The sequence below is a fragment of the Cibotium barometz genome, chromosome 12 (assembly GCF_041138505.1).
Source record: "Cibotium barometz isolate CiBa-2024 chromosome 12, ASM4113850v1, whole genome shotgun sequence".
In the NCBI taxonomy this organism is placed as follows: Eukaryota; Viridiplantae; Streptophyta; class Polypodiopsida; order Cyatheales; family Cibotiaceae; genus Cibotium; species Cibotium barometz.
In genome coordinates this window covers 23,465,226-23,537,314 of record NC_141057.1, presented here as the reverse complement: position 1 = coordinate 23,537,314, position 72,089 = coordinate 23,465,226, and the positions used below count along the sequence as shown (strand labels likewise).

Below are 72,089 nucleotides of genomic sequence, written 5' to 3'. Positions count from 1 at the left end.
CATTATAGAAACTGTATTTATGACCTATTTTTAAATGACTGTTTAATGCTGGGAAAGCATTTTGACCGTCTTGAGAGAATGAGGTCATGGAGACCTAACTGATAAAGTTGCAACAGCTGACGAAGAGTCAGAGGAGGACATCTCGTGTAGCAAGGTCGGCCGAGGTCTTGACTAGCCTCGGTTCGATTAAAATGGTGAGCTTCCGGGTACGGTGGATGAGGGACTAAGGAAGTGGCATATGAGTGAAGCGCTAGGTCACCTGCGAAGGATCTTTAGACGGTACTGACCATACAGTGCTCGGGCTCTAGGTCACCAAAGATACCCACACGTGCGTCGGGAAAGATATTGGAACAACGAGTAAGAGTTGTTTTCTGAAATCGGGCATGGATCTGGTTGATTGACTTTGCTGGTCGTCAACGGATGAGTCCATGGCTCTTTTATATGGATCTATTGGTTGATCTTGCTGATCTTCAACGAAGATTCTATCTTGATTTTTATAAGTGAATATATTATTGGTTACTATGAGCTAGGAACTATCGAAAAGGCCCCTGAGTGGACAGGTGGTGAAGCATTCTAGTTGCCAATGATGCCATAGGTACACCGATAAAGGAATGATTGGAAATTTGGATTCAACCGGATATTTTGGAGGATTATGATCAGTGACACTATGGTTTCATTAAATGATTGTTTTAAAGATAGTTGAATCTGTGAAAAAGGCAATTTCATATCGGGTGTGTAAGTGGTGTGACTGGCGTTAAATTTGCATGAATATCCGGTTAGGGGGCTTGGGAACTCTTTTCCTTGGTACCCGAGACAAAACCTAACCAAATTCCTAATTGGATCCCATCACTACATTGGTTGGGATTGGATGGGGTTAGGCTGTGGACTGATGGATCCGTAAAATAAGACTCAATTCTGTTATAGTATGATAGATGAAGTAAATCTCAGATAGTAATTGTTCTATGGAAAAAGAATCAACGGCTGTGTCTCTCGATGGGGAAAAAAGTGTTGGTTTCTATGATCCAAGTGCAAGTTTCTTCCTTGATCTGACCAAGTGACACAGGGGTTTGATCAAATCAGTTTGGTCAGTAATGATCCTGACCACGTTAGAGTATAAATATCCTGGCAAATTCGCTCGTGCTTTCTAGTAGGGGGAGTTTTTTCAGGTTCGGTTTTTGAAGAACCAAGGGATTAGTCTCTTGTCCGGATATCTGTGTGGGCGAGGCCCCGAGTGAGGGATCCTGCCCCGTGCAAGAAGTGCTACTTCCGCTGCAGTAGCATCCCCGAATCCATTACGCGGAGGGGGCAGGTATCTTTCAGTCCTAAGGCTCGCGTCGTGTAGAGGCCTTCTTTTTTTCATACCAGGTCTATACACACGAGCCTTAGGGGACAAGGGCCCTACAGAACTCTGATGGGGTTGATATTTTATCTAGGAGGTGTTACATGATACTTATATGTACACATAAAATTAGAGCTCATTCTGATAAGGAAAACTATTTTTTAAAATTAAAAAGTGTAAAATTTATGTGTTGAGCTAATTTAGAAAATATATAAATTTTCATGTTTATAATTATGGAAGTAACCCTCATTTCACCTCATTTCTCATCTTTCATTTCTCTCTCTCACCTCCAAGAGCATGGCTTGCACCAAGCAAACTGCTAGGAGAGTTTGGCCCCCCAAGGTGGGACGTGGAGTACCACCATCCAACCACCATAGCAGCAACATCGCTTGCGTAGGTGGAAGCCTGGCGCTGTGGCTCTCCATGAGATTAGAAAATACTAGAAGACAGTGCACCTGCTCATACCGAAGCTCTCCTTCCACGTGTGGTGTGAGAGATCATGCAAGATCTGTAATGCCGCTGTGATAGGAGGTTCTAGGCTCACGTAGCATCATGCCCACTACCTATGTGGGGTGGACAGCCCAAGCTTTGGAGGCACTCCAGGAGGCTGCGGGGAGGCATGCGCAGTAGACATTTTTGGTGACACGGTGTTTGCAGCTGTCCATGCAAAGAGGGTCACCATCACTGAAAAGGACATGCAGTTGGTGCGACGCATGCGATGCTAGAGAGATCCTCCGGTCGAGGATCTTTAGTTTTATTTTTTTGTATCTCGCATGATTGTAATTCTCAAAAGCTATGTAAAGCTTGATGTATATTTAAATGTTTTTTTTCTCTTATCTTATGTTTCAAATAAGTCTCTTTTAATTTGAGTTTATATAATTTGTTGATTTATATGCATCTTCGAATGGATACAATTTTTATTTGAGTTACGTGTGTAATTTTAATTTATTTGCTTGAGTCAACTAATAAAATACATTACAAGACACGTATCAAATAAATAACTCTGTAACCCAAATTTCCATTCATAGCATAAAAAATTACATGGCCATCAAAACATAGTCATCAAAGTTACATAGTTATCATAGCTATATCCTAGGCTTCTTTCTACTAGGCTCTCCAGACTCTGAAGCCGCCTTGATGGTTGGGATCAAAACATGGAACCCTTCAGGTTTTGCCTTGATGGTGGGATCCTGTACCCCCGCAAACAATGCCACAGGCCACCATAGAAAAAAAAGGCCCTGACCTTTGAGTTGAGAATAAGTAAAGTAACTTTGAGCGTCGAAGTAGAACAATTTTTTCCAAACTTGATTTAGTCGGAATAACTTTGAATGCAACACTCTTTGTAAGTGCTTTGATCTTCAAAAAGTTCTCCGCATACCCCGGAGAGCAAGTCTTGTGGAAGACTATCACATCATTGGCAAGTTTGCCAATGTACTCCTTGAGTTCAGAGTCTTGAACCCTTCCTTGGCCCCCAGATCTTCCACTCTGCCTCGATGCAAATTCATCAAAATACACAATTTCTTGCAAAATAAAATTGACATCAACATCGATCATGCAATGCATGGGAGAGGATGATGTTTTTTTTATAGAATAGCCCCAAATTTGATATTTAGGGCCTCTAGGGCATGTAGACCCCACATGTATGATCTCATGCCCATCAGAGGCTAGGAAGTGCCTTGTCCGAAGGCTGGCATGGGAAGCCCCGATTTTTGCAGATTCAAGGCTTCCCATGCGAGCCTTCGGACAGGGCACTTCCCATCCTCTGATGGGCATGGGATCATACATGTGGGGTCTACATGCCCTAGAGGCCCTAAATATCAAATATGGAGAGCAATTGGTAAAAGGAGATACCTTTTCTGCTTCGTCCAGCTCCTTCTGCAACAATGATGCCTCCAGGTCTGCTCTTGGAATGGGTCTGCCAACGTCTGGCTGGACCTCAGGTGTCACATGTTATGGTCGAGGTCCGAAGAGTTCATTCTGCGAGTGCTCGAACTCTTCATCTGTGATCTGATATTGAGAAGCTGCATCCTCAATCTGCTTCTGAATGGCAATGATATCAGAGATATCATCTGCACTACTCTCATCATACCGCCCCATCTCATCAACCTATGGTAGGGCTTCTTGGTAATCAAAAATGAGGAAATCATCATTGTCATGTCGCACAAGTATACTATATAGTTCCTCCTCCCTCAATTCCAAGATCTCCAACACATCCTGCATGAGGAGATACTCCACCCCTTCGATGGTGATGGCATTCAATGAAGCTAGTGGTGGGTTGTGACTTTGGGTTTCAGTAGGCTGGATGGATGCAAGCGCCATGCGAGAGCTCTCTGCGGCCTCAACGACAGGGTCTAGAGTGGTCTCCTCTGGCTCTGGCTCTGTGTATTCTACTAGAGGGAGATCCTACATGTCATCATCCTCTGGTTCTTGAACATCAGAGTTCAAGATGTAAATAGTAAAAGCAATATCCCGCTTAATGAGATCGAGTGGGATGTGCTCTTCATAGGAGGTTGGGACAATGGTAGTGCGGAAATCTTGTCTGACATGAGCTAGAGCTTTGTGCACTGCCTTCTTGTGGTTGGATACACTCTTCATTGTTGAAGAGGAACTCCAAAGGAATCCAACTCAAGGTGGAATTTGGGATAGAGTAGGTGAAGTCGTCCATTGCATCGCAAAATGCAGCTTCGCAAGGTGGAGTTTGGGTCTAAGGTGGAGATGACAGCCTCGAGATCTAAACTCTTGCAAAACCTAGGGTAGATATGGTCTCCAAGATAAGCATAGCGAGTGCTGCTAATATGCGGGTGAAAGCAGGGGAGGTGGCCATGATGGGTAGTGGGGAGAGCTAGCACACAAAGGGAGAGCTAGAGAATAGATAATATAAATGAGTTTGATCTATAACTTATACTCATATTTATACTTACACTTAAATTTATAATATTTATAATAAATTTATACTTGTGTTTATTATATTACTTACAAATATCTATAAACTTATATTTATTTTTATACCTTATGTTTATACTCTAGTAAATAAAGGATATTTCATTAAAATATAATAAATAATAAATCATACTTCTATTTCACATAACATTATATTATCATTATTATTATATTATATTATTTACATAGTTACTTATATTATTATTTGCACTTAAATATATACTTAAAGTTATATTTATTTTTAAACTTATATCTATAGGCTTAAAAATTAATGACACTTCATTAAAATATAACAAATCATAAAAACATATTTATATTTCTAGCATAATTAATTATATTATTACTTACACTTAAATATTTACTTATATTTATATTTACGTTTGTACTTACTTATACTAATAATTATTTTCTTACATATTAAAGGGTTTGAAACATAGTAGAATTTAAAAACCACGACACTTTATGAAAATGAAGAAAATTAAATTTACAATACTTTTAGAGAAACAACTTCTTATATTCACTTGGAAGAATAAGAATTATTATATTGACTCCACAATCTGAAGGATATGTGGAGCAACGCACTGGTTGCATGTTTTGCAATGTTCACTTCGACCCCCAACCTTCCTACCATCCAACTTAAAATAGAAATTACAAGGGAGATTATTGGACATAAGTTGGATTTCTTGTCTCAAAAAACTAAGTGGCCAATGACTCTCTACATTAACGCTAAAAGGGTCATGACCCTCCCAAAACAAATACCCACATCAATGAGTGTTGAATGCGTGCCATCTCGCATGTCTTGGTCTAAGCTGAGCCACTCCCCTCGTAGAAGTCACCACCTCCTATACTTGAAGCGAATGTACAAAGTTTATCTTGCAATGAAGTATCTGTCATAAAAAACAAACAAAAACTAACATAAAAACATAAAATCAACAATCAACATTCAAAAATCAACAATCAATAATCAGTGTCTTGTAATGAAGTACTTATGAATAAAAACCATCAACAATCAAGAGAAGTGCAATCTTACCTTAAAGGTAACATCTGACACATTAATTTAGCACTCAATGATATCATCGTGGTGAGTTCTCTTGAGATGCCATGACTCACCAACGAGTAACTGAGTCATCCAATCCTCAGATGGGAACTTGCATTAATAAGTAATCTAAGTTTTCTTAACTACTTTACAAGATCCAAACAAATGTGCAAACAAACCAAATGGTACAAACCAACTTAGATGCACATCTCTAGAGCCTATGGTGGATGGCAGCATGAACATCATTTTTTATCTTTACCCTACATGATTCTGACATGTCTAAGCTAGGATTATACCATTCCTAGTGGCTAGACAATGATTCTGACATGTCTAAGCTAGGATTATACCATTCCTAGTGGCTAGACAATGGTGGTAGTTGAATATACTCCAAATTATGTCTCTCCACATCATACATTGAATCATAAAACTAAACATTCTAAGATGCCAATTCGCTTGCACTTTTGTTGTCTAGATTAAGGCACCTATCTCTGCATGTAAAACATGTAGCTTTCCACTAAAACATTCTACATTCTGCCAGTCATGCAAAGTGGATGGATATAAAGCTGCAAGCAACAAACATGCTTGTATTAAAACTCTATCTAATAACCATGGACTCAAAGCACAAGAACGTAAAGCATAGAGATATAAACTTACTATTAGGCTTATGTCTTTCACTAAAGTTATCATGATGCACTCAAGTCTGTTTGTGCATATAAACATGTTGAATGAAAGCCTCTGTTATTGTACTCATACCATTTATGTGTCTCTTGAACTCTATGATTCTACCTTTCCATTGCTTGTTGGGGTCTACATCTTTGAGCTTAACCTTGAAATTGCCCCACGAGTACTTCGTCGCATTAAAATCTAATTTAACTTACTATACTGATCAAGGATCCAGTTACCTTCATCATCTCTCTTGTTAAACACCTCCACTATGTGAATATTACTAATATTCCTCCTCCTTGAAGACATCTAAATTAATAAAGCTATACTGCATGATTAATAAATATATATGTTATCTCGTAAGCGATAAATAAAGATTAAAACAACAACTTACTGCTTTGATTTACACAACCTTGTTTCTCCTATGAAAATAAACATAAACATAAACATAAACATATCAAGACAAAACATTAACAAACCCTAAACCTATGATCATTACTCACATCAAGATAAAACATAGATAAACCCTAAACGTATGATCATCGGAATTGAAAATTTTGTGAATGATGGGATTCTCAGGTAAAATTAGGAATATTCTAGATATTATTTTTAGAAATCCTAATAATTGGTATTTTTAAAATATCAATGGTATTTTGGCAAATTAAATTGCTAAAAATTTTCTGAAAAATATAGGTTTGGAATGCCATGAGATAGGTTTGGTGGAATTCAAAATTATTATATTTTGAGGCCCTATAAAATTAGGAAAAATTAGAAAAAAATCATGATAATTATTTTCTCGAGAATTTAATATTTTTGAGGGTTATTTAATGTTGAAGTACGTTTTCTCGTGCTGACATTAGATAGATGCAAGTTATTCGCATATTTTTAATACGATTATATCTCGTATTAATGGATATTTATGTTTGGATTAATTCTAAACGATGTATTCATGATTTTTTACCATTGTTTAGCCATTCTTTTTGGACATGTTCCTTAATTTCTTTTGATGGCTACAATTTGCGTTCAAAGTGTGTTTCACCTTTGAGACTTTTCCATGATAATTTATTTTGCACTTATTTAAGTGTGGTTTGTGCTTAATTTCTTAAGCCTCTATCATGGGTTAGTTGATCGGTTTGTTTTGGTGGATTCTTATTGGATGTTTTCCAAGATTTTTATGGACTCATCAGGTTCTGCCTAGATCACTTATGTCTAGGGTTTTCTTATTGAGTGCTACACACATGTGTTTCACTTTCTTACTTTGGAGTTTTATTTGAACAACACAACATTCATATACTCCGAATTGATGAGTTGGCCACCAATTTTAATGCTTCTTTTGGCATGATTTATGTCCATTAGATGGTATGCATTGATTTTTATGATCAATTTTGGTTTTTATGGATTTAAGGAGCTTCTATACTTTTATCCATGGTTTTATAAGGATCTTTTGATCTTTTGGATAATTTCATGTACATTGAAGGTAGCATTTGCCTTCGTTTTTGCACATAATTTTGGAGTATATTTCTTATACTCTTGTATATATTCCAACTCGGATACTTAGTTGCGTATATATCTAGGTGAGTTATTTTTCTACCCTAACTTTATTGTGTTTTGGGTAGTTATCATTAGAAAGGCACCAATAATTCAATTTCTTTTCTAATGATGTACTTAGAAGGAGTTATTCCTTGATGTAGTCTCAAGTATATAGAGACAGGTTTAGTATGTGTAAGTCTGGATAAGGCCATCTTATTCCTTTTATACAGGATTTTATTCATATTTTCCTAGACAGCATACTAGGGAGTTTCAAATTGTTAAGGTATGTATGGGTGGTATCATGGTGGTATGGGACGCTAGTGATCCCTCACATATATTATCTTATGGGATAATTTGGGCTCAAGATTGTTACTTTGCTTACATCACTTAGCATGTTGACCTCAACATTCAAAGACAATCTTATTTTCTAAATTCACTAGAAGTTATAATGTGGGCATTCTCTAGATAAATTTCTTTTATCTATAGCCTACATGTTTTGATGAGGGTAATCTCGTCGACATTTTCACTTGTTGAAATCTCTTTCTTTAGAGTTCAAACAAGTTTATCTTGTTGTGTTCGGATAAGGAAATTTGGATTCTTCCTTTGTTGGCATTTCTTTCTCTAGTTCCGTACTTTAGGTGATATATATAGTCAACCTGATTGTTTAACGGATGGACATATGTAACTCATCAAGACGTTAATGACTCTCTATCTTGATATGGGTAACTCGAGACGTCGATTATTCCATATGCAGATGTGGGTATGTCGGGGCGCCGATGAATCCCTAGTTTCTGCTGTTAAAATGCCATGTTTTCTTACTTTATTCTGAATGGTTTACAACGAGGAAGTTACTTTGAATGTGAACTGCTCTGATCATCCGCAGTAGTCTGATGGGCAAGTAAAGTGTATGAATCAGCAGATTATAGTGTATATGCTTTGTGCATATGTCTCTAGAAAATCATCGTATTGGAAAAATATCTTCCAATGATGGGATTTGCCTATAATAGTTCTAAATTTACGGCTATTATTTTTTAATCCGTAAATACTTATGTATGGGTATCAACCTAGGGCACCTATTGATGTTGGTCTTAAGGACATCGAGCTTGATGCATCGGCGAGGGATTTCTTGCGAGATATGCAGGAAATGCTAACCGAAGCTCGGGATTCTATCAGGAGTGCTCATGATAGGGCACGGTTTTATGCTGATAGGGGACGCTCATCTCGGTCTTTTGAACCAGGAGCGTTGGTTTATTTTAATGTTCCTAAAGATTCTTATACTATCAATGGGAAAATGCTCGAATTTATCTCCTAGATATTGCGGTCCATTTCGAGTTATATATCGGATTGGCACAGTTGCGTATGAACTAAAACTACCTCCAATTGTTAGAGTTCATCTAGTCTTTCATATCAATAGGTTGAAAGGGAAACTGGGAGGTGAGGATAACAGAGTTACTCCTCAAGAACTCATTGAAGTCGAAGATTTATCCTATTTTCCACATGAACCTGATATGGTACATGAATTCAGGGAAAGGAAACTTTATAGTTGACTTATCCTTGAGGTTAAAATTAGGTGGAAAGATAAGGAAATTGAGGATTCGACTTGGGAGTCGGTTGAGATTGTTCAGCACAGTTCTCCTTCTTTTCATTGCAAGAGTGCAATGTTTTAAGAGAGGGAAAGTATGTTATATGTACATTATGTGTGCTATGTTATATACACATTATGTGTGCATATACTAGGAGGCTAACCCACATTAGACTTGTGAGCATGGGAGCATGGGAACAAGCTCTAGTGGAGCATGGGTTAGGACTAACCTTAAGGGTTAAGGTTAGGGTCAGGCATCCAAGGGTCATACATGAGAAATGGAAAGTCAAGAGTCACTTGAGGACCCTCCTATATAATAGGGGCATGGGGCACACTCAAGGGAGCTTGGGGGCTTGGAGGCTTGGAGGCTTGGAGGCTTATGCTATGGTCTCTTGTGTAGAGGTCCATATCTACTCACCTACCATTTCATACTATAGCTACATGCTATTGGATTGTGTAATACCTCTTGATGGTATGGGACATCAAGGTAGAGGTATGATGTATTTCATTTATTATTCATGTGTGCATCCCTTGGGCTCGGGGGTGGTTGGGTGGTTAAGTTTATGCCTGATTTATGCATGTTTATGCGTAACAATTATCTAGAGAGATCTTAGGGTTTTAACATTGGGGCTATTAGGTATACCAAGTACATATGTTCAATCTCCATCACATAGTGGCTTAGAATCTACGAGGGTGGATTGCCTGACTCAATGGGTTCAAAGGTGGTATTGTTAAGGGCTTCTCCCTCCTCCCCTTCTTCAAAGATCTCTATCAAGGTCAACTAGTGATGAATAGGGGTAATTCGAGGTAATGGAGGTTGTGGTGGTAGGATTGGGGGTGGCAAGAGTAACTCGAGCACCGTAGGATCCCTCTCAGGGCCATCTCATGGCCAGGTTGAGGTGCATTGTGTTACGCTAGGGCTAGCAAAGCTAATGGCTGTTGAGGATTTGGAGGCAAGGCCTGGGGTTGAGCTTGGGCCTTGGGGGCCACTAAGAAACCCTATGTATCACGTGCGTTCAAGGGGTATTTAAAAAACCCCTTACCTATGAATTTTTCATGAATAAGATGACCCTATTTCTTTATGGACTTACGGGTTTTTTCCCAAAATTGAAAAAAAACCCCTTATGTAAATGTATTTTTGTAAATTTATCTTAAAACTTTAAATTAAAAAACCCCTTCATTTGAACTCACACGGTATACATACATATTTTTAGGTGAACCTCTCGAGGCTTGGGCTTGAGTGGCCTTTTTTGGTGGTATCAATTGGAGGTCTTGTGATTACCCTATAAGAATATGGCTTACTGGAAAGAGATAGCAAGACAAAGCACAATAGACAATGCAATAGATACACAATGGAGAGAATTTAAAATTTTGATTATACCAAAGAGGTATAAGTGATGGTGTTGTCCACCCGTGCCCTCTCAAGTAGAGTTTAGATGGTGATCTAGAGAGACTCTAGATGGAGTGTGTATGAGGTGTAGAAGTTTCCCTCAAGCTCCGCTCTCGTGAAGACAACTCCTCAATCGAAGTTCGTTTGTCGGTGTCTCTTGAAGAGCTCCCGACAAGGGTGTGGTATCCAACACAAAAGGGAAAGAATAGGTGAATCTCTTGCCCTCGTACCACTTCATGTGCTTCTCCTACTTGCCGCCCAGCACCTTAGCATGAACTAGGCTCTAATACCATGAAGGAGAAAGAGAGCTTGTGTGAGATCCATGTCCCCGGATTCGGGAGTGCTAGCAGCGGAAGTAGCACTTCTTGTGCAGGGTAGGGTCCCACACTTGGGTCCTCGCCCACGAATATCCGGACTAGAGACTAATCCATCGGTTTTTCCAAAACCGAACCTGGAAAACTTCCTTTGCCCGGAAAGTGCAGGTGATTCCACCAGGATAACTTTTTCCTAACGTAGTCAAAAGCCTTAACTAACTGAACTGATCTGACCGAACTCGTAAGTTCCATAGTCAGATCAAGGGACAGATTGCACTTGGATCATAGAGACCAACACTTTTTTCCTCACCGAGAGGCACAGCATTGATCCTTTTTCCATAGAACAATTTTTGTCCGGGAGTTACTTCATCTATCAAACTAAACAGAAATTGAGTCTCGATTTAAGGATCCATCAGTCCAGTCTAACCCCATCCAGTCCCATGGGTTAGCCAACCGCCCAACTACTATAGTGATGGGATCCAATTAGGAATTTGGTTAGGTTTTGTCCCGAGTACCAAGGAAAAGAGTTCCCAGGCCCCCTAGCCGGAAGTTCATGCAAACATAAAACTAGTCACACCACTTATTATACACCCAATATGAAATTGGCCTTTTTCTCAGCATCAGCTAACTTTAAAACAATCCTTTAATGAAACCATTATGTCACTGATGACAATCCTCAAAGTCTCTGGTTGAATCCATATTTCCAATCATACATTCATCGGTGCGGCAGACCAGAACGCTCACCACCTGTTCACTCAGGGGCCTTTTCAATAGTTCCTAGCTCATAGTACCCGAAAATATTTTCACATATAAAAATCAAGATGGAATCCTCGTTGAAGATCAGCAAGATCAATCAACAGATCCATATAAGAGAGCCATGGACTCATCTGTTGTTGAGGACCAGCAAGGTCAATCAACCAGATCCATGCCCGGTTTCAGAAAACAACTCTTACTTCTTATTCCAATATCTTCCACGACGCACGTGTGGGTATCTTCGGCGACCCAAAGCCCAAGCCAGCACCCTCTACGAACCTTCACAGGTCACCTAGCGCTTCACTCATAGGCCGCTTCCTTGGTCCCTCATCCACCATACCGGAAGCTCACCATTTAAATCGAACCGAAGCTAGTCAAGACCTCGGCCGACCTTGCTACGCGAGACGTCCTCCATTGACTCTCCGTCAGCAGTTGTAACTTTATCAGTTAGGTCTCCACGACCTTAATCACAAGATGGTCAAAATGCTTCCCCAGCATTCTTGACATAAAACAGTCATTTACAAACAGGTAAAAAAAATACAGTTTCTATATTGAACTCTCGTCTTTTCACATTATTCCACATTAATCCATATTATTTAATCCAATTCCAATTCATATGTGTATCCATTCTTGACCAGATATATCATTTTCTATCCCATCACATAGGATTCATTCACTTCACATAACATCCATTCCTATCTTTCTTAATTTACATTACGTCTCCTCACATCCATTTCTCATTATATCTCATTCGTTCAAATCTTATATTATTCATTCACATTCTGATTCACATGACATCTCATCTCATCCATTCGCTCATATCCACTTCATATCCATTCACATTCATATTTGCATTCATTATTCCACACACACATTTGTACATCCACATTCTGATTCACATGACATCTCATCTCATCCATTCGCTCATATCGACTTCATATCCATTCACATTCATATTTGCATTCATTATTCCACACATCCACATTTATACATTCACATTCATATTTGCATTCATTATTCCACACATCCACATTCGTACATCCACATTCACATCTACATTTATACATCCATTTTCACATTCACATTCATACATCCACATCCACATCCAAATCCACATTCATACATCCACATCCACATCTACATTCATACATTCACATTCACATTCACATCCATACATCCATATCCACATTCCACATCCTCATTCACATTCACATACATCCACATCCACATTCCATATCTACATCCATATCCCCATTCACACATCCACATTCATATTCACATGCATCCACATTCACATTCCATATCTACATCCATATCCCCATTCACACATCCACATTCACATTCACATACATCCACATTCACATTCACATTCACATTCAGACATCCATATCCACATTTCACATCGTTATTCACATTTACATACATCCACATCCACCTTCCATTCACATCCAGACATCCATATCCACATTCCACATCCTTATTCACATTTACATACATCCGCATCCACATTCCATATCTACATCATTTCTTTCACATACATATAACTACATCTATTCTTTCACATACATACATCTCCATCTATTCCTCGTTCATTTTCATCTAATTGTTTCGTTTCACATCCTCATATCTATTTATAGAATACAAGAGAATTCTTATTTTCGATATAAGATTTCTTTACGCATTTATTTATGCATAAATTCCAATTTAAGGAGACTAACACTTTCGAAATAAAAATCAATCTTTTATGCATCTTCCTATGCATAAACTCATTTTAAATGAGAATGACACTTTTGAATAGAAAATCAAATCTTTAATGCATCTTCCTATACATAAAATCAAAATTGACGAAAATAACTCTTTTGAACTAAAAATAGATTTCTTTATGCATCTTTCCATGCATAAATCCAATTTAGTAGGAATTACACTTTTAGAATAAAAGAATTTTTCTTATGCATCCTATTCATGCATAAAATCAAATATGATAAAAATAACACTTTTATAATAAAATAATAATCTTTTATGCATACCTCTATGCATGAAAATCAAATATGATAAAAGTAACACTTTTACAATAAAATAATAATCTTTTATGCATGCCTCTATCCATGAAAATCAATTATGATAAAAGTAACACTTTTACAATAAAATAATAATCTTTTATGCATACCTCTATGCATGAAAATCAAATATGATAAAAGTAACACTCTATGCATGAAAATCAAATATGATAAAAGTAACACTCTATGCATGAAAATCAATTATGATAAAAGTAACACTTTTACAATAAAATAATAATCTTTTATGCATACCTCTATGCATGAAAATCAAATATGATAAAAGTAACACTTTTATAATAAAATAATAATCTTTTATGCATACCTCTAGGCATGAAGATCAATTATGATAAAAGTAACATTTTTACAATAAAATAATAATCTTTTATGCATACCTCTATGCATGAAAATCAAATATGATAAAAGTAACACTTTTACAATAAAATAATAATCTTTTATGCATACCTCTATGCATGAAAATCAAATATGATAAAAGTAACACTTTTACAATAAAATAATAATCTTTTATGCCTAAAAATCTATTTTGATGAAAGTAACACTTTCATAATAAAAGAAAATTATTTCTTTATGCATAAAAATCTATTTTGATGAAAGTAACACTTTCATTAATAAAAGAAAATTATTCCTTTAGGCATAAGAATAATAATAATCAATATGCATCTTCTATGCATGAAAATGATACTTTTAGAGTATAGAATTTATAGGAATTACTCTTTTAACATAATAAAAGATAATTCTTATTTCCAAAAATTTTGCCATAACCTCCTTTGTATGGCTGACCATTTTTTAAATTTTCTTACTTAATTTTGTCTTAAAAATTAACTCTAATTGATTTAAATTAATCTATACTAATCAAAATTCACTTATAAAAGAGAAAACATTATATAAAGTTTAATTCCAACAATTTTCACTTAACTAGGATAAAGAAGGGTTGATTCTAAGAAGAGAGAGGGGAAAAGCCTTTCGATCAAGGCATAACATCCATTTATCACTTCAAACAATCATAAACATTAGAAAAACATAAAATCAATAAAGAAAAATACAAAAATCTCTACTTACATAATTTCTAGGAGCTTTCCTTTGGCTTGATGGTTTGAGGGTTCAACTCTTGTTTGTAACAAGAGTGGCCACCAATCTTTGGAAGAGGAAAATGTCAAAAACTAGTGAATTATTAATAAATTCACAGTTCTTGGCTTGGGAGGAGCAGAGTAACAGTGCATAAAACACTATTAAGTTTCAACAAAGGGGAGGGCTTCTATTTATAGGAAAAAGTAACCTCTAACCAAGCCAACTGATTCTAGAATTTTCCAGATCAGTTTGGTCAATTTTTGACCATTTTTGGGTCAGTTTTGGTCACTTTTTGGATCTAGTTGAAACAGGAGAGAGAAGAGATGAAAATATCTCATTATTTGGGAGTTTAAAACTCATTCAAGCATGTGAAATAGGCGCCCTCTTCATGAGGGAAATTCCCCCATGCAGAGGTGTCAAAAATGCATCATTTCACCTAAATATCTCTCTTTTTTAACTATTAACCTTGTCCTTAGCCAACTCTTCATCTTATGTGAGTATTTACTCATTTTTGGGAGATTTTCCTTTTATTCTTCTATTTATCTCCTCCCTACATTTGGATGAATCTTATTGGTCCATAGGAACCTAAATTTAAAATTTTGAAAAAATCTTCACCCCCAGGATAATGCCTCTTGAACAGATTATACTTAATTTCTAATGCATCTTCTGAAAATCTTTTTGAACTTCTGTTTCAGGGGAACTTATTTTAATAAGATGAGGTATTTTTCTATCCAAAAATATTTAAAATCTGAATATTATCTCTCTAGAATATTTTTTCTCTCTAGGCCAAAACAGGTAGAAACAAGATCTTTTATATTTCTGAAGAGGGGAATGAATTATAGGGGAAGATACTGGGACCTCTTTTTGTTGAGAAGAAGAAGAAGAAATTTTCAGCCTCTGATCTTGTGTGTTCTCTTCTAGGGTTTGTGTGAGTGTGTGTGTATGCTTGTAAGGGCTCAAGCTATAAGATTCCTCCCCCCACCCAACCCTCATGATGTCCAGTATCTTCCCCTGTAATTCATTCCCCTCTTCAGAAATATAAAAGATCTTGTTTTTACCTGTTTTAATCTAGAGAGAGAAAATATTCTAGAGAGATAATATTCAGATTTTAAATATTTTTGGATAGAAAAATACAACATCTTATTAAAATAAGTTCCCCTGAAACAGAAGTTCAAAAAGATTTTCAGAAGGTGCATTAGAAATTAAGTATAATCTGTTCAAGAGGCATTATCTTGGGAGTGAAGATTTTTTTGAAATTTTAAATTAAGGTTCCTATGAACCAATAAGATTCATCCAAATGTAGGGAGGAGATAAATAGAAGAATAAAAGGAAAATCTCCCAAAAATGAGTAAATACTGACATAAGATGAAGAGTTGGCTAAGGACAAGGTTAATAGTTAAAAAAGAGAGATATTTACGTGAAATGATGCATTTTTGACACCTCTTCATGGGGGAATTCCCCTCATGAAGAGGGCTTCTATTTCACATGCTTGAATGAGTTTTAAACTCCCAAATAATGAGATATTTTCATCTCTCCTCTCTCCTATTCAACTAGATCCAAAAAGTGATCAAAACTGACCCAAAATGGTCAAAAATTGACTAAATTGATATGAAAAATTCTAGAATCGGTTGGCTTGGTTAGAGGCTCACTTTTTCCTATAAAAAGAAGCCCTCCCCTTTGTTGAAACTTAATAGTATTTTATGCACTGTTACTCTGCTCCTTCCAAGCCAAGAACTGTGAATTTATTAATAATTCACTAGTTTTTGACATTTCCCTCTTCCAAAGATTGGTGGCCACTCTTGTTACAAACAAGAGTTGAACCCTCAAACCATCAAGCCAAAGGAAAGCTCCTAGAAATTATGTAAGTAGAGATTCTTGTATTTTTCTTTATTGATTTTATGTTTTTCTAATGTTTATGATTGTTTGAAATGATAAATGGATGTTATGCCTTGATCGAAAGGCTTTTCTCCTCTCTCTTCTTAGAATCAACCCTTCTTTATCCTAGTTAAGTGAAAATTGTTGGAATTTATGTATGTGAAAGAATAGATGTAGTTATATGTATGTGAAAGAAATGATGTAGATATGGAATGTGGATTTGGATGTATGTAAATGTGAATAAGGATGTGGAATGTGGATATGGATGTCTGGATGTGAATGGAATGTGGATGTGGATGTATGTAAATGTGAATAAGGATGTGGAATGTGGATATGAATGTCTGGATGTGAATGTGAATGTGCATGTGGATGTATGTGAATGTGAATAAGGATGTGGAATGTGGATATGGATGTCTGGATGTGAATGTGAATGTGCATGTGGATGTATGTGAATGTGAATGTGGATGTGTGAATGGGGATATGGATATAGATATGGAATGTGAATGTGGATGCATGTGAATATGAATGTGGATGTGTGAATGGGGATATGGATGTAGATATGGAATGTGGATGTGGATGTATGTGAATGTGAATGAGGATGTGGAGTGTGGATATGGATGTATGGATGTGAATGTGAATGTGGATGCATGAATGTAGATGTGGATGTGGATGTATGAATGTGGATTTGGATGTGGATGTATGAATGTGGATGTGAAAATGGATGTATAAATGTAGATGTGAATGTGGATGTGTGTGTGGAATAATGAATGCAAATATGAATGTGAATGGATATGAAGTCGATATGAGCGAATGGATGAGATGAGATGTCATGTGAATCAGAATGTGAATGAATAATATAAGATCTGAACGAATGAGATATAATGAGAAATGGATGTGAGGAGACGTAATGTAAATTAAGAAAGATAGGAATGGATGTTATGTGAAGTGAATGAATCCTATGTGATGGGATAGAAAATGATATATCTGGTCAAGAATGGATACACATATGAATTGGAATTGGATTAAATAATATGGATTAATGTGGAATAATGTGAAAAGACGAGAGTTCAATATAGAAACTGTATTTTTTTTACCTGTTTGTAAATGACTGTTTTATGTCAAGAATGTTGGGGAAGCATTTTGACCATCTTGTGATTAAGGTCGTGGAGACCTAACTGATAAAGTTACAACTGCTGACGGAGAGTCAATGGAGGACGTCTCGCGTAGCAAGGTCGGCCGAGGTCTTGACTAGCTTCGGTTCGATTTAAATGGTGAGCTTCCGGTACGGTGGATGAGGGACCAAGGAAGCAGCCTATGAGTGAAGCGCTAGGTGACCTGTGAAGGTTCGTAGAGGGTGCTGGCTTGGGCTCTGGGTCACCGAAGATACCCACACGTGTATCGTGGAAGATATTGGAGCAAGAAGTAAGAGTTGTTTTCTGAAGCTGGGCATGGATCTGATTGATTGACCTTGCTGGTCCTCAACGGATGAGTCCATGGCTCTCTTATATGGATTTGTTGATTGATCTTGCTGATCTTCAACGAGGATTCCATCTTGATTTTTATATGTGAAAATATTTTCGGGTACTATGAGCTAGGAACTATTGAAAAGGCCCCTGAGTGAACAGGTGGTGAGCGTTCTGGTTGCCGCACCGATGAATGTATGATTGGAAATATGGATTCAACCAGAGATTTTGAGGATTGTCATCAGTGACATAATGGTTTCATTAAAGGATTGTTTTAAAGTTAGCTGATACTGAGAAAAAGGTAATTTTATATTGGGTGTGTAATAAGTGGTGTGACTAGTTTTATGTTTGCATGAGCTTCTGGCTAGGGGGCCTGGGAACTCTTTTCCCTGGTACCCGGGACAAAACCTAACCAAATTCCTAACTTGGATCCCATCACTATAGTAGTTGGGCGGTTGGCTAACCCATGGGACTGGATGGGGTTAGACTGGACTGATGGATCCTTAAATCGAGACTCAATTTCTGTTTAGTTTGATAGATGAAGTAAATCTTGGACAAAAATTGTTCTATGGAGAGCTATGCCTCTCGATGAGGAAAAAAGTATTGGTCTCTATGATCCAAGTGCAATCTGTCCCCCTTGATCTGACTATGGAACTTACGAGTTCGGTCAGATCAGTTCAGTTAGTTAAGGCTTTTGACTACGTTAGAAAAAAGTTATCCTGGTAGAATCGCTTGTGCTTTTCGGGCAAAGGAAGTTTTCTAGGTTCGGTTTTGGAAAAACCAATGGATTAGTCTCTAGTCCGGATATCCGTGTGGGCGAGGCACGAGTGTGGGACCCTACCCCGTGCAAGAAGTGCTACTTCCGCTGCTAGCACCCCCGAATCCGTTGCACGGTGGGGACAGGGATCTCACAGTTGGTATCAGATCTATTTGGCTAATGAGGATCAACCAAGAAGCCAATTATTTCAAAAATTTATCAAGAGGAACTAAAAGGTTGTAATTGTGTGATAAAATTCATACAATTTGATATTCAAACTGAAATTCGTAAATTGGTAATTGGATCTTCAGACGGAATTACCGTCGCAATTGTATGGAATCCCTGACTTGCTTGAGGCCTAGACATGATGGTATTTACCTTATAGTTCCAAGAACCATGACTACCAGTATGTACCGAGGGTATAATTGTAGCTCTTTACTGGCTGTATATACGAGTAAATCTAAGACTTGAAATTATAAGCATTAATGCTATCCAGTTGATGAATTCGAATGTGGTTGATATGATTTTTAAATTCTGGTTGAGAACTCATGAGTTGATTTGGATTCTGATTGAAAAATGATGATCCCTGAAAATTGGTTGAAATGTAATAAGCTGAGCGAAACCGCAATGAGGATGAATGGGACGAGTCTCTATGATAATGTTCGTAGCTGGAATGACGTTAATGACTTCAGCCAATCACTATGAGATTAGTGGATTGTGCTGGCAGATTGCTACTGTTAACTTTAAGAGATAAGGAAAATATAATATAAGTACTAAAGTACTATGTACATGTGGTCCATAATGTGAACACGCTAAATGAGTGAGTTGGCAAGATAAGTATGTCATAACTGAGTGGTGGACTAGTAAATGGTATAGTCCAACTATAGAAACACTGGTAAAGATTTATCATGTCAGCATCCTACCAAACACACAGTGATGTAAGTGGCGGAAACGGTCACACAAGCACATCATAAGTGTCAGCTCGTGTTGAGCTTGAAATCTCAACATGTTGGTCCTATATCATTGTTTCTACCTTCAACTACAAGTCATATCTTCCATAGGCATCATGCCATTTGATAATTCACACATTACCTTTCCATACAACATCACCATCGAGGAGGCACGGGAGGCCCGCCATTTCTTCTTCTCCAAATGGCCAGCCCGACACCCTCGACACGACAATGACAACGATACTGTGGATGACAATTCTGCCCCTATCTTGGAGCACCCGATCCCTTTGCCTCCCACTCACATCCTACTCCACCCCCACCACATTCCCCTTCGCAACCTTGACCCCCACCTGCCATTGGTGCCCGCTACCAACCCTTGGAACCTCCCACCTTCCACATTCCCCTTCGCAACCTTGACCCCCACGTGCCATTGGTGCCCGCTACCAACCCTTGGAACCTCCCACCTTCCACACCAAAATCCTCTCAAATCACTAGTTTTCCTCCTACCTCCCCTCCAACCACCACCTTATCCCTTTTTCCCTCACCATCTACAACCCCACCCCAAGTACCCTCCCCAACCCCATCACCCCCTTGGAACCTCCCACCTTCCACACCAAAATCCTCTCAAATCACTAGTTTTCCTCCTACCTCCCCTCCAACCACCACCTTATCCCTTTTTCCCTCACCATCTACAACCCCACCCCAAGTACCCTCCCCAACCCCATCACCCCCTTCATCCCTCCATTTGCGATTGGAATTTGCGATTGGAACTACATATACCTCCCAAAGATATACCCTCTTCATCAGCACGTCCCCCTCCTTGTTAGAGACAACACATGTTCTCCTGCTATTTATCATTGTATGGGTTCCAAAGTCAAAGGGTAGTCTGTAGCCATAGTGTGTGAATATTTTTTGTGATGAGTGTACTAATTTGTACTAGTGTATGTTTGTGTGAGAACAACCTCTTAAGATTAGATATTATGCAAGTGTGTAGGATGCTTTCTTGAGAAGAACTAGTCCAAGTTTGATTAAGTCAAAAGATAAAGCTTTATTCCTATAAAAGCATGTATTTAGTGAAGGGTTTTAATATATCAAACACTCATTGAATAGTGCAATCTTGTTCTCTTTTGAGCATTGTTATTTGTTACCTCTCTCTCTCGACGACACATTAGCTATGGAATTCCATCCTCCATAGCTGCTCACCTCTACAAAACTCTAGAGTTCCAGGTTGGTATCAAAGCGATCAATTCCTTCTTCTTTCCTTTTTTTGCTGTGCACACCCTGAGTCTTGCCGATCATCACAACCTGCTTCCGCTTCTCTTGGTTGGTCGTTCGCTGCAACGTTGGTGCCCCGACAGCGTCTTGCTGAACTCAACTGCTAAGTGATCCCAGCGCTATTACACCTTCTCCCATCCTGTGAAAACGTGACCTACCTGCCGACCATGGCGTACATCCCTCGACTCGCTGCTTCCATTCACCAAAGTTTTTCTACAGCACAAGCACCGTCCTACCCACGCTTGAACTAGCCTGTGATGTCCCCTTCAACACCACAAATGTTCTGTCTGCAACAACTGACATTGCTTCTGCTCCCCACGCCAGTTACTTTGCCGCCCGTTGAAGCCGTTCGACCACCACCTGTGCTGCAGCCTGCTGCAGTCGTCTGTAGCCGCGTCCTCTAACAGCAGGCTCGTCACCAGCTCTGCCTGCTCTTGTCACTTCAATGCTGAGAAGCTGCCACTCAGTTACAGGCCCAGCCTTCAAAGGTTGTCTGCCAATCAAACGATCCTGGACGGAACCCTGGGCGTAAGGATTGAGTTAGAGTCAAAATCTTGTTTGTTTTCTTGAGACTACTCGGTCAGCCGATCAATCAATTATTGAAGGAGATAGGGGGATTCTAACCCTCTGAGGGGGATCAATCAATTATTGAAGGAGATAGGGGGATTCTAACCCTCTGAGGGGGATTCTAACCCTCTGTATGCTATTAATGGTTTCAAGAGCTAAATTTATGAATATGATTAAAATACCGCATGTGGGAGTGGAGCCACACACGTCGGGGGGTGGGGCGGTGGGGGAGGGAGATTGCACCTAGTCTTGTGTTGATGGTGATGTTATTCTTTATCTTTTACCTTATGTTATGCTATGAAATTTGATTTTCCATTCAATTCAACGTCTTTGTTTTAATTTTGATATAATTTATGATTTTTTTTAATCATATTCATAAATTTAGCCCTTGGAGCCATTAATAGCATAGCTTTTCCAAAATAGAGCTATTTACAAATTTGAACCTTAGTCCAATGCTTTTAAAGCATTTCATCAAAAATAAATAAACCTTGCCCAACTAAAATTGCTAGTGGGTCTTTTTACATAAAATGATTATGTGCATAACTACATCTATACATTAATCTACTTGCGATATTTGTGACCTTTTAATGATGTATTTTGTAGCAAGGTTATTCGACACTTACAATGATTGATGAAGTTGAAGAAGAAGAATACCACAACGACTACTCAGACTCTTGTGGTAACATATTTATTGTAGTTGATTATTTAACACTTTTTGGTTAACTCAAGGAGAGTTTTTATGCATCAAAAGTAGAACTTCTTGAAGGAAATGAACCTTTTATCTTGAATTATAATTTATACTTTATGAAATTTTCACTATGTATTAATCTTGTGGTATGGGACACGAGATTAATCCTGTGTGAAGGATTCCAATGCATACTTATCTCTACACTTGTGTGGGATAATTTCAGGTGTTAGAATTTATTACACATAGAAGTCTTTGATATAATGTAATTTTGTTAGAGAACATACTTGAATTTATAGAGTATTTGACAATTGATCTCCTTTGCTCACATATGCAAACAAGCATTTGAGGTCAGTTGTTAGAGAACATACTTGAATTTATAGAGTATTTGACAATTGATCTCCTTTGCTCACATATGCAAACAAGCATTTAAGGTCAGTTGTGTATCCAAGCAGGAGGGATGTTACATAATGTCCATCTTTTAATTATACGGGGACGCCCGAACACTAGTGTGCCATGCTAGTGAATTGGTATCGTAGGTGACTCCACGTTAAATACTGAGTACCACTGGTATTGGCATAGCTTGAGACCATGTTGGATGGGTGTATGTTATTAAAGTGCAACAAGTAGTGCCATGCTTGACAACTGTGTTGAGTCAAGTGAAACAAGTGGACTATGCTTTACAATTGCACACGGTCGAAGTGAAACAAGTGGTTTATGTAACTGATGTGCTATACTCATTGGAGTGTAACAAGTGGCAACCCACACCATGCTAGATGATGTGTACATAGCGATACTCTCATCATAGTGAAACAAGTGGTGAATATATGTTGTGTTTGTGGTGAGCAATGTGTGTGTGTCACACATAAGGGATCTTGTCTATATCATATCATTTTTACTATTTGTGATTTGATGATGATGCAAACATCACCAATTTTGGTATCGCACGAGTTTTCTTGATTGGTATTTCATGTCCATGAGAACCTCTGAGCCATGCCTTTGTGCCTCTAAGCCATGTTCGGACCTCTGAGTTTACCTTGTAGGTTATGACATCAACAATCTTGTTCTCTTGGCATTTTTCTTACACAATTGAGGACAATTGATTCCCCAAACAGGAGGACTGTTACAAGATTCAATTTAATGGAATATGCAAATGGACACGAGATTAATGTATAGATGTAATTGTGCATATAATCATTTTATGTAAAAAGGCCCACTAGCAATTTTAGTTGGGCAATCAAAGGTAAAGTTTTCTCTACTGTTACAAGGTTTGTCATGTGAACAATCAAGTAGGCTGAGGAAGTCGATGACAAGAACACCACTGTGAAGCCTCTAAAGAAGAGTTTGCTATTAGTGCTAAAGTAGAATAAGAGCTCTCTATGGCATTTGAAGAGATTTATGCAAGTGTTGAGGTTAACATGTTTTGTTAAATTTTATTATTAAAGACCATATTAGGGAGTTTGGGGAAAATCCCAATTCCCATTTTGCAAGATCAAAAAATAGGGTCCATGGTAAACTGTTTTAAGATTTTGTCAAAACCCCCTCATGTGACATCATTGGAAAGCTCTTGAGACGAGTGGCTTCTAAACCTAAATTCTCTGACAACTTTAGAATTGGTATGCTCAAGATAACACCAAAAAGTAGATTTTTTTAAAAAAAAATCCAAAGTAATGGGATTTTTCCAAACTCCCTAATATGATCTTATTATATAAAGTTTGATATATTTTGTATATATATAAAGTCAAAAATATTTAGCTGAGAGTATATCTCTTAAAGTCCATGTAATAGGCTAATGTGTAAACCCTATGTCCCTTGTTTAGTCTTTTAAAATATTTCCAACAAGTGTAAATCCATGTGAAACTCACTATTGTATGGGCATCATACTTATGCAACTTATGCATAATCAAGAATAATTTCTGGGTAGCTTTTGAGAGAGAGAGAGAGAGAGAGAGAGAGAGAGAGAGAGAGAGATTTTGATGTTTGGTTGTGATTCTCATTGTGAAGTCTAATGAGAGGCACCAACCCTACTCCATGGTAATAACTATAGTTGCAACAACTAACCCACCAAGAAGAAAAGTTCTAGCTTTGGTTAGTTCCCACACAATGAATCATTATACCCCAACATAAGAAATACATTTGATAGTTTTAAGTTTAAAGAATTAAAATAAACACACTTGAACAAGTATATGGACATTTACATTAATTTTAAGACTTTAAAATTTATAAGGACAATAATATAAAATAAAGGTAAATAAAAAGGACGTTAGGAACAACACAAATGATAAGATAGGTTAACATACATAGATAGTCATATAAAAAAAATAAAAATTCATGAGTTAAAAAATTAACATAATCTTTACTTAACATTTTATATTTTACCATAACTGTGTCGACAAATATTTTCATGTGCATACATTTAATATGTAAGATCTCTTTCATACACATAGAAAATGTTTATGTTTCGTTGATTTTAGAATTAAAATAATCCCATAGGAGTGTTGTTGCCAATCTACTTTAAATAATTCATCAATATGTTCTAAAATTAAATAGTTGTTCTTGGCTTATATGCTTCCTTGTCCATGACTTGAAAGTGAATTGGTAATAGTATTCCTTTTTTCAACTCAACATTCAATATATATATTGCTAGATTTTTTATCATGTATTCTATCCTTCTAACTTGTGTCTTAACTTCTCACTAGCCATGTGCGTCTTAACTTCTCACTAGCCATGTGCGTCTTTTTCACCCTCTGCTTTTGTGTGTGCATTGATTATAGTTTCCTTAAAGTTTATCCCCACCCCACCCAAAAAGTCGTGAAAGACCTAAAAGTGGGGAAAATGAAAATTGAATTGACAAGAACTATTAATTACAATGTTGGTCTTGCATCCATCACAATATGGACAAGTGAGGAAAAGGTAGAGAAGGAAAGCGAAAAGTATAGCCTAGGTAGCTTGGCAATGGCTTTAACATGTCAACTTCAACCGCCCTTTTTTGAAATGATTAGGACACTTGTACACACTACCTTTGAGTAAAGGAAGAGGAGAAGCATCACTCTTACATCATACTTTGGAAATGTAGTACTCTTTAGTTATATCTTTACTCTTGAGACTCTCTTTAATCTTTCTTTTACTTTGTATTTGAAAGAAAATGTAACAAAACTCCATTTCCTTCTTGTTGTAATCATTCCATATGAAAATGAAGCCTTTAAAATGTACAGAGATTTCTATTTCTAAGGATCTAGAGACATTAGGACCTCAATAAGTTAAAACTTCTATTTATTCTTTTTCTTCTTTGTATGATAAAGAAGACAATTCCTTTTTGTATAAAAAATGATAGTTGCAAATATATACTAGTTAAAATGTTAAAGGCATAGGTACTTCCATTCTTTCTTTGAGTCGCTCATTATGAAGGCCTTAAAGAATTGGAGAAGACATAACCTAAGACCCTTTAGCATGCACAAAATCATTTCAGTTAATGCTCAAAATAATATGACATTCATTGTGAATTACAACTTTGTTTCCTAGTGTTTCCATATAAGAAACTATAGCCTTCTTAATGTAAAAAACTAGCAAACTTCTTATTGAATAACATGACAAGAATTTGCTAAAGAGATTAACAAATAGTAAGAGTGAGTGTTTTTAAAAGTATAATTTTTTAAGGCTTTGTGATGGTTGAAATAAAAACTAATTTCACAAGATGAGAGGTCTAGTAAGAAGTAAAATTATTTATTGCAATAGGCAAAGAGATAACATTCATTTATAGGATGTTAAGAGATAATACAAAAGGTCATTGCTATAGAGAATAACCTACTTCCACTAGCTTTTCCATTCAGCTTAATCCTTCATGGTGTTAAGAGAAACAATAAAAGTTTCATTGCCATAGAGATGAATCTTGCCATTTCAACTTAATCCTCCAAGATGCTAAAATACAAACTAGTACATCGTAAACAATAAAACAAAAATTATATTACCATACCTTGAACTTATTATTAGTACACTATAAACAATTAAAAGATAATATCATATCTTGAATTTATTATCTACTGACAATTAATACACTAACCAATCAAAAGAGAATATCATACCTATCTACTCACAATTAATACACTAAACAAATTTTAGAGAATAGCATACCTATCTACTTACACACTAGAATTAATGCTATGCTTTAGCAATCTGAAATCAAATGCATGATCATTTCTTATCTTTTTCTCTAGCTCATTGTTAGTCCTAGGGTTTGTCGCTATTATGTAAGCAAGTTTTGTTTTCATTCTTAGCAAACCTAAGTGTATAGATGGATACCACTTTCTTGTTGTAATATATACTCCATAATCTTAAGGGCAAGATTATAATAGGATTTTATACATGTCATTTGCATTATATGTAAAATGATGGTTCTCTATAATGATGTTCTCAGGTGTAGGCATTAATATTCCTCACTCATGGCAGGTGAACGAATGGGGAATTTATTATAGAGCCCTTAAACACTTTGATTTTCCATTGATAGATGATGGATTCCTCTTCTTTTCATCACAAAAGGGGGAGGAAAGAACCCCGCCCACACTGATCCCTTTTGCCCAATGAGTTGGAAGCTTAGGACTCATTCCAACACATGAATCCATTGGGATGGTAGTAAAAGGAAATTTAGTTTTAATATTTCTTAGTAATGAGTATAGCGGAGGCCTCGTGAATAAATAATCAAACATCAAACTTATGATACACTCTAATCTATTGTAGATGATTGAGATTCTGTCTCAATGGCCACTGAAGAGTAGAGATGTCCTCTATTTGTATATACAAGGGGAAAGGACTTATCTTTTCATGTGATTATAAGAAAGGTATTGCATGTAAGCCAAATTACTTAGGAAGCATATTCATTAAAACTTCATTGACTTTGGACAAACTATAATACTTCCAAGGTAGTATTCTAGCATTAACCTCCAAGTTTCCCATTGCCACTCTTTTCTAGATAAAATGTTACTCTTTTTCTAGACAATCTTTTCATTCTTTAAACGTTGGGGGCATACCACTCAAGAAAAAAGGCTTGCACTATCATCCACAACAACATAAACTAAAAACCTAGCAAAATTGATCCTCTCTCTCTCTCTCTCTCTCTCTCTCTCTCTCTCTCAACTACATCGTGAGGGATTCTTAGATATTCAACTACATGAAGCTATGTAAATTTTTAATGGATTTATTACTTGCCAAAGTTACTCGACAAGGTAACCATGCAATAGTCAAACTTATTGTAACCAAATTTGAGAAGGTTGCAATTCTAAAACAATCAGATAAACTTAAAGGCCCAAATATATGGATCGAGGAGGATTAACCCCCAATTAAAGTCAAGCTTAAGGATTTAGAGCTAGCAAAAGTCAAAGTTGCTCAAAAAGAAGGCTAGCAAGCTTAAGAATTTGGAACAAGCCAAAGTCAAAGTAGCTCAAAAAGAAGGCAAGTGGGTAATCTCTATAGTGAGGAAAGACCTCTCCTTGGATGATTATTATTTATGCTTGGTATTGAAAATCTACTAGTTGTTTAGTAAGATACTTTTTTTTCCTTTTGCTAGACCACATATTTAGGTCAAGACACACATGGTCTTTATGATATGTATCGTATTTTATAGGCCATCTTGACATTAATATAACTCTCTCTCTCTCTCTCTCTCTCTCTCTCTCTCTCTCACACACACACACACGTGCACAATATATTTGAGTGCTTTTATTTTTTGATTTAAAAAATGCTTAATTTTGTGAATGGTATACAAGTGGTTGTATGTTGAAGTATGTTAACAAAATCTTGTTTTTAATCTTTGTCTTGGATTGCTTACAAGGAAAGATAAGTTCTAAGTGGAGATGTGATGGTATAATTTTTTCAACTTGTTTCCGAAGAAATATTAAAGAAAAACACACTCTAGCTATCTATATATGGCTTTGCTCGACTTATAAATATAATTATAATTATGTTCCCAAAAAAAGTACACTCTAGCTCTCTTTAAAGCACACTCTAGCTCTTTTTAAAGGGTGAAATTTCCATTAGATCCTACCTAGCTAGTATAATATTCTTTGTATCTTCTGTACTAGCATATTTTATTAGATCCATAGTTCAAAAGTGCCTTAAGCCACATGGTATCCATCCATTGATATTTTTATCCTCACACTAGGTGAGGATGGGCCCTCTTGCTTATTTCACTCAAAATGACATTTTTCTCTCACTTTTCATGTGGAGATCGGGCCCTTTTCCTATGTTTTAAACCTTTATCCATGTGGACAATGGGATCTCTTTCCATTTTTGCATCCTTTATCTATGTGGACATTGAAAGCTTTGTGCCATTCACTCTCCATGTGGTCATCTCTCTCTCTCTCTCTCTCTCTCTCTCTCTCCATCACATGGTCTTTTGAAGCATGACACTCATGAAGGTGGCCAAAGGTGTGCCAAAGGTGCATTTCTCAACTCATAAATACTCATGGAATCCCAAGAAGCAAGATCATGCCATCCATGAAAGAAAGTTGGGATTAAAGCTATCAAGAAGGTCCACATATAACCTCTTGATATATGTGTTCTTTCCATATAATAAGATGAAGATCACAAAAGTACCAAAAATGAAAAGATCAATTTTTCAATGGCGTTAGCTAAAGAACCATGCCATTTGTTAAGCTTAGAAGCATAATGCAATTAAATGAGATTAAGCACAATCACACCACTTCACTTCAATGAAATCTAAAAGACACTCACCAACTTAAATGTGTGTAGACCATTAAAATAATAGCTTCGAATTCCAATGCTTTTGACATAGATTCACCAAATAAAAGTAAGTAGATACATAACCTTGCTTTTGCTCAAGAGATTCACCTAAATATATATAAGATACCACATTAGTTTAAATGAAAGGGTTTTTTAATTAAAATTTTTAAAATAAATATAACAAAAAAAATTACCAATTTTTTTAAAAAAACCATAAATACATCTAAAAAAAGAATCAATTTATTCATTAAAAATCCACAAGTACGAGGTTTTTTAAATACCCCTTGAACGCATGTAGTACATAGAATTTCTTAGTAGTTCGCTCCCAAGGTTACTTAAAACTTCTTCACTTTCTTGACATGAAATACACGAAAAATAATTAAAATAGATTTACTAAGAAAACAAAGTAATAGAAATGCTAGTGAGATATCACATGTATATTGTAAATACTCAATTTACATTCTCTTCCATGAGAGCTCCACATTCTTATAGTGATGCAAAATTTATACTCGATTTTACCAAAAAAAATCGCTTTGGATTCACATTATTAGCATAATTTATCTTCCTATAAAAAGAAAATTTGAAGTATAAGTGCACTTTGAAAAAGTACACACAACAGAAGTTGGGTGTATGAGTAGTGTATGTAAAACCAGACGATTCTCTCCCAACTTTTTGAAAAAGGTACACACCACCATATATTATCAAAATGAGTAATGAAGTGCTACAAATGTTGTTCCAATTTTTTTATTTTTAAAAAAATGGACAAACACTTATTTGTGACCTCTCATAAGTTAAAATATGCTCACTAATCATTCTTTGAAGGACACACAATAGGGTCCACTCCATAATAATATTAGCAAGTTGCTCATGAAAGGAAATTTTAATGTTATAATTCTTACATTTCAAAGATGTTCATAAAAGCGTGGAAAAACAGTCTTTATTTTTGTGAAATAGAAAGGTTTCAAAATATAGACATATCTAGATTTCTATACACGATGAAAGTGATTACGGTAAGAAATATATGAATAGTTAGTGTCGTTAAGAAGATAGGATTAGTAATCTCAATTTGGGTTAAGAGGATTGAGCTCTGAGAAGTATGAAAGATAAGAGATTTGGGTTGAAAAGGATCAAAATTTGGGTAACCTCAATTTGGGTGTGGTTCAGAGGATGGGTTAAGAAGGATTCAAACTTGGGTAATCTCTCTTGGGGCAAGAGGATTAAGAGGAGTGACTTGGCTAGGATTTCAGTCGGGTAACCTCGTTATGGGTAGGGTTCATAGGTTTGGGTTGAAAAGCACAGAAAGTATGGCAATCTCAATTTGGGTGTAATTAACAGGATAAAGTTAAGAAGTATGAAAAACCGGGTAATCTTGATTTGAGTATGATTAAGGGTAGAGAGAGAGAGAGAGGGGTGATCTCAATTCAATGGATTAGGTTAAGAAGAATGGAAAGTTGGGTGATCTCAAACTGGGAATGATTAAAAGGGTTAAGGGTTGTGATTACTCCTCTGATGGGAGGTGGTTTAAGGTGAGGCCATAGATTGTTTAGTGAGAGCAAAGTAGAGAAGCTCATTCCAGGTGTCAGGAAGACCAGGCAGGCACCAGTGGCTGCAATCCTGGTGTGAAACTACCTCATGTGGGGGGTGCCCATACACCGCGGGGTGGGCATCCTTCCTGTAGTCTGAAAGCCTGGTGATGTTGAGCACATGGACGGGTAGCTTCATTTCTTGCAGAACCCCTTCCAGAGCATGCATCTTATCAGGATATGGGGTCAAATAGGACTCCTTGTAGATTGGCTCTGTCTCATCTTGGCATTGCCCACCAGAGTTCCATTGGCCTCCTCTGAAAATCCATTTAAAAACATCATAATTAACTTAGGCAAAAATCAAAACATTTACCTAACTATACCCCACATTAGAGCTAAACCCCAAGACAAATGCTAATCTAGAAGCTTAGATTAGCATGAACCAATGTTTGAGCTAGTACTCAATAGTAACTTAAGCATAGATTAGCTAAGCATGCTCATGCTGCATATTAGAGCTAAACCCCAAGACAAATGCTAATCTAAAAGCTTAGATTAGCATGAACCCATGTTTGAGCTAATACTTAATAGTAATTTAAGCATAGATTAGCTAAGCATGCTCATGCTGCACCCACAAATCTTGATGATATTAATGGAATAACCAACACCCTCTGCAATCCTTTCACTTACATGTAGTGAACAGGAGAGTAGCCCCGGAAGAAAACACGAGTGTTTTGTGGATTCACATATCTTTGCACCCATTTTGCCCATGTAGACAGAGCCTTTCTGTAAGCCGCCATAATCTTGAGTTTGGCGTACACCTTGTTCCCTTCTTGAAAGCAATTCTCCCTGTTGCATGACAAGCCTATCCCATTAGTGTCAAACACTGACATGATTAACATATCCTAAGTTGATTTATCTGTCGTACCGTTGATTAGCTTGCATTGATATCCCCTAATTTCATAGGACTCATTTGCAGGAATTGGCATCTGATAAGATGCAATAAAATTTAACGTAAGGTATAATTATGTGTTCCAAAACACAGCCATGAGTTCTCAGCTGGTTTGATATATGATTATATGGATCAACCATCGGCTTATACATACAGCCTAAGCCTAATCATTTTCTTTGTTTATCATGTCCCTTTGATTCCTTGGTGATTATCACAGGTTTACAGAGCAAATTCGTGTTGATTATAAGGATGAAGATGCATGCAGATACATGAATGCTTATAATTATTTGGTGTTAATCACATGGTTAAAAGATAATAGCATTGATTACCCTTCACCGATCTTGTCTGAAGTCCACCAATGCCCTGTGTTGAACACCAACACACTGGCTTTCCTCCATCTTCTCTCTGATTTGTCCATCCTGTCTAACCTTATGGTGAACTGGGTCTGATTGGAACCCTCTTGCTTGTCCACTAGATACTGGGACGTATAAAACTCCACTCTGCAGTCATAGTCCTGGACCACAGAAACATTCACATTAGCCGATCTCCATTTAAGCTGCATGATCAAATGTTTCCATTATGATTTTTTCTATGTATGCATGTATGTAGATGTATATAGCACAATTTGATATGATTATATGTCATTACCAGAATCTCCACTTAGCTGCATAATCAAGCGTTTCCATTATGCTTTTATCGATGCATGTATGTATGCATGCATGTATGTGTGTTGTATGTATGCATATGCGTATGTATATGTATAGGTGTACATATAAGTAAATGTATATCTTTCTGGCTGTGTGTGTGTATGTGTGCATGTATGTATGTATGCATGCATGCATGTAGATGTATATAACACAATTTGATATGATTATATATGTCATTGCCAGAATCTCCACTTAGTTGCATAATCAAGTGTTTCCATTATGCTTTTATTGCTGCATGTATGCATGCATGCTTGTATGTGTGTTCCATGTATGTGTGCATTTGTGTATGTATATGTATAGGTGTACATATAAGTAAATGTATATCTTTGTGTGTGTGTGTGTGTGTGTGTGTGCATGCACTTATGTACGTAGATACACACAGGAAATGCATACACCTCATGTAAATGTAAAGATTGTTTGATGGAAAAAGCATCTCATGTGCAGTCAAGTGAGATCATACATCCAAAAAAAAAAACACTCTGGGTTTGAGGTTTGTATAGCATTGAGGAAGAGAAGTTAACTTGCCAGGAACTTGAAGACATAAGCGCCTGGTAATTTCGAAATGCGACCGCCATGTATCTGCACAATTCTATGCGTGTCTGCTAAAGATTCTCTCAGCATGCAAAGCATTGACTCCCATTGATTCCTGTTCAGGGAGTCCCCCACAAAAACCAGTCTTTTCCCTCTCAACTTTTCCAGCAGGTCTGTGCCATTGAACCTTATATGCATAACACACATGAGCTCAACCCATTATAAATCAATGCATACAAAATGAGCTCAATATATGAAAAACTTATAAAGCTTAACTTGAGACTCTACCTTAACTTGACGCTCTGCAAAAGACATTATACATGAAACACATGTAGGCCTTGATCTTACCTTGGTACATTGCAATCCCTTGGAGCCCATCTCCACCTGATGTATTTGGCATCTGGCCTGCCATTCTGCTGGCAGCTGAAACCTTCATCTACGAATGGACAAGAGCCAGGCTTGTAAAGTGGATATGAATCATCTTCCACCCACCTTCCTATGGAGATATCACACGTAGGATTGGTAGAATGTGATGTAGAAGAAAATACATCATGTGCATGCCCCATGTCATCAGTTCTCTCAGCTAACAATGACTCCAAATCGTTGATTGAATGTGGTGATGAAGAAGCAAACCCATCATGTACATGCCCCGCCCCAATGCTTTGGCCTGCTGCTAATGATGACTTCAAGCCATTAGAATGTGGTGAATCAGATGAACTAGGATACCCACCATTGACATGGACCATGCCATTGGTTTGTTCTATGCTATTAGTCAAAGAAATGGTGTTTGAAGAGGTCTTTTGACCTGGAGATGAACCTTTGGCATCTGACATTCTACTGGGCGCAGAAATCGCTGGCCGGGAAGCCAAACCGTCCACATCCTTGTTTCTCATGGAATCCCTTTGAAATGCATTATCATGCTGTGAAGAGGACTGATCACGAGAGGAGCTATCCGATCGCTTGAGGTAAGGCATGTATGTACTATGTGGAAGGCTTTCATGAGTGGATGTGGATGGTGGGATGTTCTCTTCATGTGGTACTGCATGTGAGTAGGAGCTTTTGAAGAGGAGGATGAAGAGCTGGTTGGAGAATGTGGTGATAGACAAGCGAGATGATGGTGTCCATGATGGTGTTGATGTAGACGGCGACGACCAGATGGGGTTTGGCATGAACCTCATGGCGAAGTTGGAGGTGAAAATAGCAGAGATGAAGAGGCCCAAGGTAACACCGAGGAGGATGGGAGGCCACCTTGAAGGGATGGCAAGGAAGGCTCTCTGTGTTTTGCTAAGCTCCATAGCTGCGGCGGCAGCTCTAGCAAAGCATTGACTACACCACACTATAGCAGCAAATCAAAAAGCACACACATGAGTGATGTCGAGGTACTTAGAAGGAATGCTTTCTGCTTTTTGCAGCCCCATTAATAAATACCATGGTGGTCGTGATTAAGCCTGCAAAAGGTCCAGATTTGAGGATTAGAGTGCGAATTGGACGCTAATGCAAAGGATAAAAGAAGAAGAAGATTAAGGTGGATTACGAGCTAATACAATTGCACTCTGCTTCGTCACCAGCATGCCATGAGCTGATGATGATCAAATATTCGTGTTACCTGACAGAACACATCAGCAAAGTGACTCAGAGGCCACCTTATAGACTTGAGCGCGGTGTGTGGATTAGGAGCTCATGGAAGGATTAAGAAGCAGATTGAGTGTTAATTACATAAAGACTTCTAGTACACGGACAGAGGACGCAAAGCACCTTCTTTGATGGGTTTGAGTGTGAATTAAGGATGCTTAATTATAGATTAGGTGTTAATACAGGGACTCGACTGTCTAATTATTATATGAAGAAGGTTTGGAATAAAGGAGATGGACACACGGTAAGTAGCCGAGCTACTTCCACTTTGAGTGTGGGTTAAAAAAAAAACTAAAGACGTTTGAGTGCTCATTCAGATTAAATATCTCATACAAGGATTAAACAGCATTTAAGTCAGGATTAAGGAGATGGTTCTAACACCTAATCCGGCTTCCGTTCTGAATAACATGAGAATAGATAAACGGCTAAGGCAGCTGAGTTTACTGAAATTTTGGGTTCAGGTTAGTGTGGATTAAGAGCTAATGGCAAGATTAAGGAGGGATTTGACTGAACAAAAACATGGAGAGTGACTGACCAGCAGCTTGCTGCAGGATTTGTAAGCAATTAAGGTATAAATGCAATAATGGGTCTGACTGAAAGGATTAATGGAGAGGGAATGCAATGAAAATTGAACTAATTAAGGCGGGGCTATCAGCTAATCTTGCTTTTAATCAGCAAGGATTGACGTACGCTCGTGCAGGTACGGGGAGTGCACGGCGTGTAATAGCAAGGGATTTAAAACTCCGAGAGAACTAGATTTAATATTAAAACTAATGGCGTGTGTCGGAAGCGCAGGAAGAAAAAGCAAGGCGAAAAGCAGGAGCGTATATCTACGATTGAGCAGCGTGTGCGGAAAAAAAAAAAAGTTTTCACGGAAACTTTTCTCTCTAAAAACCAGAAAACCTGCAGGGTTCCAAGTTCAAGCTATATACAATGCACCTGTAATATATTTTTTATTTCTTTCACCCCCTTTTTTTTAATGGCAAATTTTAAGGCCTTTTTTTTCATAGTTTATCTCAAAATCAGCAGCCCTTTAATCAAGAAAACCAGTTTTGTGATTTGTTGAAAAAAAAAAGTTTTCTAGAACTCCACAGGTATTTCTTACCAATTTGAAAGTATTTTAAGAATTTTAAAACCTTTGAATTTGCATAGTATTTTTCATCTTCAAAAGGTGCAAAATACACTAAACCCAACAAAAAAAAAAAACATACAAAAAGGATTGTTTAGCAATGATGGTCCACATGGGACATTTTAGAAATAATGATTTGTTTTATAGTGGCCCTACAAAGTGGCAAAATTTGATGTTAAAAGTCTACATAAGGTTGCACAATAGTAAATCCATAAAAAATTACCAAAGCATCAAATTGACAAGTATAGGGTGTGGGAATGCAAGAATGTGTTATGCAGATTAAAAGAGACTAGTGGGGTGACGGTGCTTCGCACGTTTCTTCAAACCTCTAAATTCAAATTCTACCCCAACCTCCTCCTCCTCCTCCTCTCCTCTGCCACGTGGTAGCTTTGTGAACTTCTTCCTTTATATAATATATATTATAGAGATGATCTTACATATCTCTTTGTTAGGATATACAAAACACATAGTATGTGTATAGGAGGAAGGCTTAAAATATATAAGACAATGGCATCTTGAAGCCTAAAGCGAAGAGAAAAAGTTTTTTTTTTAAACGTAAACCTTACGCTTCAGATTTAAGGCATGCTTGACGGTACATGCCAGCTACTATTGGTAGTCCAAAAACAGACGGGATTCTGTTGGACCCATGTCGCACGATCAAATCTTTTCACATGCTTTCACCTTGAAATTCCCTTTGACCCGCCAAATGGTATTACACACTTTGATCTTTCATTTTTTGATATACACTTTGCATAGAGATGCCCTCATGAATTGCTCATGTGTGCACATGGTGCCTTTACTTATTTCATCGTAAGCCTGCAAGAAGGCCCTCACTCCTCTTGGTCCTCACACATATGCCACTTAGTAGAAAAAAATTTGATGTACCCTTTGGTCTAGATCTTTGTCTTTTCTTGTCCTATGGTAAATCCTGACTCATGTTGGCCTTCCCACATTACAACTAGAAATGCTACTTTGTAGAGGGAAAATAATTGTATCCTCTATTTAATTTTATATATATATATTTCAAGGAAAGTCACACTGACACACCCAAGTACCATGAGGGGATATCGACTTTCCAAATATTTGCTAGTTAAGGCAATTGACAAGCCCCACACTCACCCACTTTGAGTGAGCACCTTGCATAATTGTGGGGAGAAACATGTGTCAAAGTAGACTCGTTACCTTTGGCATTGTCTTTTTGCCGCTAAAGACGACAAAGCTTTGAGAAGCCTCATTCCACAACGTTGTTAGCACATGAACACTATGGATGAAGGTGGAGAACACCAAACAACTATGGATGGCATTCGATATGTAATCGTATAGTAACTTGTGTGCCCATGTGCACAATACACGCATCAACACGTGAACCCCCGCTTACAAAAAGAGGTAGGTGTCCTCCATGGGTTTTGAACCCACCACCTTGGCATTGAGGATAGTGGGTTCTAACCACCATCTATTGGCTTGGAAATGCATCCTCCATTTAGATAAGGGTGATCTCACAAGATGCACAATGATAAGTAGAGATTGTACCTTACAATAATTCCACTCCACACAAGTCCTTTTTTGCAAGGGTGTCATATTCACTCTTTCTATAACTTAATTCATCAAGGGTTTCTTTCTACTAATGTTTCACTAAGGTTTTAAATCAAAAGGCTAAGGTACTAAAAGACTAAGAGAGAGAGAGAGAGAGAGAGAGAGAGAGAGAGAGAGAGAGAGGAGCTCTTGTGCTTTGAGTTTCAGCAAGGGTCTCCTATACCAAGCACGAGCTATGCCACTCCCATCTACGTTAGTACATCTCCAATCAAGAGAGATAGAGAGAGGTGACCAAAGCATGAGCTACATGCGCCAACCTACTACTACTGCAAAGATCAAGGGAGCATTCGGAGAGAGAGAGAGAGAGAGAGAGAGAGAGAGAGAGAGAGAGCACTAAAAGTCACACACACACACACACACAAAGAAAGAAACCAGATTAGAGAGAGAAACCTTGAGAGACAAGTTAATGAGACAAGTGTGATGAGGTCATGCAATATTTCACATCATTATCATGACAAAAAAACTCCCAAATCTTGTGTTTTCAAGGCTTAAAACCTTGGTGTGCACAACCTTAGTGCTTTGATTTATTTTTTAATCAATTAATCCCAAAAAAAAGATTTTTGGGTGCTTATTTGGTAGAGTTTTCTTTGGAAATGTGGTTGAGCGTTAAGAGAGAATCAACCTTTAAGGTACTTGTACCGCACTTGGAGAGTCACATTAGGTGCAAGGACCCCCTGGGGAGCTGCCAAAGTATTACTACAAAAGGCGAGGGCGGCCACCACTACTTGTGCTAAGAATGAGAGAGACATTGGAGAGATTAATTATTGTTGTAGACAATCTGCTCCTAGTACGACATTAAAACTAGATATGCTAGAGCATAGAAAGTAGCCTTGTAATGCTCCTTACATTATAAGCTTAAGGACTTGTAAGACTAGAACTTTGATTCTCCACCCAACCATATCCCAAATGGACCCTAAACTCATGGTTATATAGGCCTAAGTGATGCATGACCCTCCAACTTCAACCCCTTGACCTTTAATTGGCTAGGCATGGCCTTTTCATTCACCAATACCTCTTCAAGTACCCCTAGAAGGGGGTGCTACTTATGTGGCTCTTGGGCGGCTTCCATTGTGCACCATTTACTTTCCTTTTACTTTAACTTTAATGTCTATTAACCATTGCATTAGGTATTTCCCATTTGAATTCCTTGAACCTTATTTATATGCAAACCTTTTACATACAAATAATCTTTTCTAGTCTTTAAGTTACCTTTTAGTGTTTCATGTCAGTCTCATAACATTTCCTCCCCCTTGAAAGATAAGTTGTCGTCCTAACTCAGGAAACCTTTTCTTTAGTGTAGCCACTCTTTCTCAAGTTGATCCTTCTTCTGGTCGATCTTTCCACTTTAATAAACATTCTTTAAACAAAAAATGCCTAGTTTTCTTTTCTCGATATTCAAGAATCTTTTCTGGCTCATGAGGAACAATGGGTGGTTCTATAAAATCAACTATTGCTTCTTTTCCAATGATATTGTCATTGTTTCCCATCTTACATTTTAGTCTACTAACATGAAACACAGGATGTACTCGGGATCCTTTGGGTAAAGCTATCGTATAAGCTACACTTTCAATTTTTTTAAGTATTGCATAAGGACCACAATACCTTGGACTTAACTTTGGAACTTTTTCACTTTTTAAAGTTTTTGACGTTTTAGAAACCTTTACATAAACTAAATCACCTTTCTCAAAATTAATTGGTCTTCTTTTACCTTTCGCATAACTAATAGAACAATCCTGCGCTCTTTTAACGTTGCTTCTTGCAATGTTTAACATGTCTTGCATGTCTTTGAGAAAGTGTTTTACACTTTGCAATTTTTCTTTTTGTAACCCAACTACTATGGGTGCTCTAGGTTGAAATCCATACATTAGTATGAATGGACTAAAACCAGAATGTTTAGCACTATTATAAGCAAATTCCAGTAATGAAAGATAATCATCCCAATTGTTTTGCTTGTGATTAACATATGCTCAAAGTATATCTTCTAGGACTTGATTAACCCTTTTTGTTTGTCCATCACTTTGTGGATATTCAGACATACTCATACTAAGTTTGGTGTCCAACACTTTTGCAACGCTAAGTTTGGTCTCCAACTTTTCAAACACTTCTTTCCGAAAATGGCTTGTAAACTTTTTATCTCAGTCGCTTACTATATCTGCTAGCAATCCATACAATCTGTATAGATGATGGATAAACATTCTAGTCAATTCTAGTGTTTTGACTTCTTTTTTCATTGGTATAAATTGTACCAACTTGGTTAACCTATCCACTACTATCCACACTGAATCATGTCCTCTACTTGTTCAGGGTAGTCATACTATGAAATCCATAGAAATACTTTCCCACTTACCCTCAAGTATTTGTAGTGGTTGTAATATTCCACCTACTTTTAGGCGCCCAGCTTTATTGACTTGGCATTTAGCGCATTTTATAACAGAATTCTAGACGTCCTTCTTTAAACCTACCCAATAAAATTATCTTTCAACAAGTACATAGGTCTTAGAAATTCCCGGGTGCCCTGCACTTGGATTATCATGCCATTCTAGTAAAATATTCTCACGAATATTTTCTTCTTTGGGTACACGAATGCGACGTTTATATAACAAGCACCCATTATCGATGGAAAAAATTTTCCAATGATCTTTTTCACTTATTGACACTTCTTTAAGTGATTTCTTTATCTTTTTTAAGTGACATCCTTTTATCACTAGTAGTAGCTGCATTTTCTTTACTCTCTATTTGAGAGTTGTCTTTTTTTAATCAAGTAATTCCAAATTACTTGATAGCTAGGGTCATTTAGCACATTTTCCTTTTAAGTGAGCCAGCAACTCACTTTCTAGTTGTAAAACTTAACTCATTTATCATGGGTACTCGACTTAGAACATCTACCACCACGACATTAAATTTTCCTTTATCTAATTTGAAAACCAAACTTTTGTAGGATTTCAGCCCATCTAGCCTTCCTACCTTTTAACTCCTTTTGAGTACTTAACCATTTAAGACTTTCATGGTCAGACAATACTTCTAGGATAATATTGTCCTAGAAGGGGGCGCCTACTTCTTGGGCTTCTATTGTGCACCATTTACTTCCCTTTTACTTTAACTTTAATGCCTATTAACCATTGCTTTATGTATTTCCCATTTGAAATCCCTTGAACCTTATTTATATGCAAACTTTTACATATAAATAATCTTTTCTAGTCTTACCGTTTAGTGTTTCTCGTCAGTCTCCTAACAAGCCTACTAGTAGTTGGGGAGGCCCTCCTATGTAAGGTGTAGTGCAATGTGCCAGAAAGTGCCAAAAAGCACCTGGATCAAGCCATAGAGTTGGTGAAGCAATAGAGCTAATAAAGCCACAAAGGTGAGGCAAGCAAGTAGGGGCTCGAGCTTGTCTACCACCTCACCTCTACCAACACATGGTTTTTGGATGTTGTGTTTTGAGAAACAAATCTCAATCTCTCTCTCTCTCTCTCTCTCTCTCTCTCTCTCTCTCTCTCTCTCTCTCTCTCTCTCTCGTGCTAAACACACACCTAGTTGCACACAACAAAAGAGGGCAACCTAAACAAAAATTAAGCTTGTATGCACAAGCCTCATTCTGGTACTATGTGATAAAACTAGAATTTAGGCATGGCTATGGTGGCCAATGTCCAAAACACAACATGCAAAGAAAGATTGAATTTATAGCATAGATGGCTCTTCAAATAACCAAAATGGTTTAAGTGGATTAACAAATTAGATCGTTGTGGCAAAGAAGATGAGGAAGTTACTGATTTTGTGGCTCAACATGTACACTATGGCTTGAGGATTTTGCTATTAAAAAGGTCCTCAATATAAGAGTTGATTCACATGCTTTGCAACCCATAACTCAAACGAACCATCTCTTAGCCAAAATGTTTTGTAATCCAAAATTTTTTGTGCTTTCTGGGCCCATGCACGATCAGCATCACTAAACTTTGACAACAACGATTTTGGATCGGCAAGACCCACATGATGCATCATAAATATATCATGTGTTGTTGTGATTGGCACATGAATGGTAGTGACCTTGAGAAAAATTTGCATGCATTTTAAACAAGGCAAATGATGACATACACAATGTTTGTTCATTTCATAAACAAGAAAACATTGTACAATGCACTTACTTGTTGATCATGCACAGCACCAACAAGAAAACATTGTACAATGCACTTACTTGTTGATCATGCACAGCACCAACAAGAACTCCGCCTCCTCTTCCTCAAGGAACCGGACCACTCCGCAATTCACCTTGGGAATCCTATCTTTTTCGACTCAATTGGTATTCACCCATTCTTGTCAAGCTTTGAGTCGATGGTTGCCATCTCAAACAACAAACATCTTCCCAACCATGTGTTTCCATCCTTCGGTCTCCTCCAATATCGTGTAAAATTCACCTAACAAGGATAGGTCATGGCCGAATGCACTTCAACAGTCGAATGGAATGGGGGCTTTGCATGGGAATCCCTCTAAGAAAATGAATGCCGCCATTGTCAATTGGTATTTTCTCTCCTCGATGCTTCTGATCAACCCCTCAATAGAATCCTCGTTCGTGCAAATTGCTGGGTTTGAGCAACAAAGCGACACTCTAGGAAGGCGGTTTTGGTTGTCAACCAAGTGGTCCTCCACCCAATTCGTCGTAGAGATGTGTTGATCAACCACTTGGCCGAAACTCTCTTCCACAGACTCCTCTTCTTCTACAATTGTGGCACTACTATTGGCCACACGATTGTCGACAGGCATTGAGAAACAACTTCCATAGTCAACTACAATTGTGAGGTGTTTGTCACCTCATTTGATGTGGCCACTTGTGATATGCCCACATCTTGCAAGAGAGTGATCTCATCTTGTTGTGATCTAGTGAACCCTTTCGATTGCAAACGATTGCATGGAGGCATTTTTTCTTGATATGCATATCCATATTACCATGAATAGTTCTTAAATTAGTCTTTTGTCATTAAGATGTGATGCAAATATTTTAAAGTAGTATTTAATTATCATTAATTTTTTATTCCAATTACATGTGATAAACTCTCTCTAAAATTTTAGAAATTATTATGCTATCCATATGAATTAAAACAAGTTTACCTAGAGAAGGATAATTGAGATCTCTTTAGCGTTGAGGGCAAGTGAGGACCGCTATCGCTTGAGGGCATTTCAACCGTTGAGGCCGCTTCCAACCAGTGAGGCGCTTCTTGAGAGATCTTGAGAGAGAGAGAGAGGACGACTCTTTCTCGGGGAGAGAGAGAGAGAGTGTGGCTCTTTGTGGAAGAGAGAGAGGGTAACTGTTAAAAGGTTGAGCCAGAGAGAGAGAGAGAGGGCGGCTATTGAGGGCGAGAGAGAGGGTGGCGTGAGTTTTGAGAGCCCTCAACATCGGCTTAATAGCCATTGCACAACCAACCACGTGGCCACACGGCCCGCCCACATGGCCTATGGCCTTCGCCGCGTGCCACACACACGATGAAGGCCACAGGCCTCATGGCCTTTTCCATAGACGTGGCAAAGGCCACGTGTAATGCCCGTGTGTGCAGGCATTACACGCGGCGTGTCCATGTGGGCAGAAACATCACGTGAAATGCCCGTGGGAGGGCATTACACATGGCATGTCCACGCGAGCAGACACATCGCATGAAATGCCCGCGTGAGGGCATTACACACGGCGTGTCCACGTGAGCGGACACGTCGTGTGTAATGCCCGCAGGAGCGTTACATGCGGCATGACCACGTGGACTCTGACCGGGCCACATGTATTGCCCGAGCGCACGGGCATTACACATGGCAAGGCCACGTGGACTGTTTACTCCATGTGGCCATGCCACATGTAATGCCTGAGCTCGAGCATTACATGTGGCATGACCGCGTGTACTAAACACACCACGTGGACTCTTTAGTCCACATGGCCATGCCACGTGTACTAAACATGCCACAAGGACTCTATAGTCCACATGGCATGGCCACGTGGTTGGCCACGTAGACTAAACAGTCTATGTGGCGATGCTAGTGGACTAAATAGTCCATGTGGCACTGCCACATGCAATGCCCAATCTTAAACAGTCCATGTGAACTATTTAGTCCATGTGGCACTACCACGTGTAATGCCCAAGATTGGGCATTACATGTGGCAGTGCCACATGGACTGTTTAGTCCACGTGGCAGTGTAATGCCCAATCTTGGGCATTACACGTGACCATGCCACGTGGACTAAACAGTCCACATGGAAAGTCTAGTCCACATGATGAGCTAGTGGCTCACCACGTGGACTAGACAGTCCATGTGACGCACCACAGTTTGCCACGTGTGGCTGTGAAATACATGTGGCGCCATCTATTTGGCACCACGTGTAGTGCGCAGTGCATGTGGCGCCATGTACACTACACACTACACATGACAACCACGTGTAATGCCCACACTTGGGCATCCTACATGGCAACCATGCATGGCGTGGCCATGTTTGACGTCCATCTCAGGCATCACACGTGGCCAGCTTCGTGGCACGCGGCCACGCCACGCATGGCTATGCCGCGTGGCCTACATGCCACCGGCCCCCTCCACCTCCTTCCAAGTGCCCCCTCCTCAAGCGCCCCCCACCTCCCACGCGCCCCCTCCCACCTCTCCTAAGCGCTCACCTCCTCCTAAGTGCCACCAACTCAATCGTCCCCTCCTCCTAAGCGCCCCTCCCACCTCCTCCCAAGCGCCACCTCCTAAGCACCTCCTCCTCCCAAGTGCCCCCTTCAGCTCCTCCCAAGCACCCTCTCTCCCAAGCGGCCTTCCCAAGCACCCTCTCTCCCAAGCGGCCTTCCCAAGCACCCTCTCTCCCAAGCAGCCTTCCCAAGGGCCCTCTCCACCTCCTCCCACGCGCCCTCTCTCCCAAGCATGTAGACGCCCCCTCCTCCTATCGTCCTCTCTCCAAGTGCCCCCTTCACTGCAAGTATTTTAGACTGAATTTCTCTTTATTCTCCATCAGCGTGCAGATGTCGACTTCCTATGGCCCTCTCAAAGCATCCCCTCTTCTATCACTGCAATCAAGGCTGAATTTCTCTTTATTCTCCATTAGTATGCAACGCCCACTTCTGTGTTTTTTTACACATCATAACCAAGCCATCATTAGAGGAGCTTACCATGGAGTGTATCATCTTGCAAGGATACATGGCGCTTAATGAGATGTACAAGAATGACTCAATCAATCTAGACTTATACCAAGCTAGAGAGGTTTCAGGGAGTTTATTATTGGAATTGAAGCAAATAATCAAAGTAAAGGAGAACGACCTGGTAACGATAGATATGTTTGAGCTCAGAGTATCAAGTGCAATTTCTTATTGGAGGACATACAGAGTCATTAACGATGAGAACAAGCAATTAAGTAGGAATATAGACCAATCAATGGTTGTGCATCGTAGAACCTTATGAGTGTGTTTCCTAAGTATTGAGGTTTGTAATAATGTTGGCATACAACTTCTTTGATGTAGTAATAATGTTGGCACTACCTCTTCATAATGCTAACTTCTTTGATGTAGTAATAATGTTGACACTACTTCATAGTGCCAACTTCTTTAATAGATAAGGGAGAGAAATGTATGGATGCTAATTTTAGAAAAAAATAAAAATATTTAATATATATTTATTTTTGGATTTCTTTAGAAATTAATTTTTTTAATTAAAAAATATAATTAAATTATAACGGTCGAATGAAAAACGGCCAACTTTTTTAAGGGTGTCAATCACCATTCAGTACTTGTGTACTCCCTACCTATTGTGCCATTCTTTTTTGTTCTTGTGTTATCAACAAACTGATAGGTGATAAAACTGACGTTACTTTTAGACCCAATATAATTTGATGAAACTTTTACATAGAGTTACTGCATTGTGTAAGAAAATAAATTTTCTTTGTATACAAAGTTGATCCAATGGTTAAATTTAAGCATATTTTGATATTAAGACAGGTAGCTATATGGAGTCCATGGCCATAGAAAAGGTTTATTGAAAGAGATAGAAATCCAATGATCCAAACGATCAAATTTTAGATGGTAGTGAGTATTATAATTTATCAGTTTACTTTATTTTGATCTAATAGTTTGATTTGGAGTTATAGTCTTTATAAAAACACAGTTTTCAGTTTATAATAGTTAGATTTTGAGGCATGAAAATGACCACAGTTGTCGTTTTGAAAAATTGATGGCAATTGGATTCCAGAATCTACTTTGTTGACAAAGTGGATTCTGCAATTCAAAATTCCATTAAGACTAACGTTTCTATCGTGACATTGAAATTTTTGTTTAAAAAAGAGAAATTTTGGTCCATAATGAATGAAAATTTCACTTTTATTAGATGGAAAATTTTGTCCGTCGAAAAATTATGACGGAAAAAAATTCTGTCAAAAAATTTCGTTGTTGGAAAAAATCACGTCAAAAAACTTGTCGAAAAATTTCATTAAAAATTTTTGTTGCCAGAAAAAATTTTCGTTGATGAATTAAAATTTTCTTTGATGGAAAAAAAAAATTCGCCGACGAAAATTTCAATCCATCGACGAAAATTTGGATTCGAGAATCCGTGGATTCTAGTATTCAAATTTTCGACGGAAATTTATCCGTCGACAAAAATTTTCGACGGAATTTTTTTCATCGATAGAAATTTTCAATGAAATTTTTCTGTTGACGGAAATGTTTTTTTGACAAAAATTTTTCAATCGACAAAAATTTTGACGGAATTTTTTCCATCGAGATAGAATTTTTCTATGGAAATTTTTTGATCGATGAACTAAATTTTTGGTCCAATAAAAGTGAAAATTTTATTCATTAGGAACCAAAATTTCTCTTTTTTTCAGACAAAACATTAGAAAAGTCAGTGTGTCCGAAATTTTGGATTCTAGAATCCATTTTATCAACAAAGTGGATTCTGAAATCCAAATTTTCATCGATGTTTCAAAATGATAGCTATTATCATTTTCATGGCTCAAAATCTAACTGTTATATACTAAAAACTGTGTTTTTGCAAAGACGATAACTCTAAATCAAACTATTAGATTAAAATATAGTAAAGTGATAAATTGTAGCACTCACTACCATCTAAAATTTGACCGTTTGGATCGTTGGTTTTCTATCTGAACCTAGAGAAATCGTTTCTTTCAAATAAGGCTCTTTTATGACCATGGACTCCATATACCTACTTATCTTAACATCAAATATATGCTCTAATTTAATGATTAGATGAGGTGCAATGATTGGGATGAAGTTAGTTAAATTTTTGGAGAAGAAAAAGTACATTTTTTGTAATTCTAAATAAAGAATGGATTATATATTACATAGACATACATTGATTATTAGTAGTTTAAAGAATATTAGATCATGTATTGACCTTGTTTTTTCCATTTTGTTATTTGACATGAAAAGTACAAAATTAGCAATATGTACGTTTTTAAAAAAAAATTAAAACTATGTTTATTTTGTAAAATTTCTAAAAATATTTCTCTTTAATGTCTATAAAAGAGTGTAAAATTGATCAATATTTAAGACGTGAAAAATCAAGACAGCTTGTTGCAAATGACAACTCATGACTCGTTGTTGTCATTTTTTATGACTCACTGTTGACATGTACAAGACAGTTTGTCTTTCACATGCACATCATATTTTCCCACGTATGCATCATCCCCGTACGATTCGATCTTAAAAACTTCACTTGTGCTCCACTCTCTGCACTGCTTCTACCACCATAGCTTGCATTTTCAAAGCGGCCTTTATTTTCTTGGCTGCTTCCTCTGATATTGATGTGCCGTACTTGACCCTTATACCATTTCACATGCCTGATCCACCAGCCTCTATGTTAGTAGTGGACCCATATGGCGGATCTTTTGAAGTTGCAGTTGTTGTAAAGAACCTTGAAGCCCCACTGCTACGCAATGGGATGGGCATAACACCTTCTGCATTCTTGCTCTCCACTTAGTATTATCCACCTTCCCATGAATATACCTCCTCGTTTGTGAGGTTTTTTCCTATAGTAACTGGCCATATCTTGGGTAGTGGATTGGGCTTTGGGTCTATGTTGTTGTCCACAATATAGAAATGAAGCACATGGTCAGGGCAGAACCACATCCATTGTCTAATGAGACCATTAGGGTGCTTGCGATAGCCTTCAAAGGAAGGTGCAGGCACACCCTTAGCAGATTCAACTATGTGTTGCCCACACCTCTTACCCCCACGAGGCATTCGGTCTTGCTGCCAATGCATGTCTTTTGGATTGCCCACATTGCTTCATTCACCTTACGCTCAATGACATTACCCTCTGTGACTTCTGCAGTTCTTTCTAGAGTACTTCTTATATCATGTTCTTTGAAATTGATCTTTCGTGGCCTCCCAAAATACTTGTGGTCTCTTACATGTGTGTTATACTCTGGTCGATGTGTGGCCTCATCATCAATATCAATTACCACCCTTGACAGTCTCTTGTGTGCACTTTCATTACCACCAATGAGAGGGGTAGGTGCCCTGTACATGGGTGTTCCTTCAGTTACCCAATTAACTGTTCGAACCACTTGGGTAGGGCTTGTAGAGCATCGTTCTTTTAGTTTCTCCAAGCTTGGGCCTCTCCCTATGTGCTTGCCTTGAGTGTAAGAGTCTGCCTTTGTGCTTTGCAAAATTTCATTCAGCATATCGGTAGTACATGCATCGTAAGAGAAATCTTGCATCTATATCCTTTTCCTGCCAGCCAACTTCCGTGCTTGCTTTCTGCTAGGTTTGTTCTTGGGGTATTTGGACCATAATTACTTATCTCTATTGTTATCATAACTGAACCCCAATGTGCTATGCACACCTCCCACCGACTCAACCAAGAGTCCATTGCTGCTGACAAACTCCTATCCATCACATGACCATTGTACCACCATTGACATATCAATCGAGCCTCCACTAATGCAGCTTCACTAGTAGGAGCCATGTGCCACTTCTCACACATTGCTTTGTACTCTCCTTGAGACGTAACACACACATACTTTGATGTGTGGGAAACCATGCTTTGCTTCCAATGAAATAGGCAAGACCTCTCCCTATCTGTCAAGATGTTGTTTTTTCCACCATTGAACACATGTCAAACTACATTCTAGTTTGCATGAGCCTTGTCTGCCATGAAACCATAGAAATCTACCCTCTCACAACCATGGTTGGCCATCACTTCATTAAAGCATTCCTAGAACAAACATTGGGCCTCCATATCCTCTTTCATTTCACATGTTGCAATGGTGAAAAGATCCTACATGCTGCGTGAAAACGATAGTCATTTAAGAGGTTGTACAATTAGCTTGCTCTAACCATATAAATACTCTACATTGGTAATTTATTACCTTGGATCATATACATGACAAGCCATGGTCACCCAATTTGATGTTTGTCGGGTGTGGTCGAATTGTATCCACGCATGTCGCAGCTCGCCAAAGCCGGTCCGTCGCATTCGATTCACCAAATCCAACCTTGAAGCAGTTCCAATGGTGGACATCTTAAAAATATAGCACTTCTCACCTGAGGACCCTTGACCTAGGAACCTGCTTCCGTGGAAGAAGTTGTAAGTGCACTCTCAATTCTGCTTTAGAAGTGCATGTAAGCCAATACTCTCCTTTGAAGGCCCTTGCCAGGTTGCAGTGATGATTGACCTTCGAAACCTAAAAATAAATTGTTCAAATACTACAATTTACTTATCTAGATTTTAATAACTCTTTTACACAAACCTAATTTCCCAACCAGATTAGCCTACTAGCTTTCTTCCACTATAGTGGTCCCATCTCCTCTACAATGTTGATGAACTCTTGTTTCGCAATGAAATATGCGGAACCACCTTCTTGCACTAATGCTTCCTTGACGATTTCTTTTGGCACACACATTTGTACCTTCCTTGCCCCAGCATTGCAATCCACCCCTAGCACCCTAGACACCATTTGCATGGTCCTATCAGTTTAGTGCCTTTGATGTGCCTGCATGTACATTATGTTGATGGGTGTCGATGTGTATCATTAATCTTTTCATCATCTCGTTGTTGGAGGGAATCGCATAATAGATGTAGCGATTGCATGTACTAATGCACATCGCTGGAGTTGAGCAGTAATGGCAAAGGAGCTTCCTAGATGCATTACTACACTCCTCTCCAATGGGTGGTGCCTTTAGCATGCTTCCAGTAAAATGAGATGTATTTGACACCTTGTGGTTTTTTAAACGCGGGCAAAGTTCATTAACACACTTCAAACTACCTAGGCAATGGCTTCGCCGACATACTCAAGGGAAGGCAATGTTAGAGGTTTGCGGCTTTGACCACCAGTGGGGATCATACTTATGCTCCATGCAGTCTGTAAGATTCCTCCCCAGCCTCTCAAGATGTCCAGTATCCTCCCCTGTAATCAAATCCCTCTTCAGATATATAAAAGATCTTGTTTTTACCTATTTTGGCTTAGAGAGAGAAAATATTCTAGAGAGAGACTATTCAGATTTTAGATATTTTTGGATGGAAAAATATCTCTTCTTATTAAAATAAATTCCCCCGAAATAGAAGTTCAAAAATATTTTCAGAAGGTGCATTAGAAATCAATTATAATCTGTTCAAAAGGCTAAGATCCTAGGGGTCCAGATTTTTTGAAAATTTTAAATTAAGGTTTTGAGGGGCCAATCAGATTCATCCAAATGTGTGGAGGAGATAAATAGAAGAAATAATGAAAAACCCCCCAAAAACGAGTAAATACTCACATAAGATGAAGAGTGGACTAAGGTACTAAAAAAATAAATTTTTGACACCTCGGAGTGGGGATTCCCCCTCATGAAGGAGGCGCCTATTTCACGTGCGGTGGAGTTTTAAATTCCCAAAAATTGAGATATTTCATCTCTCCTCTCTCCTAATTCAAGTCTAGTTCCAAAAAATAAGCTAAACTGACCCAAAAATGGTCAAAAATGGACCAAACTAATCAGTTTGCTTTGTTGGAAGCTCACTTTTTCCTATAAATAGAAGCCTCCCCCTTTGTTGAAGCTTAATAGTGTTTTATGCACTGTTACTCTACTCCTCCCCAGAGCCAAAAACTGTGAATTTATTAATAATTCATTAGTTTTTTACCATTCCCTCTTCTAAAGAATTGGTGGCCACTCTTGTTGCAAACAAGAGTAGATCCCTCAAACCATCAAGTCAAAGGAAAGCTCCCAGAAATTCATGTAAGTTAGAAATCCTACTTTTTCTTTATTCTTTTAATGGTTTTCTAATTTTTGTTATCTTTAAAATGATAAATTGATGCTATGCCTTGTTGAAAAGGCTTTCCCCCTCTCTTCATTCTTAAATTCAGCCTTTCTTTATCCTAGTTAAGTAATCAAGTTGTTAGAATTAAACATTTCATATTGTTTCTCTTTTAAAAGTGGAATTTGATTAGTTTAGAATGCTTTAAACCATTTAGGGATAATTTTTAAGTAATTTAAGGTTATGAAATTTTGAAAAATGGTCAGCCATACAAAGGAGGTTATGGCAAAATTTTCTTAAATTTTGTGAAATAAGTTTTATCTTTTATTATTCAAAAAGAGTAATCCCCATCGTTTGTGTATTCTAAAAGTGTTATTTTCATTCTAGGCATAGAAAAATGCATAGTAGAAATATTTTTATTATAAAAGTGTTACTTCCATTAAAATTAAATTCTATGCATAGAAAGATGCATATTGATTATTTTTTAATTATAAAAGAGTGATTTTCATTAGATTTAAATTCTATGCATAGAAAGATGCATATTGATTATTTTTATTATTATAAAAGAGTGGTTTTCATTAGATTTAAATTCTATGCATAGAAAGATGCATATTGATTATTTTTTTATTATAAAAGAGTGATTTTCATTAGATTTAAATTCTATGCATAGAAAGATGCATATTGATTATTATTTTTAATTATAAAAGAGTGATTTTTATTAGATTTAAATTCTATGCATAGAAAGATGCATATTGATTATTTTATTATTATTATAAAAGAGTGATTTTCATTAGATTTAAATTCTATACATAGAAAGATGTATATTGGATAATTTTTTTTAATTATAAAAGTGTTACTTTCATCAATATTGATTTTTATGCATAAAAGAATTTTTTAATTATAAAAGTGTTACTTTCATCAATATTGATTTTTATGCATAAAAGAATTTTTTAATTATAAAAGTGTTACTTTCATCAATATTGATTTTTATGCATAAATAGATGCATAAAAGAATTCTTTTTTATTAAAAAAGTGTTACTTTCATCAATATTGATTTTTATGCATAAATAGATGCATAAAAGAATTTTTTATTATAAAAGTGTTACTTTCATCAAAATGGATTTTTATGCATAAATAGATGCATAAAAGATTTTTTTATTATAAAAGTGTTACTTTCATCAATATTGATTTTTATGAATAGATGCATAAAAGAATTTTTTTTTCTATAAAAGTGTTACTTTCATCAAAATGGATTTTTATGCATAAAAATTTTTTTTTTATTATAAAAGTGTTACTTTCATCAATATTGATTTTATGCATAAATAGATGCATAGAGAATTTTTATATCAAAATAAGAGTTCTCTTTAATCCTATGTTTTAATCCCATGAATATTGGAAGATGAATAAGTAAATACTCTGTGAGAGAAAATTCTACCATTTTATATTCTCTAGGATGGTAATGAGAAATTCAAAAAAAACTATCGAAGTCGGAATTTTAGTAGATAAATGATTAATTTATTCCTCATAGAAATTCGTGATTAGTTTTGAATTCAGTTAAACAAAATACTCAATGAATGAAATTCAGTAAAGTAGTAATTGAAATATTATCCTTCGAGAAAGATAATTCACGGAGAACCTTTCTAGACTCAAACCCTGAATCAGAAGGAATTCTGCTTGGGAATCCAGACCTGTGATCTAGAAGTCTTGGGATACGGAATTAAGATATACTCATTGTATTCAAAAGAAAATCAAAACTGAAAACTTGCATAGAAACCCTATTTTCTTAAAGGACTGTCTTATGCCAGAATGCTAGAGGGAGCATTTGGTATATGTGTTTTTCTAAGGGAAGTTTGGTTGCAACAGCTGGCGGGGAGTGTTCAAAGGACGGCTCACGCGGCAAAAACCTACCCAGGTCTTGACCAGCCTAGGTATGGTGTAAAATGGTGTGCTTCTAGTACGATGGGCGAGGACCGACGAAGCGGTCTCTGAGTGCTAGGATACCAAAGGAGGATCCTGGAGGGTTTTGACTAGGCGATGCACAGGCTCGCGGTGCTTAGGACACCCATGCGTATGTCGTGGAAGATATATATATGTATGATGAAGACGAAAAATTATTGTAAATTGTTACTGGATCTCGTTTGCTGACCAGCTAGTTTGGACGAATGGTCCAGAGTGATACCTGTTTTTGAGAAACAAGGAACTGGATGGAAATTTTAGGTTATGATATCTGTAACCAATAATTGTTTGTCAATGGATTGTTTTATAAGTTAAAGTTTAAAGAGGAGTGTGTGTGTATCTGTATTCTAAAGCAAAAGTTAAGAAAGGCATTCAATTATGGGTGGGTGAGTACTTGTCTGGTTCTACAAATTCCAGTGGTTGGGCGGTGGCTAACCCATGGGCCGGATAGGCTGGAATCAGTAGAGTTTTAATAATAAAATTGATTAATAGAAATATGCTTAGAGCTCAAATAGTTAAATAATAACGTGAAGACTTCTCAAATGAATAGATCAACGGTGGCTATGCCTGATTCAATTAGGAAAAAAGCGTTGATTCCTTCAAGATAAGTCTGTAATAGTTTTCCTTTGTCTGGTTTAATCAGATGAAGATTAGTTCAGTATCTTGACCTCGTTAGAAAAATTCGTTAAGAAATCCAAAATGGTGGAATCGTCCCCGTTTCGGTTTTCGGAATGACCACCAGCTTAGTCTCGTGCTCGGACATTCCAGGGCGAGGCCCCAAGTGGGAAACCCTGCCCCGTGCAAGAGGAAACTAGTTCCGCTTTTACCATCCGTGAATCCGGTGCACAGAGGGGGCAATGGGATCCCAGAGTTGGTATCAGAGCGCTATTGTAAATTTACGTAACAGCATCAAAAATTGCTTAAAATTTTAAAGTAAATTTGGGAAATAATGTTTTCACTTGTTAAATTTATGTTGAATGAACTTCAAAAATTGAAAACTCATAAATTGAATTGGAAATTTATAGATGGATACCCCGAATCTATCTGGCATTCCTGAACTCTCCCAGAGTCACGATATGATAGCCTTTGCATTCGAGCACCTTATCAACTTTGCTATGACCCGAGTAAGCAGACCCAAGTAAGCAGAGTGAGACTCGCAGATCATTTTGAGAGTCTTTACTTTCCTGATCCTCTTGAGCGATGTCGGTATATGTGGTTCTGTGGAGGACGATCTATTAATGTCAGTACTAGTCAGCGTAAGAGGCTCAGGCAAAATATTTCCTTAGCCATGATTCTGATAAGGCTAGGGCTTGTTCAGCATGTACAACTCTTTGATCATTCACCCAAGAACTTCAGAATTTCATGCCGAGTTTTTAGGCTTCTTAGCCGCTTTATCCCTAGAAGTAGAATTACAACACCTCTTTCTGTAATGAATCGTGTGTACCATGGCATGTCTCCTTCATAGTTTCACTTCTTTATGCGTATACGATTGAGGCAGTGATTTTGGGAGCCTTGATGCTCTATGTATATATCAAAAACTTTTGATAATAAACGATGTTTTGTAAAAAAAATCCAAATTGTTTTCATGATTATGAATATGGTTAATCTTGTTTCATGAAGTATGATGAAATAATTATCTGTTTAAAGAATAAATCGTAAAAATTAAATAATCATAAATTTGTTGTCAAAGTTAAGTTGACGAAAATCTCGTTTTGTTAGTCATAAGTCACGCGGCTCGTGCAAGGCAACCGTATCCTCTAACCGATGACGAAGAGTTAAATCCGAATGTTCGAAAAACCCTGCATAGATCCCAACCTGGTCCCTTCAAGGGTGAAGGAGGGGAGCAGTTAGGTGAAGTAGTGGAAAAGTGGATTGAGGCAATGGAGGATTACTTTGATGTAACTGGCTACAATGAGAGAAGCAAGATGGCTCTCGCCAGGTTAAAGATTGTGGAAACGGCCAGCTTCGCTTGGAGGAGAATCACTGCGAGACTAATTGTCTCGGCCGGAATACCCAGACCTGGACCGATCTTAAAGCTTACCTCAGAAAGAGGTTTTGTCCTCCGGGCTTCCTTGAAACTAAAATGAATGAGTTCTTGGAACTAAAGTAGGATAGCCGGACAATTGAAGAGTACCATCAAGCTTTTGCCCTTCTTCCTCAAATATTCTCCATAATTGGATGAAGAGCAGCTCTGATGGCCAGGTTCATTTGAGGAATGAACGAGCCATTGGACACCTTAGTATAAAGAATGCCAAACCTGTCTCAATGACCAAAGCAGTAAGAATGGCAAAGGACTTTTCCAAAGCCTTTGTAGTTAAGGTCCCGCCGAAGCTGCACCCTCTAACTTTAAAAGATTCCAAACCCCGAGAAGTACTTCAAACTTTCCTCCCCCAAAGAGGCAGCAAGGCCCAATTCAAAATCAGGATACTGGGAGATTCAGAAGTGAAGGAAGACCCTTCCCCCAGAACACTTTCTCAGGAGCCCCACCTATTTCAAGGATTCAGAGGGATGAGCTCAGAAGTGAGAACCGGTGTTTTGGATGTCAGGGTTTTGGTCACCAGCTGAAAGACTGTCCGCCGACTCCTGCCATGTCAAGGGGACAGGGAAGTCAAGGACCGAGAGTGCAGAGACCAGCCCTTTCCTATCAGTCCAATCACGGCCCATCTTGTCAAAATCAGGGCAATCCCATGAGAACTCGAGCTCAGCCATCTGCCTCTGTCCAGAGTAGCCTCAAAACTCCTTCCCAGAATTGGGGCGACCAAAGAGAAAGAGTTCCGGCTCAGACTGCAACAGCAGCCAGAGCAGTCACACTCCCTCTTTCCCAAATAAGTCCAGAAGATGCATTTTTTATCGTGGTGCCAAAATTCGAGGAAAGATACTTTTATTAAATAACATTAAAAAAGAGAAATATAGTTTTTTATTTTGAGTGTTGAAAAAGGAAGAGTGCACCTCCCCCACTGCTATAAATATAGAGGCAAGCTCCAAAGCAATTTGTTATACACCATTACCACCAAGCCTTGTTAGTAGAGTAAAACAACATAAACCCTCCTTTTTTGTCTGTGATGGCCTCATCAACTGTTAGCATTGAAGTTGTTGCTACGCGTATCTAGAGGGAGGCCACCAATGTGGAGATCAAGCAGAAGACCATAGATGGTGCACAAGCATGGAAAGGTCTCACGTCTTTTCCACTTCCTGGAAATGATGATGCTATTTCTTAAGTTAAGGACAAAGTGGTGGGCTTAATTGTAATTTGTCATGTCCATGGTTTTATTGATGAATCGTCTGAGTGTGCCTTGCTAGAGGAAGTATGGAAAGGTACAAACACTGTTCGCTTACTTTGTGCCTACACCCCCCAAAGAACAAACCAGGCCCATAGTAGTAAGGATGATTATTTTCGCATTTCTATATTTTGGAAGGTGCACGTGAATGAACTTGGTTTTATTTTCTGTTTGAACCAATAACCCCAATGTAGAGGATGTGATGTTGACATGCGTTTATGTGTTCACTCCTGCCAAAGTAATTATGTCATGTTGCTGTCTCCAACTTAATTCACTCCTCTCTCTTCATGGAGGGGGTTTCACATTTCTGTAATTGGAAGATGTACGTGAATAAATTTGGTTTTATTCTCAGTTCAATTGATGTAACCTCAATTGTAAGATGTGTTATTAACATATTTTTTTGTGTTCACTCCCTCTCAAATAATTATGTCATGTTGCTCTCTCCAACTTACTTCGGCCCTCTCTATCTTAGGGGAGGGGGATATGTTTTTGGAATCCACTCACCCGATTCCCAAAAAGCACTCAATCGAAAATGCTCGCCCAAAAAAACCCCCGGTGGGGTATAAAGACTTGCTCTATATAAAACCTTATCTAGAATGGACTCTTGGGTTGGAAATTATAGTCCCTCCAAAATTGCTCTTCTCCAAGGTTTTTCTTGATTCTAGAATTAATAAAAAAAATTAGCTTTTTGCCTTAAAGGACTTTAACTTGGCCGATATTTGTCCAAATGAGATCAAACTTTGTGTAACAAAGTAAAAAGGAGCTAAAGTCAATTTGAGATGGCTACTACTGGTTTTGGGTTGAGTTCAATGAAGAATTAACTATTACCGAGTAGTTGGCTGATAGAGAGCCCTCAAGTGTGTAGAACTCCTCCCCCTCATGATTAGAGGTTGCCTCGAGAGGGATGTGCAACTCTTGGGTCCCAATACTTACTATGGCTTATAAACCACAAAATGAGTGGGGAGCTACTTGCCCATGTAAAAACTTTGCACTCACCACAACCCATCCATTGTTGAAACTTAATTCTTTCTTAGAAGATGGGAATGTGATTGTACAACTCATTGTAAAGAGGAGCAAAAATGAAGTACATGCTAAGTACATGAAATGTAGAAATGTGTATTGGTACAAAAATTATCCATGCCCAAGGAAAAGTATGATCTAGAGATACTTAAACAAAGCAAAAAAGGAAAGAAAAGTGAAATTTGTCGACGTGTGGACATGCTTAATTTGCGTGATATAGAAATTGTTGTGTATGGATTTGAGTTAAAAATCTTCTTGACACTTGCACCAGAAAATAATTGATATTTTTAAGCAAAAGGTCCAACGACTCTCCTAGTTGATTGGAAGAGTTTCTTCTCTTTTTTCAATTAGACATTTTTGGGTTTAGAGTAAAATGTAAGTAATGTTTTATGCATTCTTTTTTCACAAAAACTTGTAGTGTTTTTTTTAAATGTTTGACATCATTAGAGTGTGTCTTCTGTCTCCATAAATTTAACTTTTTTTTTCCAAAAACAGAGTTGAGATGATTTTGTTGTCATTTTTCATAACTCGCTATTTGTCTAGATTCTGTAGATAGAGACGCCAAGAAGAATCTGTACCTTGCATACAAGCACTTGTACTTCACTTATTTACGTGTGCTAGGCTTAAGCTAGAGTAAGAATATATTCATCCACCAACCTATCCTATCTCATTTTGAGCTTTACAATGCCTTGTCTCGTAGGAGAACATACCCTAATTTAGACATTTGAATGCAAGCATAATCAGCTGGCCTTCGATATTTTGGGATAACCTTTGTGGAAGTCACCTCATTGTAGAGGGTTCTATTGTGCAATGTGTGTCTCCTTCAAATACATACTCGCTCTTTCCCAAATAAGTTCAGAAGATGTATTTTTTATCGTGGTGTTGAAATTCGAGGAAAGATACTTTTATTAATAACATTAAAAAAGATAAATATAGTTTTTTATTTTGAGTGTTGAAAAAGGAAGAGTGCAAATCTCCCATTGCTATAAATATAGAGGCAAGCTCCAAAGCAATTTGTTATACACCATTACCACCAAGCCTTGTTAGTAGAGTAAAACAACCTAAACCCTCCTTTTTTTGTCTGTGAGGGCCTCATCAAATGTTAGCATTGAAGTTGTTGCTACGCGTATCCAGAGGGAGGCCACCAATGTGGAGATCAAGCAGAAGACCATAGATGGTGCACAAGCATGGAAAGGTCTCACATGTTTTCCACTTCCTAGAAATGATGATGCAATTTCTTAAGTTAAGACAAAGTGGTGGGCTTAATTGTAATTTGTCATGTTCATGGTTTTATTGATGAATCGTCTGAGTGTGGCTTGCTAGAGGAAGTATGGAAAGGTACAAACACTGTTCGCTTACTTTGTGCCTACACCCCCCAAAGAACAAACCAAGCCCATAGTAGTAAAGATGATTATTTTTGCATTTCTATATTTTGGAAGGTGCACGTAATCCTAAGCATAAGTACGAATAAAAAGTGATTAAGACCAATCAAACGATGAGAGTGAGAGAGTGAGTGTGTACCACTCTTCCAATCAACTAGGAGAGTCGTTGGACCTTTTGCTTAAAAATATCTATTATTTTCTGGTGCAAGTATCAAGAAGATTTTTACTCAAATCCATACACAACAATTTCTATATCACGCAAATTAAGCATGTCCACACGTCGACAAATTTCACTTTTCTTTCCTTTTTGCTTTGTTTAAGTATCTCTAGATCATACTTTTCCTTGAGAATGGATAAGATTTGTACCAATACACATTTCTACATTGCATGTTGTACTTAGCATGTACTTCATTTTTGCTCCTCTTCAGAATGAGTTGTACAATCACATTCCCATCTTTTAAGAAAGAATTTAGTTTCAACAATGGATGGGTTGTGGGTGTGAGTGCAAAGTTTTTACATGGGCAAGTAGCTCCCCGCTCATTTTGTGGTTTGTAAGCCATAGTATGTATTGGGACCCAAGAGTTGCACATCCCTCTTGAGGCAACCTCTTATCATGAGGGGGAGGAGTTCTACATACTTGAGGACTCTCTATCAGCCAACTACTCGGCAATAGTTAATTCTTCATTGAACTCAACTCAGAACCAGTAGTAGCCATCTTAAATTGACTTAAGCTCCTTTTTACTTTGTTACAAAGTTTGATCTCATATTCTAAAATCAAGAAAAACCTTGGAGAAGAGCAATTTTGGAGGGACTATAATTTCCAACCCAAGAGTCCATTTTAGATAAGGTTTTATATTGTAAGATTCCTCCCCAGCCTCTCAGGATGTCCAGTATCTTCCCCTGTAGTCAAATCCCTCTTCAAAAATATAAAAGATCTTGTTTCTACCAGTTTTGCCTAGAGAGAGAAAATCTTCTAGAGAGTGGTAATTCAGTTTTTAAATATTTTTGGATGGAAAAATATCTCTTCTTATTAAATTAAGTTCCCCCGAAACAGAAGTTCAAAAATATTTTCAGAAGGTGCATTAGAAATCAAGTATAATCTATTCAAGAGGCCTTATCCTGAGGATCAAGATTTTTTCGAATTTTTAAATTAAGGTTCTTATGGGCCAATAAGATCAATCCATGTGTGGGGAGGAGATAAATCCAATTTGTAAAAGAAAAATACCCAAAAATGAGTAAATGCTCACATAAGATGAAGAGTTGACTATGCACAAGGGTTATTAGTAAAAAACTATGAGTATTACTAAAAAAATAAGATATTTTGGGTATAATGATTCTATTTTGACACATGTGTAAGGAAGGGGAGTCACTTCAAGGAGGCGCCTACTTCACATGCTTGAATGAGTTTTAAACTAAAAAATAATGTGATATTTTTATCTCTCCTCTCTCTTGGATCAAACCGAATCAAAAAAGGAACCAAACTAGGTCCAAATCTAGTCCAAATTCAACCAAACTGAATCTGGAAAATTCTAGAAATCAGTTGATCTTGGTTAGAGCCTCCCTCTCCTATAAATAGAACCTGAGTCCTTTTTGTAAAAAAATAGGAGAATTATACTATGCCAGAATTATGCTGAAATAATGATAATTTTTACTATTCTCTAAAATTCTCTCCAAATTGAAGAAATTGGAGCTTCCCTCCTTCTTCGATCTCCATTGGTGGCTCCATCAACATACCAAACCAATTGATTGGTTGGGGGCCTCTACCGTGATCAAAGAATCAAGCAATTTGTAAGGTAAAGTGTGAATTTTGATCTTTTTTCATAATTTCTCAATGTTTCTCTCTTCTCAAGCCCTCTCAAGCTTGAGAAGCTTAATTGGAATGGCTTTTTAATGCTATTGGAGTTAATTGATGAATGGTAGTAAGGAAATACATAAATTCCCATTTATGCTTAATTTTAATGATTTTAATGATTTTTGTCTTCTCTAAAATGATTATGATGTTATGCCTCATTGAAAAAAGGCATTCCCCTCTCTTCTTTAGTAAATCCAACCATTCTTTATCCTAGATGAATGATTAATGGATAAAATCAAGTTTTCATAATGTTTCTATTTGATAAGTAGAAAATGTTTACATTAGAATGAATTAAATACTCTTGGTGAACTTCCAATTAATTTTAGAGAATTAAAAATTGAAAAATGGTTAGCCATACAAAGGAGGTTATGGAAAAATTTTCTAAAATTGTGAAAAATAAGTTTTACTTTTTTTTAATTCAAAAAGAATAATTCCCATCGTATATGTATTCTTAAAGAGTTAATTTTCATCCTAGGTATAAGAAAATACATACTAAAAATATTTTTATAAAAAAAAGTGTTACTTTCTTTAGAATTAAGTTCTATGCATAGAAGGAAGTATATTGAAATTGTTATTCTGATTATAAAAGTGTGATTTTTATCATAAATAATTTTATGCATAAATTAGATGCATAAAAGAAATTCTTTTATATTAAAAGTGAGATTTTCATCATAAATGGATTTTATGCATAAATTAGATGCATAAGAGAAATTCTTTTATTCTAAAAGTGTAATTTCTACTAAATCGAGTTTATGCCTGAAAAGATGCATAAAGAATTTATTTTAACCCAAAAGTGTTATTCTAATAAATTTTGATTTTATGCATAGAAAGATGCATAAAGAAATCTATTTTTAGTTCAAAAGAGTTATTTTCATCAATTTTGATTTTATGCATGAGAAGATGCATAAAAGATTGAATTTTAATTCAAAAGTGTCATTCTCGTTTAAAATGAATTTATGCATGGGAAGATGCATAAAAGATTGATTTTTATTTCGAAAGTGTTATTCTCCTTAAAATGAAATTTATGCATAAATAGATGCGTAAGAAATCTTATATCAAAAATAAGAATTCTCTTGTATTCTATAAATAGATATGAGGATGTGAAATGAATCACATAGATGAAAATGAACGAAGAATGGATGTGGAAATGGATGTATGAATGTAAATGTGGATGTGCGGATGTATGAATGTAGATGTGGATGTGGATGTATGAATGTGAATGGGGATGTGGATGTATGAATGTGGATGTGGATGTGGATGTATTAATGTGGATGTGGAAATGGATGTATGAATGTAAATGTGGATGTGCGGATGTATGAATGTAGATGTGGATGTGGACGTATGAATGTGAATGGGGATGTGGATGTGCGGATGTATGAATGTGAATGGGGATGTGGATGTATGAATGTGGATGTGGATGTGGATGTGGATGTATGAATGTGGATGTGGACATGGATGTATGAATGTGAATGTGGATGTGGATGTATGAATGTGAATGTGGATGTGTGGATGTGGAAATGAAAGTGTGGATGTATGAATGTAGATGTGGATGTGGATGTATGAATGTAAATGTGGATGTGCGGATGTATGAATGTAGATGTGGATGTGTGGATGTGTGAATGTATGAATGTGGAAGTGGTTGTATGGATGTGGATATGGATATGTATGTATGAATGCAAATGTGGAAGTGGATGTATGGATGTGGAAGTACGAATGTGGATGTATATGTGGAATAATGAATGCGAATGTGTATGTGAAATGATGTGATGTCGATATGAGTAAATGGATGAGATGTGATGGCATGTGAATTGGGATGTGAATAAATGATATGTGATGTGAATGAATCGGATGTGATGAGATGGAAAATGATGTGATTGGATAAGAATGAGTACACATATGAATGGAATGTGGAATAAGTAATGCGGATTGATGAGGGATAATGTGGAAAGACGAGAGTTTATTATAGAAACTGTATTTGTCACCTGTTTGTAAATGACTGTTTTATGTCAAGAATGCTGGGGAAGAATTTTGACCATCTTGTGATTAAGGTCGTGGAGACCTAACTAATAAATTTGCAACTGCTGACGGAGAGTCAATGGAGGACATCTCGCGTAGCAAGGTCGGCCGAGGTCTTGACCAGCCTCGGTTCGATTTAAATGGTGAGCTTCCGGTACGGTGGATGAGGGACCAAGGAAGCGGCCTATGAGTGAAGCGCTAGGTGACCTGCGAAGGATCCTAGAGGGTGCTGACCATACGGTGCTCAGGCTCTGGGTCGTCGAAGATACCCACACGTGCATCGTGGAAGATATTAGATCAAGGAGTAAGAGTTGTTTTCTGAATTCGGGTGTGGATCTGGTGGATTGACCTTGCTGGTCCTCAAACGGATGAGTCCATGACTCTTTTATATGGATCTGTTGGTTGATCTTGCTGATCTTCCACGGAGATTCTATTTTGTTATGTGAATGTATTGCCAGTTAATATGAGCTAGGAACTATCGAAAAGGCCCCTAAGTGAACAGGTGGTGAGCGTTCTGGTTGCCAATAATGCCATAAGTATACCGATGAAGGAATTGGAAATAAGGATTCAACCAGAGATTTTGAGGATTGTGATCAGTGACACAATGGTTTCATTAAAGGATTGTTTTAAAGATAGCTGATGCTGAGAAAAAGGCAATTTCATATTGGGTGTGTAAGTGGTGTGACTAGTTTTATGTTTGCATGAACATCCGGCTAGGGGGCTTGGGAAATCTTTTCCCTCGTACCCGGGACAAAACCTAACCAAATTTCTAATTGCCATCCCATCACTACAGTGGTTGGGCGGTTGGCTAACCCATGGGTCTGTAGGCTGGACTGATGGATCCGTAAAATGAGACTCAATTTCTATTGTAGTACGCTAAATGAAGTAAATCCCGGATAGTAATTGTTCTATGGAAAAAGGAATCAATGGCTGTGTCTCTCGATGGGGAAAAAAGCGTTGATCTCTATGATCCAAGTGCAAGTTTCTTCCTTGATCTGACCGAGTGACTTTAGGTTCGGTTGGATCAGTCTGGTTAGTAATGACCCTGACTACGTTAGAGTAAAATTTTATCTTGGAGGAATCGCCTGTGCTTTCCGAGCAAGGGAAGTTTTTCTAAGTTTGGTTTTGGGAGAACCGAGGAATTAGTCACCTATCCGGATATCCGGGGGCGAGGCCCCGAGTGTAGGACCCTACCCCGCGCAAGATGTGCTACTTCCGCCTGCTAGCACCCAGAATCTGTTGCACGGAGGGGACGGGGATCTTACATATATAGAGCAAGTCTTTATACCCCATTGGGGGTTTTTTTGGGCGAGCATTTTCGATTGAGTGCTTTTTGGGAATTGGGTGAGTGGATTCCAAAAAGAGATCCCCCTCCCCTAAGATAGAGAGGGCCGAAGTAAGTTGGAGAGAGCAACATGACATAATTATTTGAGAGGGAGTGAACACAAAAAATATATGTTAATAACACATCTTACAATTGAGGTTACATCAATTGAACTGAAAATAAAACTAAATTTATTCATGTACATCTTCCAATTACAGAAATGTGAAACCCCCTCCATGAAGAGAGAGGGGCGAAGTAGGTTGGAGAAAGCAACATAACATAATTACTTCGATGTGGGAGTGAACACATAAACGCATGTCAACATCACATCCTCTACATTGGGGTTATTGGTTCAAACTGAAAATAAAACCAAGTTCATTCACGTACACCTTCCAAAATATAGAAATGCGAAAATAATCATCTTTACTACTATGGGCCTTGTTTGTTCTTTGGGGGGTGTAGGCACAAAGTAAGCGAACAGTGTTTGTACCTTTCCATACTTCCTCTAGCAAGACACAATCAGACGATTCATCAATAACACCATGGACACAAAAGAAGGAGGGTTTAGGTTGTTTTACTCTACTAACAAGGCTTGGTGGTAATGGTGCATAACAAATTGCTTTGGAGATTGCCTCTATATTTAGCAGTGGAAGAGGTGCACTCTTCTTTTTTCAACACTCAAAATAAAAAACTATATTTATCTTTTTAATGTTCTTAATAAAAGTATCTTTCCTCGAATTTCGGCACCACGATAAAAAATGCATCTTCTGAACTTATTTGGGAAAGAGCGAGTATGTATTTGAAGGAGACACACATTGCACAATAGAACCCTCTACAATGAGGTGACATCCACAAAGGGTATCCCAAAATATCGAAGGTCAACTGATTATCCTTGCATTCAAATGTCTTAACTAGGGTATGTTCTCGTAGGAGACAAGGCATTGTAAAGCTCAAGCTGAGATAGGATAGGTTGGTGAATTAATATATTCTTACTCTAGCTTAAGCCTAGCACACGTATATAAATGAAGTACAAGTACTTGCATGCAAGGTACAGATTCTTCTTGGCGTCTCTATCTACAGAATCTAGACAAATAGCGAGTTATGAAAAATGACAACAAAATCATGCAAACGACAACTCAACTCCATTTTTGGGAAAAACAAATTATGGAGACAAAAGACACACTCTCATGATGTCAAACATTAAAAAAAACACTACAAGTTTTTGTGAAAAAAGAATGCATAAAACATTACTTACATTTAACGTCTAATTGAAAATAGAGAAGAAAGTCTTCCAATCAACTAGGAGAGTCCTTGGACCTTTTGCTTAAAAATAACAATTATTTTTTGGTGCAAGTGTCAAGGGATTTTTAACTCAAATCCATACACAACAATTTCTATATCACGCAAATTAAGCATGTCCACACGTCGACAAATTTCACTTTTCTTTCCCTTTTTGCTTTGTTTAAGTATCTCTAGATCATACTTTTCCTTGAGCATGGATAAGTTTTGTACCAATAGACATTTCTACATTGCATGTTGTACTTAGCATCATGTACTTCATTTTTGCCCCTCTTTACAATGAGTTGTACAATCACATTCCCATCTTCTAAGAAAGAATTAAGTTTCAACAATGGATGGGTTGTGGTGAGTGCAAAGTTTTTACATGGGCAAGTAGCTCCCCTTTCATTTTGTGGTTTGTAAGCCATAGTAATAAGTATTGGGACCCAAGAGTTGCACATCCCTCTCGAGGCAACCTCTAATCATGAGGGGGAGGAGTTCTACATACTTGAGGACTCTCTATCAGCCAACTACTCCGCAATAGTTAATTCTTCATTGAACTCAACTCAGAACCAGTAGTAGCCATCTTAAATTGACTTAAGCTCCTTTTTACTTTGTTACAAAGTTTGATCTCATTTAGACAAATATCGGCCAAGTAAAAGTCCTTTAAGGCAAAAAGCGTATTTTTTTATTAATTCTAGAATCAAGAAAAACCTTGGAGAAGAGCAATTTTGGAGGGACTATAATTTCCAACCCAAGAGTCCATTCTAGAAGATAAGGTTTTATATAGAGCAAGTCTTTATACCCCACCGGGGGTTTTTTTGGTTGAGCATTTTTGATTGAGTGCTTTCTGGGAATCGGGTGAGTGTATTCCAAAGAGATATCCCCCTCCCCTAAGATAGAGAGGGCCGAAGTAAGTTTAAGAGAGCAACATGACATAATTATTTGAGAGGGAGTGAACACAAAAAAATATGTTAATAACACATCTTACAATTGAGGTTACATCAATTAAACTGAGAATAAAACCAAATTTTATTCACGTACATCTTCCAATTACAGAAATGCGAAACCCCCTCCATGAAGAGAGAGGGGTGAAAGAAGTTGGAGAGAGCAACATGACATAATTACTTCGGCGGGAGTGAACACATAAACGCATGTCAACATCACCTCCTCTACATTGGGGTTATTGGTTCAAACTGAAAATAAAACCAAGTTCATTCACATACACCTTCCAAAATATAGAAATGCGAAAATAATCATCTTTACTACTATGGGCCTCGTTTGTTCTTTGGGGGGTGTAGGCACAAAGTAAGCAAACAGTGTTTGTACCTTTCCGTACTTCCTCTAGCAAGACACACTCAGACGATTCATCAATAAAACCATAAACATGACAAATTACAATTAAGCCCACCACTTTGTCCTTAACTTAAGAAATAGCATCATCATCTCCAGGAAGTGGAAAAGATGTGAGACCTTTCCATGCTTGTGCACCATCTATGGTCTTCTGCTTGATCTCCACATTGGTGGCCTCCCTCTGGATACGCATAGCAACAACTTCAATGCTAACATTTGATGAGGCCATCACAAACAAGAAAAGGAGGGTTTAGGTTGTTTTACTCTACTAACAAGGCTTGGTGGTAATGGTGTATAACAAATTGCTTTGGAGGTGCACTCTTCCTTTTTCAACACTCAAAATAAAAAACTATATTTGTCTTTTTTAATGTTATTAATAAAAGTATCTTTCCTCGAATTTTGGCACCACGATTAAAAATGCATCTTCTAAACTTTTTTGGGAAAGAGCGAGTATGTATTTGAAGGAGACACACATTGCACAATAGAACCCTCTACAATGAGGTGACATCCACAAAGGGTATCCCAAAATATCAAAGGTCAACTGATTATCCTTGCATTCAAATGTCTTAATTAGGGTATGTTCTCCTAGGAGACAAGGCATTGTAAAGCTCAAGCTAAGATAGGATAGGTTGGTGGATGAATATATTCTTACTCTAGCTTAAGCCTAGCACACGTAAATAAATGAAGTACAAGTACTTGCATGCAAGGTACAGATTCTTCTTGGCGTCTCTATCTACAGAATCTAGACAAATAGCGAGTTATGAAAAATGACAACAAAATCATGCAAACGATCACTCAACTCCATTTTTGGGAAAAAAAATTCAAATTTATGGAGACAAAAGACACACTCTCATGATGTCAAACATTAAAAAAAACACTACAGTTTTTGTGAAAAAAGAATGCATAAAACATTACTTACATTTTACTCTAAACCCAAAAACGTCTAATTGAAAAAAGAGAAGAAACTCTTCCAATCAACTAAGAGAGTCGTTGGACCTTTTGCTTAAAAATATCAATTATTTTCTGGTGCAAGTGTCAAGAAGATTTTTAACTCAAATCCATACACAACAATTTCTATATCACGCAAATTAAGCATTTCCACACGTCGAGAAATTTTACTTTTCTTTCCTTTTTTGCTTTGTTTAAGTATCTCTAGATCATACTTTTCCTTTTAATGTTATTAATAAAAGTATCTTTCCTCGAATTTCGGCACCATGATAAAAAATGCATCTTCTGAACTTATTTGGGAAAGAGCGAGTATGTATTTGAAGGAGACACACATTGCACAATAGAACCCTCTACGATGAGGTGACATCCACAAAGGGTATCCCAAAATATCGAAGGTCAACTGATTATTCTTGTATTCAAATGTCTTAATTAGGGTATGTTCTCCTAGGAGACAAGGCATTGTAAAGCTCAAGCTGAGATAGGATAGGTTGGTGGATGAATATATTCTTACTCTAGCTTAAGCCTAGCACACGTAAATAAATGAAGTACAAGTACTTGCATGCAAGGTACAGATTCTTCTTGGCATCTCTATCTACAGAATCTAGACAAATAGCGAGTTATGAAAAATGACAACAAAATCATGCAAACGACAACTCAATTTCATTTTTGGGGAAAAAAATTCAAAATTATGGAGACAAAAGACACACTCTCATGATGTCAAACATTAAAAAAAAACACTACAGTTTTTGTGAAAAAAGGTTGCATAAAACATTACTTACATTTTACTCTAAACCCAAAAACGTCTAATTGAAAAAAGAGAAGAAACTCTTCCAATCAACTGGGAGAGTCGGACCTTTTGCTTAAAAATATCAATTATTTTCTGGTGCAAGTGTCAAGAAGATTTTTAACTCAAATCCATACACAACAATTTCTATATCACGCAAATTAAGCATGTCCACACGTCGAGAAATTTCACTTTTCTTTCCTTTTCTGCTTTGTTTATCTCTAGATCATACTTTTCCTTGAGCATGGATAAGTTTTGTACCAATACACATTTCTTCATTGCATGTTGTACTTAGCATCATGTACTTCATTTTTGCTCCTCTTTATAATGAGTTGTACAATCACATTCCCATCTTCTAAGAAAGAATTAAGTTTCAACAATGGATGGGTTGTGGTGAGTGCAAAGTTTTTACATGGGCAAGTAGCTCCCCGCTCATTTTGTGGTTTGTAAGCCATAGTAAGTATTGGGACCCAAGAGTTGCACATCCCTCTCGAGGCAACCTTTAATCATGAGGGGGAGGAGTTCTACATACTTGAGGACTCTCTATCAGCCCAACTACTCGGCAATAGTTAATTCTTCATTGAACTCAACTCAAAACCAGTAGTAGCCATCTTAAATTGACTTAAGCTCCTTTTTACTTTGTTACAAAGTTTGATCTCATTTGGACAAATATCGGCCAAGTAAAAGTCCTTTAAGGCAAAAAGGTTTTTTTTTTAATTCTAGAATCAAGAAAAACTTTAGAGAAGAGCAATTTTGGAGGGACTATAATTTCCAACCCAAGAGTCCATTCTAGAAGATAAGGTTTTATATAGAGGAAGTCTTTATACCCCACCGGGGGTTTTTTTGGGCGAGCATTTTTGATTGAGTGCTTTTTGGGAATCGGGTGAGTGTATTCCAAAGAGATATCCCCCTCCCCTAAGATAGAGAGGGCCGAAGTAAGTTGGAGAGAGCAACATGACATAATTATTTGAGAGGGAGTGAACACAAAAAAATATGTTAATAACACATCTTACAATTGAGGTTATATCAATTGAACTGAGAATAAAACCAACTTTATTCACGTACATCTTCCAATTACAAAAATGCGAAACCCCCTCCATAAAGAGAGAGGGGCGAAAGAAGTTGGAGAGAGAAACATGACATAATTACTTCGGCGGGAGTGAACACATAAATGCATGTCAACATCACCTCCTCTACATTGGAGAGAGAAACATGACATAATTACTTCGGCGGGAGTGAACACATAAATGCATGTCAACATCACCTCCTCTACATTGGGGTTATTGGTTCAAACTGAAAATAAAACCAAGTTCATTAACGTACACCTTCCAAAATATAGAAATGCGAAAATAATCATCTTTACTACTATGGGCCTCGTTTGTTCTTTAGGGGGTGTAGGCACAAAATAAGCGAACAGTGTTTGTACCTTTCTGTACTTCCTCTAGCAAGACACACTCAGACGATTCATCAAAAAAACCATGGACATGATAAATTACAATTAAACCCACCACTTTGTCCTTAACTTAAGAAATAGCATCATCATTTCCAGGAGGTGGAAAAGATGTGAGACCTTTCCATGCTTGTGCACCATCTATGGTCTTTTGCTTGATCTCCACATTGGTGGCCTCCCTCTGGATACGCGTAGCAACAACTTCAATGCTAACATTTGATGAGGCCATCAGAAACAAAAAAAGGAGGGTTTAGGTTGTTTTACTCTACTAACAAGGCTTGGTGGTAATGGTGTATAACAAATTGCTTTGGAGCTTGCCTCTATATGTATAGTAGTGGGAGAGGTGCACTCTTCCTTTTTCAACACTCAAAATAAAAAACTATATTTGTCTTTTTTAATGTTATTAATAAAAGTATCTTTCCTCGAATTTTGGCACCACGATAAAAAATGCAGCTTCTGAACTTGTTTGGGAAAGAGCGAGTATGTATTTGAAGGAGACACACATTGCACAATAGAACCCTCTACAATGAGGTGACATCCACAAAGGTTATCCCAAAATATCGAAGGTCAACTGATTATCCTTGCATTCAAATGTCTAAATTAGGGTATGTTCTCCTACACGAGAGAAGGCATTGTAAAGCCCAAGCTGAGATAGGACAGGTTGGTGGATGAATATATTCTTACTCTAGCTTAAGCCTAGCACATGTAAATAAATGAAGTACAAGTGCTTGCATGCAAGGTACAGATTCTTCTTGGCGTCTCTATCTACTGAATCTAGACAAATAGCGAGTTATGAAAAATGACAACAAAAACATGCAAACGACAACTCAACTCCATTTTTGGGAAAAAAATCAAATTTATGGAGACAAAAGACACACTCTCATGAAATCAAACATTTAAAAAAAACACGACAAGTTTTTGTGAAAAAAGAATGCATAAAACATTACTTACATTTTACTCTAAACCCAAAAATGTCTAATTGAAAAAAGAGAAGAAACTCTTCCAATCAACTAGGAGAGTCGTTGGACCTTTTGCTCAAAAATATCAATTATTTTCTGGTGCAAGTGTCAAGAAGATTTTTAACTCAAATCCATACACAACAATTTCTATATCACACAAATTAAGCATGTCCACACGTCGAGAAATTTCACTTTTCTTTCCTTTTTTGCTTTGTTTATGTATCTCTAGATCATACTTTTCCTTGTTCCTTGAGCATGGATAAGTTTTGTACCAATACACATTTCTACATTGCATGTTGTACTTAGCATGTAATTCATTTTTGCTCCTCTTTACAATGGGTTGTACAATCACATTCCCATCTTCTAAGAAAGAATTAAGTTTCAACAATGGATGGGTTGTGGTGAGTGCAAAGTTTTTACATGGGCAAGTAGCTCCCCTTTCATTTTGTGGTTTGTAAGCCATAGTAAGTATTGGGACCCAAGAGTTGCACATCCCTCTCGAGGCAACCTCTAATCTCATGAGGGGGAGGAGTTCTACATACTTGAGGACTCTCTATCAGCCAACTACTCGGCAATAGTTAATTCTTCATTGAACTCAACTCAGAACCAGTAGTAGCCATCTTAAATTGACTTAAGCTCCTTTTTACTTTGTTACAAAGTTTGATCTCATTTGGACAAATATCCTCCAAGTTAAAGTCCTTTAAGGCAAAAAGCTAATTTTTTTTATTAATTCTAGGAATCAAGAAAAACCTTGGAGAAAAGCAATTTTGGAGGGACTATAATTTCCAACCCAAGAGTCCATTCTAGATAAGGTTTTATATAGAGCAAGTCTTTATATCCCACCAGGGGTATTTTTGGGCGAGCATTTTTGATTGAGTGCTTTTTGGGAATCGGCTAAGTGGATTCCAAAAAGATATCCCCCTCCGCTAAGATAGAGAGGGCGGAAGTAAGTTGGAAAGGACAACATGACATAATTATTTGAGAGGGAGTGAACACAAAAAAATATGTTAGTAACACATCTTACAATCGAGGTTACATTAATTGAACTGAGAATAAAACCAAATTTATTCACGTACATCTTCCAATTACAGAAATGCAAAACCCCCTCCATGAAGAGAGAGTACTTACATTTTACTCTAAACCCAAAAACGTCTAATTGAAAAAAGAGAAGAAACTCTTTCAATTAACTAGGAGAGTTGTCGGACCTTTTGCTTAAAAATATCAATTATTTTCTGGTGCAAGTGTCAAGAAGATTTTAACCTAAATCCATACACAACAATTTCTATATCACACAAATAAGCATGTCCACACGTCGACAAATTTCACTTTTCTTTCCTTTTTTACTTTGTTTAAGTATGTCTAGATCATACTTTTCCTTGAGCATGGATAAGTTTTGTACCAATACACATTTCTACATTGCATGTTGTACTTAGCATGTACTTCATTTTTGCTCCTCTTTACAATGAGTTGTACAATCACATTCCCATCTTGTAAGAAAGAATTAAGTTTCAACAATGGATGGGTTGTGGGTGCAACGTTTTTACATGGGCAAGTAGCTCCCCGCTCATTTTGTGGTTTGTAAGCCATAGTAAGTATTGGGACTCAAGAGTTGCACATCCCGCTCGAGGCAACCTCCTCTAATCATGAGGGGGAGGAGTTCTACATACTTGAGGACTCTCTATCAGCCAACTACTCGGTGATAGTTAATTCTTCATTGAACTCAATCGAGAACCAGTAGTAGCCATCTTAAATTGACTTTAGCTCCTTTTTACTTTGTTACACAAAGTTTGATCTCATTTGGACAAATATCGGCCAAGTTAAAGTCCTTAAGGCCAAAAGCTAAATTTTTTATTAATTCTAGAATCAAGAAAAACCTTGAATAGAAGAGCAATTTTGGAGGGACTATAATTTCCAACCCAAGAGTCCATTCTAGATAAGGTTTTATATAGAGCAAGTCTTTATACCCCACCGGAGGTTTTTTTGGGCGAGCATTTTCGATTGAGTGCTTTTTGGGAATTGGGTGAGTGGATTCCAAAAAGATATCCCCCTCCCCTAAGATAGAGAGGGCCGAAGTAAGTTGGAAAGAGCAACATGACATAATGATTTGGGAGGGAGTGAACACAAAAAAATATGTTAATAACACATCTTACAATTGAGGTTACATCAATTAAACTGAGAATAAAACCAAATTTATTCACGTACATCTTCCAATTACAGAAATGCGA

The 72,089-nt window shown here is 37.4% G+C and overlaps 1 protein-coding gene across 3 annotated transcripts; it reads right to left on the bottom strand.

Annotated features, from left to right (window-relative positions):
- Positions 1-29,918: 29,918 nt before the first annotated feature.
- On the bottom strand, positions 29,919-35,035 carry LOC147633195 (protein trichome birefringence-like 6). 3 transcript variants are annotated; one of them, XM_086806228.1, is made up of 6 exons: positions 34,314-35,035; positions 33,056-34,155; positions 32,702-32,894; positions 31,799-31,983; positions 31,208-31,366; positions 29,919-30,837 (listed from the first exon to the last, which is right to left on the bottom strand). In XM_086806228.1, exons 2-6 carry the CDS (start codon positions 34,000-34,002, stop codon positions 30,519-30,521), a joined length of 1,803 nt encoding a protein of 600 aa, XP_086662354.1. In that variant the 5' UTR covers positions 34,003-34,155; positions 34,314-35,035; the 3' UTR covers positions 29,919-30,518. The 3 variants fall into 3 exon arrangements, with proteins under 3 accessions (XP_086662354.1, XP_086662353.1, XP_086662355.1); XM_086806227.1 differs by having other exon boundaries at positions 34,252-34,385; XM_086806229.1 differs by having other exon boundaries at positions 34,242-34,373.
- Positions 35,036-72,089: the final 37,054 nt, after the last annotated feature.

Excerpts from the sequence above, each read along its gene's own strand:
- LOC147633195 (XM_086806228.1), bottom strand. The coding sequence starts at position 34,002 with ATGGAGCTTAGCAAAACACAGAGAGCCTTCCTTGCCATCCCTTCAAGG. Across the intron at positions 31,367-31,798 it reads TCAGACAAGATCGGTGAAGG|GGAGAATTGCTTTCAAGAAG; the intron begins GTAATCAATGCT and ends GTCATGCAACAG. Across the intron at positions 30,838-31,207 it reads TACTCTCCTGTTCACTACAT|AGGAGGCCAATGGAACTCTG; the intron begins GTAAGTGAAAGG and ends ATGGATTTTCAG.